The following is a 72,089-nucleotide window of genomic DNA, read 5'->3' on the forward strand; positions in this document are numbered from 1 at the left end:
TACAAGAGCTTCATGACCAGTGGAAGTGTTTTAAAACAATAGTTACATGTAATCAGCTGTTCTAAAGTGCACATCATGCTGATGCCACTTTTGCGCATGTTCCAGCTGTGCAGAAAGGGCGCCCGCAATGGTGGAAGTAATGATGCATATAGCCTAAAGCTAGAATGTTTGTTTCCTAGGACCCCTACTCAGCTTCATTGCACTAAATACCTTTGTCTGCGTCCGCAGTGAAACCTCCGAAGAAAATGCGAAAGCATGAACTTCGCAAAACGCAATTTAGATTTGCTGGTTTACCAGTGTAGCACATAAAACACAAGGATGGCACCAAGCACTTTTCGACAGACCGCCATCTTTATTACAAGCCATCAAGCACTAGGAAGTACAGCTGGCACTGCAGGCAGTTACGTCATGAACTATAGAAGGTACTTGAAGCTCACTCCCACAGCACCAGTACAAAATCATATCTTGCTTTTTCCCTCGCCTTCTGCTAACCAAAATGCTCAACCTATTAGCATTTACATAGGACGAACAAGCTAATTTCAGCCTGACGACACAAATTGACCCGCTTTGTCAAGTTGTTGGGGTTGTTATTTCATGATGTCCCACCTCCAACACTGGTACCAACAGTCCATGAATTGTTGGGGCTCCATGGGCAGTAAGGCAAAATGAGCATCTTCGCATTCATGGTCCATTACACTCACAACACAGGATGGTGGAAGCACACCTGTCCATTCAGGCAGCCAGAGACCAGCAGAAAATGGGTTGGTGAGAAATTGGTGCTCACAACGTAGTTGGAGTGACTCACATTGGTCAGCACAGGGACCAGTGGCCGAGGAGGCAATGTGGGCACACAGTCACTGAGTTCCCGTAAGTCTGCGTCAAAAGCTAATAGGCGCACCCCCCGCTTTAGTGGCGAGCACACGATTCTTCCGTCGGTGCTGAAGCACAGCTGCTCGATCCAGACCGTCCCACGATTGGGCTCCTGGGTGTAATGAAGCAGCCGTGGCTGTACGGCCTTGCACCGGACATCCTCGGACGTGCCCGGCCTGCCCAATGGCTGGAGGCCCATAAAAGGTGGTTCACCAGGACGCCGCCCCGCAGCATCCTCTACAGAACCTTCAGTCAGTACTGGTCCATGGGGAACTCCCAGCGCCAGGAAGAAAACGCGCGAATCGGAAAGCTCTGTAGGTTTCTCATGGATGAAGACCGATGGTGTCCACAGGCGCTCCAAGGGCATAGTCCAGAGGGACGCAGACGCTGGTTGCTGGCGTTGCCGCTCAGGCGGGCCCTCGATGTGCAGCTCATCGTCAAGCTCAGGGTCCGTGTCGGGCCAGACTGGTCCCTCGCACGAGCTACTGTCAGCAGCACTGTGGCTGGTACTGCTGTTGCCCTCGGTCATTGGTGGTTCTTGAATGTCATGTACACAGGTCCACTGTGCGCAACAGAAATGAAATAGGCTCTCATGAGGTTGAACATAACAAGACAGTGTAAACCTGCTCAGCTCAACAAGAGTCCCAAACTTTTTTTATGCTGAAGTACACAGGCACTGTTAGCAAAGCAGGTTGGGGACAAAACATATTTGGCAGATGTGCAGGTAAACTATGAGTAAAGCCATCAACTTATATATGGTGACAGAAAGCTTCGCATCTAACCTGTTTAACTGTACAATAGCTCCAGAAAAAGTGCATTGACAACATTTAAAGGACTACAGACACCAAGTTTTTTTCTTGCATGCCTTGTTTCAAATGACGCGATAGATGGTAAATAGATGAATCGCCTGTGATAATTACCGACCACTGGTAAATAGATATAATTAAATTTCTTGACGCTGTTTAGGTTTCATGAACCAAACTGTGGCTGTTATGTGCAGTTGATCTATAGGCCACGTGAGGCATGAAATCTGTAATACAACTGCTGATGCTTCGTTTCTTGTAATTTCAGCTCTTGAATCAGGCTGGTTTAAAAGTGCTGTAGTGAATGAAAACTACACATCAATGTGTATATTGCATCGTTTTTGTGCCTCATGTCACCTAAAGGCAAACTACACAGTCACAACCATCGTTCAGTTCATGAAACCGAAACAGCACGGAAGAAGCAATTTAATTCTAATTATTTAGCGGTCCTAGATGAATAACACGCAGTGATGCAAATGTCTAATGCATCATTTGAACGAAGAAATGCAACTAAAATTAGGTGTTCATGGTCCTTTAATGGGCCTTACTCAAATCTGGACATAACCATTTCATAGTACTCGAAAAATAGGCAGGCACAATGGTAAATGCATGCTGGCAAGAGTGAGAAACTGAAACCAGAGGTGGCCCCAGCAACAGGCAATTTCATCTCTTGTACAACAATGCGACTGGCACATGTGGTACGTGCCTGCATGCAAACAAAAAGCACAACTGCCGTGCAACTAACTGTCGTTACCATGAAAAAAATTGTTTTTGATAGGTCTCAGACAGAAATTTTTCCTGCAAAATACGGGTATAAAATGCGATATTCATGAAAATGGCGGCAATAGATTTTGCTCTCTGAAGACATTTATTTCAACGCAAATACTTGTTTTCAATATTGCAAGAAGAATCAGCAAACACACAAAAAGTTAAAAATAAAAAAAACGCATTAAAATGTAACATTTTTTGAAGAAACATATTAAAACAATCAGAGACGCTTATATAAACTACATCTCCCACCAAATGTTTTTTAAACTTTACCCAACGTTTCGAAGTCGAGTCGGCTCCTTCATCAGGGATGACTGAGGACAGTAGCTAACGTCTTTTAAATATGGAAGGGAGCGAGACCATCGCCCGAATCCTGAAAAAATCAGGTCTTCAGGTTGCGCACAAGCCCACAAACACTCTTGCGCTTTGCCTACCTGTTCATAAAGGCCGGCCGCGGAGAGAAGGAGTCCAAGGCATTGTCTACAAAATTCCATGCGCCGACTGCGACGCAAGCTACATCGGCGAAACCAAAAATTTCAAAAAGAAAAAATTCGACAACATAAAAACGACGTCCGAAAAATTCGCAAGAGAGCGCAATCCAATTGCCGAACATTCCGAGGACTCCGACCATAGAATCAACTTCGAAGAAACCCGCGTCCTCGGAACCGATACAAGTTACCACAAAAAACTCCGCCTGGAATCCTGGCATATCCAAACCACACCAAACAATATCAACCGCACAAAAGGAAACCTGCCCCAGTATATGCCCAGGGACTTCGCTCTTCAACTCAATGAAAAAACGTCTCCATTCACCACCTCCCTGCAGTGCGCCATCGCGACTAACAGCCTAAACCCCCTCCCCTACCCCGCGCCTTTCGCGTCACAGCTGTCGTACCTTTGACCTCCCTCGCCTCCATACCTAAAAGACGCTAGCTACTGCCCTCAGTCACCTCTGATGAAGGAGCCAAGTCGGCTTCGAACCGTTGGGTTAAAGTTAAAAAAATTTTGGTTGGAGATGTGCAGTTTATTATAAGCCTTATATCCCAACCAGACAAGCAAATTTGTCAAAAAGTTTAGTTTTCAATCAGAAACACACAAATTGTTTCAAACTTGTTTTAAACTAGTCACCCAAAAATTTAAATTAAAGCTCACAAACTTCCTAACCTAGAAATTTTTTCCTGACAGTGAAAAAAGGCACTTTAAGTGCCCTTATCATAAATTTTTCACTCCGAGCAAAAACTTTTCAAAGTAAAATGAAATGTATCAAACGATGGCTTGATAAATCTACTTTACGTCATTATCAGTCTGAGCTAAAAGCCTCTTTAAAAAAGCAAAAAAATGCAGAAACACACAGAGTATATCTGTCACATCGTTTGAGATGATCTACCCACATAAAAATAAAGTTATCACTGTAATATCGCATTATAGCTGATACTGTAGAAAATTGGGAAGTTGGTGTGACACTGTTTTTCAGCAGCGCAAGGAGGAAAAAAACGAGACAAGTCCACAGACACAGAGCGCCGTGTCTGTGCACTTGTCTTGTCATTTTATTTGTCCCTTGCGCTGCTGAAGAACAACTAATTATAGCAAATAGGCAAAATCATTACATTTATATATTAGCCGAAATGTGTAATTGAAATTTCGACAAAAAGTCTTGCTGGAGCAACAAAACTTAAACCAGCAAAAGAGCGGATTCTGCAAGAGACCTTTTCTGAAGCATTACTGCCGTTTTGAAGCCGCTTGCAGGATTACGGAGGCCTCAAAAAACCTAGCGGAAAACGCCAGATACGTTGGCTTCTTCGCAAAGCACCACGGCAAGCTGTGGCGACGACAGGTCAAACGCCAAATGGGTGCTTCCTTTTATTACAGCGGTATCGAATAAAATATGGGAGGCTAGAACGAAAGCTATCGCCATTTTCACCACCTCCTCTCTGCGAGCACAGAAGACGTGAGCAGAGGACGGCTGCTGGAAAGATACATCAACAGGCCATGTCACTAATTGTGGGGCACTATCTACAGGTTTGAGAGATGAAAACGGATACCGACCGCCTGGCTACCAGCTGTTCTCATCACTTTTTCGTCTGTGCCGCTGTTGGGTAGTGTGATATAAGGCGTAAACCGTGCTGCTAACGACCACTAGTAACCGATGTAATGAGGCAAAGCCTAATCCTTGCCATCCGAGCGTGCACAGCTTGGCACTCCGCAGTTGAATATATGCGCTTCATTTCAAACCGCGTTTGATATGTTAGGTAAGAAATGAATGTGCTTGTTGAAAGCATTTAATAACAGTTCAATATAGGCAATGAGTTCTTATATCTGTGATTGTTCTAACCAGGTTTTATTTATGTATTTACTTATTTACTTACTTATTTATTTATTTATACATTCATTCATTTTGAGTACACCGAGGGCCAGAGGGCATTACAGAGGGCAGTCGGGAACAATAGACAAAATAAGAAAAGAAGAACAGCAGTCACTATTATAGAAAATGTGAACAAAATTATGGCTCGCCCAAATGAATAGGTTACAGCAATGCAATGAAACACATTAACAGCTATTAGCACAAAAGTAGGAGCAAAGAATAAAAGCAGACAGGTATGGCACGCAGAAAAAAGCATGACGAGAAATTTTTCGAATAGGTAGGAAATAACTATTCCTCAAATGTACTGTGAATAAATAGACAACCGAATTTGTGAAAATCAAAAAAAGAAACAAGGTTTGTTTGAACACCCAGATTAGATGAAAAGGAATAAGCAAATGGCATAGCGCAAAAATTCGATGTACTATGTTACCATCAGGTCAATTAAAGTAGATTTAAGCAAAAAATGGTCACATATTTCGACGACCAATTGGGGAAGGTATTTTCACTGTGCCAATGTGCTAGGGATGAATGAGTTGTAAAAGGGATTTGTTTGGCATGAAAGAATACCAATTTTATGACGATGATTCATCTGAGCAGAAAGATAGCAAGGTGGCGTTTTAAATTTGCTCTTAAGGATGAGATTATCTAGGAAATCTTGTGAAATAAACAAAGGCGGAATATATTTCTACATTGAGACCGTAGTGGCAGTGATCAGCTTGATTTCATGGCAGCAGCACTAGAGTTAAGGTGACAATTCGAGGGAATGAAATGGGCCGCACGGTTCTGTATAGATTCAAGTTGGTATATTAGTTTCTCTTGATAGGGGTGCCAGATGGATGCAGCATATTCCGGTTGGGTACGAACCAAAGACTTTGGAGTAGCAGTTTTACGGAGTTAAAATAAATAATAAAGTTACGGCATATGTAGCCCACCACGCGGGTATCGCTGCCGCTTACATGATCTATATGTACTGTCCAAGACAGGTTATGAGAAATAAATACACCTAAATATTTATAAAAAGGCAGACTCAAGGCTACTATTATTAAGACGATATGAGGGTAATGTGGTGTTACGACGAGAAACACGCATGTACTTGCATTTTTTATGTTTTTTTCCATGTTCCACCCGTTAGTCGATTCAAGAGCATGATTAACATCCGATTTAAGAAGAGCTACATCAGAGTCACTATTAATTTCGCGGTATATGGAGCAGTCATCTGAAACAAGATTTATTGTTTAGCATAGGTTGTTAGGTAAGTCATTGATGTGTATAAAAAAAGCAGAGGCCCTAGAACAGAGCCTTCTGTCACTCCATATTCAGATGGGGAACTGAAGGAGGAAGCGTTATTAGCGGCAACAAATTGTGAACGATTCGTGAGAAACGAATGCAGCCACCTAAGAACGTTAGGTTCAAGGTTTAATTTACTTAGTTTAAGAAAAAAGCAGTTGATGAGAGACCTTGAAAACTCCTTTGAAAAATCGAGGAATTTCAATGCGACAACTGAACCCCTGCCAAGGAGTGAATATAAAACATGTGTGAAGGTCAAAAGCTGTGTTTCGCAAGAAAACAACCTCAATAATCATGTTGAATATAAGTAAAAAAGGCATTAGAATCAAGGAATGATGCAAGGTGAGAGTAAATAACATGCTCTATGAGTGAGATGTTTAATGTTGATCACCAGACTTATGCAAGGGAATCACCTTCCAGACCTTCTAGTTATCTGGTATGCATGCTTTTTCTAGAGATTGCTCCAATAGGTTAGAAAGGATTATTGCGCTTTACACTTTGGTTTCAGTCAACAACGTTGAACTAATATTACCAACACCACATGACGACACAAGTTCTTGTTAAGGTTTATAGAATCCATCGGTAAAAATTCAGCACTGGTATATGCAGGGGTTACAAAACACAAATTCAGGTGTCCAACGATACATGAGACAGATACTGCGACATTTACTTTCCCCAAAAACCAATTATTATTAATATTGTAAATAGCTGGAACGAATACACTGCTGAGGGCATTTGCACATTCATTTGATTGGATTAGCTCGTCACTGGAGTCTTCGAGGATAATTGATGGAGCGTCGTAATTGTTAACTATGCTCCAAAATTACCTAGGGTCGTTTAGTATAAGGGAAGGTAATGCGTCATTGAAAAATGCATCTTTAGCATCCTTGAGTGCACTTTTATATTCAAGGACCGCGGCCTGATAAGCAGTTCAACGTTCTTGGTAACTGGTTAAGTTTTTCGGAGTGGAACATGCGTTTTTTTCTTATTAGACAGCCGTTTTAACGATTTAGTGAACCATGGTGATTGTTGATTAGAGGTGATGACTAAGCGTGGAACATAATTTGCATTGAGCGCAGCAATTTCTTCTTTAAACAGGCTCCAATAAGCATTCACGCAGCGATCATGAAAGCTTAGTAAGTAATCATCTAAAAACAGACAGTTCCCGGTTAATAGAATCAAAATCAACCTTTTTTCAGCCATGATTGTGTACTGTGGTTTCTTTATTGGGGAACTGCGCAAGTCAGAAAATGAAGCAGTAGATGATCACTTAGACCCTGGCAAGTATGGTATGGGCTGTAAAAGATCAGGCGATGGGGTGAGTGCCAAATTCTGAATATTAGACGCAGTAGGTGAAATTCGAGTTGCCTGGAATACAAGCTGGGTGAAGTTAAACTTACTGCACAAATTCAAGGAGGTGTCGTATTCACTTGAAAAAGGATCACAATAAGAACTCGCATTAAACTGCTCTATGATGGGGAAATTAAAATCGGCCAGTAAAATAAAGGGACTGCTCTGATAACAGACTGCAATCAAATGGATGACATCAAGAAGTTCGTTAAAGGTGTGGGAGGTAGACGGCAGACGATAGCAAACGCCCAATATTAATTTCCTAGAGCATGTGCGAATTTCGAGCAGGACAAGTTAATGCGTTTACAAAGCGGATCGGAAAAGGCATAACGGTATCAGTAACAGCTACAAGCACGCCTCCGCCAAATCTGGACCTCTCTAAACACCGATATATGTCATAGCGCTTTTTACAGGTAAGCAGTTTACTGCTATTTATCTTCACCGATTGCCAGGTTTCAGTCAGACATAAAATGTCAGCATCGCAAACATTAACAAATCTTTGTATTAAGCTACTATGCTACGAATATTTGTGAACAAAAAACAGTGGGGTAATGACCGGAGACGTAGTTACGCTGCCCTTTGTGCAGTGCTGTTTGATGACAGATTCGGTCGGTGGCGTGGAGGCACTGTGGGCTCATTCGTAGAATCCTCAGAACGTTTTATTTATTTTTATTTTATTTGAAATACCCTCAGGACCATACGGCATTAAAGAGGGGAGTGGTTGTACAATGTAGTAAAACATAGGAATATGAGCACAATATTACAAAAGGTTGCTAGTTATAGAGTGTTAGCAAGGGCATCTTGAAATAAACGGTGATCATCGATTAGTGCCAGTGGTGCGGGAAGGTGATTCCACTCGTCGGATGTCCGGGGTAAAAAGGAATGAAGTATGCTTTCGTTCTGCAGAATGGTATTCCAACCTTGTGGGCGTGATCCATGCGTGATGACACGTACTGTGGGGGTGAAATAAGTTCTTCGCGTAGATAAGATTGGTGAAAAAGTTTGTGAAAAAGGCGAAGACGAAGTGCTCGACGACGGGACGCAAGTGATGGCAGACCGAGACTAGATTTCATGCTGGTTATGCTTGCAGTTCTGTTGTAGTTAGAGAGAATGAATCAAGCAGCTGTGTTTTGGACCATCTCAAGTGAGTGCGTTAAGTTCTGGTGATAAGGATTCCATATCGATGCAGCGTATACGAGTTAAGGTGAAACTAGTGTTTTATACAATAAAAGCTTCATAGATGATGGTGTTTTAGCAAAGCTACGACGAAGGTATCCAAGTGTTTTGTTGGCATTATTAACGACATGTGTGACATGAGCAGTCCAGTAAGGTCATTAGTTATGTGAACACCGAGGTATTTATAAGAGTGTACGGAGTGTAGAGACAAACCGTTAAGGTGATAAGAGGTCAACTTATTAGTCACTAGAGAAACACGCATGAATTTGCACTTGTTAACATTAAGGTTCATTAGCCAAGATTTACGCCAGGTTGAGATGGAGTCGAGGTCGGATTGTAGCATTAGTACGTCGCTATCGCATGTTATTTCCCTGAATATTACGCAGTCATCGGTGAATAGGTGACTGTGAGATGAAATGCAGGAGGGTAGGTCGTTAATGTGAATAAGGAAAAGAACCGGACCAAGCACAGAGCCTTGCGGAACACCGGAATGAACCACACACGGATCTGAGGTGAGGTCATTAATAGAAACAAACTGTTACGGTTTGTAAGAAAATCTTCAATCCTGGTTAGAATTTTTGGGTCCAGGTTAAGTTGCTGCAATTTGTATAGTAGTAAGTTATGACACATTTTATCAAACGCTTTCGCGAAATCTATGAACAAGCAGTCAGTTAGTGAGTTACGATCAAGGATAACATTCAACTTATTAGTAAAGGGTACAAGTTGGGTTTCGCATGAATATAATTTTCGAAATCCGTGTTGAAATCGCGGGAAGAAAGATTTCGATTCTAGAAAGTTAGCTAGGTGAGAAAACAAGATGTGTTAGAGAAGTTTACAAGGAATGCTGATGAGTTAAATTGGCCGGTAGTTTAGTGGAGAATGCTTGTTACCTGATTTGTGGAGTGGAATCACCTTCCCCACCTTCCATGCGGCGGGTAGCGAACCCTGGTCAAGTGACTGCTGAAAAAATTTTGTTAGTATGATGGAAGAATAAACACTTGTATTTTTAAGGATTTGGCATTCATTAGGTCGCAGCCTGGAGCAGCGGATATTTTTAGACAGTATATCAGGTTTGCAACACCATCAAGGTCTATAGTAACAGGATACATGAGCGCATAATCGAATGACACTGTGCTAGGAAGCGGGGGATGGGCTGTGATAAAAAAAAATTGGATGTGAAAACGTCATTTAGTCCGGAAGCTTGCAGTTCGGGGGGAATGGTAGCTCCAGAGTTGTTAACAAAAGATATGCTAATACTAACAGTAGGGTTGATGGTGCGCCAAAACTTTCGCGGATCAGTGCAACTTTCGTGGATCAGTTTGGTCGGCAACGGGAAGGCGCTTGAGATGTCATGAACGGAATAATCAAAGTGATTCTAGGTGTAGCACTTGTATTTTATGAAAAGGTTGTAGAAGTGAAGCTTGAATGTCAAAGGCTAGGTTTTGCCAAATTCGGTCAGTTTTTTCAAGCGTGACGGGTGGTGAAAAATAATCCTCAATAAACTTACTTGTTTTTCATCCCTGAGCTTGGAACTATTAAGCAGTATATTCTGCTTTTCTTTGCAAGATGAAACGTTGGCAATAACTGGTCTGCCTTTTTCTGATGCGAAACCACCGAGCCTGCATGCTCTATCGATAAAAAGTTCCGACGGAACTGACAAGCGGGATGAAAAAAAAAAACCTGAATAGTTTTTTTTCTGAGTGAGTCCAAGACTCTGACTTCGTGTAAGGTATGCTACAGAATAGAGGGTTATCGCGTCACTGCCTGTCTTCAAGCTCAGGCATCCTGGTGCTGTTCTCACGCCCACTACGATCGCCGGGGTGCCGCCAGCTCTTCATTATAGGCAGCATATGAGGTCGCTGTTGATCCGGACCTCTCATGTGAGAGAGGGACGACGAAGAGAAGGTGCCTGTCTTGCAGCCATGCGGAATCAAACGGGTCGTTGAAGTGGCAGGGCAGTCCACTGATATCACGTGTAGATGACAATAGTGGCGCGGCGCTGAAGAGAGCCCGTGCTGTAACCTGGACGAACAAGTAGAGCGGATTAGCTAGCAGGTCATGGTGCTTTTCTCACGCCCACTAGGGGCGCCGGGGTCCCGCCAGCTCTTCATATAGGCAGCGTATGAGGTCGCTATTGATCCGGACCTTTCATGTGATGGAGGGACGGCGGTGAAAAGGTGCCTGTTTTGCGGCCATGCGGAATCAAACATGTCGTTGAAGTGGCAGGGCAGCCTGCTGATATCACGGGTAGATGACGATAGCGGCGCGGCGCTGCAGAGAACTCATGCCGTAACCTGGATGAAGAAGCAGTGCGGATTTGTTAGCCGCATCCTGGTGCTTTTTTCATGCCGACAGGTTTCATGGTAGATTGTCTGAAAATGCTTTACAATTGTCTAGTTTTATAAAAAAACACTTTGGAACACGTTTCAGGCAATTTAGTACCAGTCTGGAAACATGCACAGCTTTCGTGAACGGCTTTGGGTTATTGTACAGCTTCAATCCGAGGTCGGTGCCTTCATTTATACTGAGCCCGAAGTCAATTCTTTTTGGGCAGATGGAAGTAAATCTTGCCCATATGATGGTCAGATACTACAAAAACCATAAATATTGCTCCTGTAATCAGTGTCATGCTGAAATTGGCTTCAGGAATGTACATATAGACAAGCGGAAAACGGAACCTAAGGGTAGACAGGCCCCCACGTTTCATGCCTACGCTGCAGTTTCTTCATCTGCAATATCATCGTCTGAGTCAGTGCTGCTTGATGCATCAAAAACATCTGCTGCAGATGCAGCATAATTGCGTAAAGCGAGATTTTCCCGAGAATGTAACGTCCCTACGGCTGACACCTTCCAGCGATGAACTACGCTGGAACTTCAACTACAACGGCATTTCAAAAATTGCCGCCCTGAAGGAAAAATACAGACTACGCAATAAACAAAAGTAGAACATCTAAACTACCCACTGGATAGCCGAGAAAGTCCTCGGCGGACACGGCAGTACTGAAATTTTACTTCGAATACCGATATCACCAGATATTGATGCATACTGACGTGGTAACGAATATGTTAAGGTTGCTATTGTTTTCCTCGCCCAATAGCCATCGCAACATAATTTTTCTGCTTAAAAAGATGGACTGAAAACAGTTCAAACAATAATTATATTAAATGTGCATTAAAATTAATCGCAATGCGTTCAACAACAGCTGATATTTGTACACCCGTGTGTAACTGCGTGGTGAAGACACACCACCACGAAATTTTCACCGCAGAATGTCATCTGAGTTTTATGCAGGTATGTGTGCCACTTTGAGGTATTCCGCATTTATGTCGTTATATTATGCCTGATCCAATGAATGTAGGGCAATATCTCTTCACTCACATCATTTTAATACGACATATTTTTACCCGTTCTTTTTTCAGTAACTGCACATGAGCCCTACAGCCAATCATTGAATTACGAATTTTAGGGCTGTTTTTTTAGACAACTATGATAAGTCAACTAGGAGGACATGTGCACATTGCCTGCTGACTCCAAACAAGTGATTTCCAAGTTTAAGGAACACAATGTGCCTAACTGCATGTCACACAAAGGCTAAAATAGTATCTGCACACAAAAACTAGATCAGTTATGCTCTCTACTTTATTTCTTATTCTATTGCCATGTCCACAGCACTTCCTCTCTTTACACAGTCCAATTGCAAGACAGACTAATCTGCAGCTTTGCCCTCTTTATGGCCAGCGTACCCATTGTACAAATATATAAATACCTGATAATGCACATGAATCAGGAGCAGACTATCTGAAAATAAAAAAAAATTGCTGAACAACTGACTTTTGTTTCTCACCGCCTGCTTAAAGTCACTGATATTTGTTTTATTGGTGGAAATGGCATTTCAGAGCAAATGGCACAAGGCGAACCTGACTTAAGTACTAGTTAGCCCATGGGTATAATAAATGTTTAATTAAACTGCAACAAAAAGGCAAAGGTGCTGGTTCTCAATTCTGCGCAGAAAAAAAAGAGGTCCCAGGGCTGCACAAGAGTTCACAGATTGGAGTAAAAGAAAGTATTTCAATTCAGCACTGCTGGAGAGCTAATTACTGTGTTTAGAAACTAAAACGCTCTACAGCACTGGATCAACTCTTGTGAGTTTACTAAAAAAAGACGGCTTTAGAAGTAAGTTCAAGTGAATTATTTCTCCATTATTAAGAATAAACAGCACTCTGGCTTTGATTTTGTTGGTGGAACAAGTGCCAAGAGAGAGAGAGAGGGTTTATTGACGGGAAAGGCGGAGCGGTTGGTTGGAAAAATGAATATCTGGCCTGCTACTCAGCACCGGGAAAGGGTAAAAGGAGAGAAAAGAGGGCCAAGATGGGGCATCATGATGATGGTAGGAGGCCGATGAACAAAGACAAAAAGACACGGCACACTTTCTAACATGACAAACATGAATGAAGGCCCGTATTTTCAAAGTAATTGTCTTGGTGCACCCAAATGGCATTTTTTTACGTGTGCACATAAGTGGCAAGGAATTTTGCCAAGGCAAGCATGTGTTACTAATGCTTTCTGGATCTTGCAAAATTATGGCCGAACTCAATAAGGCAGGTATGTGACAATAAGTACACTTTTCTATAAGACATCAAAAGCAACTTCACTGAATCATGTAGAATAACATACCTGCAAGGACTGTTTTCCCTCCTTATACTATAGAAACAAGTTATGCGTCCTACGTTATTACCCTTCTGTAAAGCGATGAAACTTTAGAACGTCTGCTGTCCGAAGAGTACATTACTTTTTAACATACTCCCCATCAGTAATGATGTATATGCACCAGGCGGGCACTATTTGCATGCCGTTGCAATAAAAAAAACTGGAACAGCTGCTCATTACACCAATGGGGCATTCCTCTGGTGATCGCTTGGTCCCATGCAAAACATGCAGCCTTCAAATATTCCTTCATCTTACAAAACAGCTTAAATTATGATGGAATGAGGCATGGATTATAATGTCGGTGAGACAAAACAGCCTCGTACACAACACATAACATATTTCCAAGTAACATGCAGGGACTAATGCCCAGATAATGAAAATTAATTGCTACTGTTGAGAACTGCGTCAAGAACTGATGTGCTCTTCGAAAAGGTTCATTCCAAACTTTAATTTGCATTCAACACCCTTCACAATTATCATTTCATAAAAATTTAAGCGGCTAAGAAGTGACCGAAGCGTGGCATGAGGCTATGGTGGAAATTAATCTTACCTATAGTTTAAGAATCGAGCACTAATATCAAAGAAACAAGGTTTTATGACTTAAATACGGCATTGAAAATCGCATAAAGCAAACTGAAGTGCCATCTTACGGTTAAAGCTTTCCATTATCGGTGTATTTCACCACGTGACCACTTTTCGGTAAAATACTACCTAGGAATGCATGAGGACTTTTTTTGTGTTTAAGCGGTGTTGTTTATATTTCATTTTATTTTACACCACCTCCAGTGCACCCTTCAAGAAAAAAACCACAATCTAATCGCATGGCCAATGACGTGCTTTGAACTTTTTATGATAGATGGTGCCAGGGTGTTTTGAATTTTAGTTTAACTGGTAACTACAGTCTAGTAAAACTCCGTTAAATAGCCACTTAGGATGCGAAAACTCCAATAGAGTCTAGACTAGAGTAAAACTGTTTAATATTTTTTTGCGCCTGGGACAATATTAGGTTACAGTTCATCATCTTTTGCTACCGTGCAATTACTGTCGCGCTCATTGATCGTGGTTTCCAGCATGGGCAAACACACTGAACGAAAGATTGTCGGTAAAAATCATATAATGCTCCTATGCAGAAAGGATACAGTACACCTTGGGTACCTTGTGTTTTTTGCAGTGAAAAAAAAACTGTGAACTTCATTTGAGTTGCTGGTTCCTTTTACTGCCAAGAAGGTATAAATTACTGAAAATGTTTCATGCAACCGGGAAATACTGTTCAGAAATTTGTGCACAATGCTGAAAAATTGGAATACAAGGGCAGCAGCGTGGACGGCTAACAATGCATTCAGAAGGTGTATGCAACCATGTCTGCACATTCTCATATATTTTGAAAAGCAGCGTGTCAAATCACGCTTGTATTTCGCACAAAATCTGCCGACTAGTTTAGGCATAGGAGAGTAGGAGGGGTATCGTTTGCAACCGACATATCTACTGCAACATTGCTCAACAATCCATGAATAATTTCTTTTTTCTCATGCTCGAAAGCTCATTAATGCTCCTGTTACAAGAGCAATCTAAATGCCCATTGAGTGAATGACCATCAAAATTTTTGAGGGCCATCCAGATGCATCGATGCCACATGGAAAATTTCAATGACCGCTAAGTGAGTAGTGAACATGCGATGCAACAGATGGCGCTAGGTGTACCAACATTTAAAAAATCGAAGCTTGAAGTCAAACAAGCCGAATTCTAGGGTAAGTGGTATTTACATTAATACTTTTTCAAGAAAAAGCTATTTAAATATTTCACAGTTCCTCTCAATCTGTAGACTGCGATGGCGGAGCGACGATGGGCTGCGATGCGCGCTTCGTGTCAAAAGCATTCAAGTTTCGCCGGTGAAGCTGCCGCAGATCAGCAGTCATTTTTGTCGTGTTCATAGCTACTGTCGTTGCAGCATTTGCGGGGCACCTCTTGGTCTTTCCTGTCAAAAAATGCTCTTACAGGCGAAAAAAGAGAAAAGAAGCGGAACACCGCTACGCCGCGCAAGATCAGCGTCGGTTTGTTTACATCTGACCGCTGGCTGTTCTGTGGAGCTGTCGTTTGGCAAAAAAATAAACATTAGTTTCTGAACTGGCTAATGTATTCTAACATTCTGCAATTAAATCAAGAAGATATTTTTAATAATTCTTGAGATTCCTTTGGCTATTCGCGAACCTTCATTGAGTCGATGTGTATCGACTCAATTGAAACCGCCGTGCGGCACTGGCCGATGCCCATTGCAAAAATAAAACTTCTAACCTTATCTGTCACCTTAAATCATGCCCATGGGAATGACATTGTTGGAATAAAATATAATCAGTTGAGAAAAAATAAAGTTTTCTTCTAAAGAGCTCAATTTCTGACCTCTGAAAGTATCTGCGGAAGACATGGTTGCTTCCGTTTCTTATTTAAAAATTTAGTGAATGTGCAAGTCCAATTACTTCTGGAATGTTCTAACAACTACAGCAACTAGAAAAAATATGAAATTGGTCATGAAGAAAGAAAAGGAAAACTGCCTCACTCTCAATAGAAAACTCAACCATGTCTGGGGGCGCCTTAAGAGATAGCTTCGGATTAATTTTGACTGCCTGAGTTTCCTTAGTATGCACAGGCATTATACATAGCACATAGACGTAACCTAGAGTTCAAAAGTGATATTTAATGTGTGTACAGCAATCTTCCTGCACACTAACAAAGAATACAGGCCACAAGAAAGTGAAGTTCTAGCCCTTTTTAATGTTGGAAAATAGAGAGAACTCGTATAAAATTTTGGCTGCTGGCTATAATTTTATGCAGCAATTGTAGACTGTCAAGAAAACTTGCATACAAACAATCATAGGTCTGTCTGTTGTCTGGCTTTACACTAAGAAACGTTTGCAAGCAAAAGTGTCTGTTTCCCCTAATGCCAAGTCAGTGCAGCAGCACCTTATAGCACAAACTTTCAGCTTGTCAACCAGTCAAGCTCTAGAATCACTCTGAGACCATTCCAGCTTAGGCACACCAGCCAACCTCTCTGGTCACCGCCTTGAAAGGGTGCACGCTTTATGCCATGTTTAAGCTCACACGTGAATTTCAGTTCACACTGTCGTGAAAGGTTCCATTCTTCGAACGAAACGCGTCACTTACAAAATAAAGTTCACATCAAATAATTTTTCCACATCAGTTTCCTTGCATTGTTTACAATTGGCCTTTAATGATAGAACGCGGCACCAATATCCTGCGGCCTTCACTTATCGCCAGCCGCTTTCTGCTGCAGCGCGCGGCAGCACCCATGGGCACATTCCAAAACAGAAATGTATTAGTCACTGGACTACTCATCCACACCTGCGCCATCGTCCTCACTAGTGCTGCCTTTATGATCGCTGCTGCGGTCCCACACCTCGTCGTTCTAATATCGTCGTGAAGCCAAATCCCACACTTCGCTGACAGCCGCATCACGACATCGCGTGGAACAGGTGAAAATTTTGCCTCGCTGCAGCTACCACTCTAGTATCACCCATTGCAAACATCGAACTTGCGGCCCGGCGCGCAGTTGTTCGTTTCTTTGGCGTAAAGAATGACCGCCATCTTGAATGTAGCCGTGAACGAACGCTGGTCACTTACCGGACCCGTAGCACAAATAACGAAGGCCTACATTAAACACTTGTGAAACGCGGCTGGCAGTAGTCTAATGCGTCAGAGCTACAGAGAAACCGCGTGAGCAGCTTCGGCTCTTTCGTCGGCTACGGGCACTCCCCGGTGCCGCTGTGGTTCTTAGTGTGGGTGCCACGGCGATTGGAACAGCAGCCCTTCCATCAACTATCGACGCTCCCTTGAGCGCCGAGTGCGCGGTTGAAAGTAAACAAAAAACTTAGATGACACCTATTAAGAGTAGAAAGCGAATGCGTTATCGGGCCGCCACTACTTATCAGCAGACACAATCTGCTGCCTCGTTTGGGGAGCGGGCTGGTGCTGTTTTGCTGCTTATCGACAACGTGGGGTGGGGATGCCAGTTCTGCCCATTGACATAACCACTGCTAAAGGCCAGCACCAAGAGAGATGCGACAGAGCCGTGCAGCAAATATCCAACCACGCTGTATGTAGCATGCGTGATAGCTTATTCGTCTCGCCTTTATTTATGGTGCTATGCTTTGGTTTCGATTCTAAGTCAACCCCCCCCCCACTTCAGATTTTGAAATTGTGGAAAATAGGTCGACTTACAGTTGTGTAAATACGGTAAGCTACTTGCAGAGGCCATGCATGCTGCAAATTGAAGAGTACTGCCCTGCACGCCTACAACAGTGGCTTAGTGGGTGTGCTGTTCGGCTGCTGAGTGCAAGAATGTGGGATTGAATCCTGGTGGCAGTGGCAGCATCTCTATGCAAGTGAAATGCAGAAGGTACCTTGCCCTGTAGTTTGCAATTTTAGAGCATGTCAAAGAACTCCAGGTGTGCAAAATTCATCTTGAACTCCCAAGTACGGCACCTTTCATAACCCACGTGGTACTTTGGGACGTTAAACACCACATACCACATGCTACTTATCTTGTCCTGCACAAAGATCTTCCTGTTAGCTAGAATCTAGCTGCAAATACAGCAACTGCAAATACAGCCACGTTTTCATGACACTTTGCACCTAAAGTAAACTGGCTGCAAATGGAGGCAGACCTTTTTCTCTTGCAAGTCTCCACAACCAACATATCGTTACCGAAATGCACCCACCTCTGAGTTTTCGTTCTTGCTTCTGTTACGAGACAGTACACACCAGCCGTGTGGATGCACCTCAAGGGATGAGATGGTCTCCTCATCATTATCATTCGGGAAGTAACAGATGAGCTCAACCCTGTTGCGGCGTGAAGTGAAGTTATGTGCACGGCAGTCCCCTATGTGGTACGCTGCTTTCTCAGAGGCCCGCCAACGGTACAACTTTGTTAACTGCACATCAAAAGAAAATGAATAGGACCACGATAAACGATGTGCCATGAAACAGTCACATTAAGCACTCAAGTGCAGCTTCGCAACAATGTTACTGCTCTCAACAATTACTCAAGGTTTGCTATAATTGGGAGACTATGTAAAACTAGCATTCAACCAAATCAACCTGCCAGCAAAATGAAAACTTTCAATTAGAACCAACACACTACGATTCCTTCTTCGGGCAATTTTTTTCCCATCTGTAGAAATAAGATAAACCTAAATAAATATACAGGCCATATAAGATAGAGCCATGATATAGTAAACCGCCAAGAAGTGAGGTTATGATTTAAGTTAAGAAATAACACGGTCCTGATGAAATTCCCACAGACATGCATGTATGTTCCCCAGTACAGTTAAGATGGATGTAGTGAAGAAACAATTGTACTTTATTAGAACGTTCTTCTGGGCTAGTTGGTTCATTTTCAAGGAAGGCTAGAAATTGAGCAAAAGGACGAGGGCAGGAAGTACAAAATTATAACACCACTGAACCTATAGTTTCGCAATTGTTTTCTTTACCTCTTGTCTGTACCCATCCTTTTCCATAATTTCTAACCTTTCTCGAAAATAAATATAGCTTAGAAAAAATATATAATTCACTACACTCAGATTACAAGGCACATCGATCCTAGTCAACCTATAGAAAACCATCCATGATACAGCCACATTGTGAAAGCTGTTTTTCATCTAACTAATGCCTTTGTACTGTTAAAAATCAGATTTTTCACTATAGTTTCCATGTGGAAGCAGAGGCGCCAATTTCATGACATGTTAGATTTGGTTGAAAAGTCCAAATAGGAGCGCAGAAGCCTTCTTTTGAAGGAAAAATATTTTTTCCTCGAAATGTCGAGTTTCAAAGTGTCAGAAAATGCCTTAATCTGGGCATCTTTAGAAGAAAATTGTTGAGGAACCGTTCCTTGCCGCAAAAGTCGGCAGAGGCACTTAAGGCTGCTTACGTGTGAGAAGGTAAAAGCCCAGTCACTCACGTCGTGAACACAGTCGCCGTGCGTTGCGGCGTGATGGGCAGAGGGTATCGCATTGCCACGTAGGCGGCAACGCTCTACCTCTACATGGCTGTTCGAAGTAGCTGCTGCAGCACTGCTGTACACGTTCTACTCTACGCACTGCGGCGTGATGTAACCTACACACAGCTTACAATACTACCTGTACGTGGCTCGATGTAGCCATTTCCGCGACACAATGCTAACTTCATGAGCGCAGTCACCGCCCTACCAGGGCTTGTGCCCCCTTCGTCACCAGATGCTACATCAGAACGCATTCGGTTGAGCATACCGCCTGCATAAGGAAGCCATCTTTTACGGGTACCATCGATTGCTATGACACACACACACAGAGACATGTTTTCGCTCAATGGCGCAAGTAAGGCTTTCGCCTTAAAATCTTGTCTCCACACCTATACATATATTGGGATGCCCTGTCCTGCGCCGAAAGATAAACCGCCGATGATGCGATTTAAAAAAAACATTCAAGAATTTTGCATTTTTGCAATAAAGGTGGAGTCTAAATTTTGGGACACAAATTTTTTGCGGTGTTTTTCTAAACTTTGTAACAGCATTGTTTGTTTTAAATATAAAAATTGCCCTCGCATTGTAGTTTAAATTAAAGTATTTACACGATTGTAAGTGGACGCCCACATATCGCATGTCAGAAAAAAAAAGCTTGGAGGTCGTTTAACTTTGGTGTTTAACAGTAGAGCGCGACTACCTCATACGGCCACCGCCGCTTATTGTCAGCTGTTATCAGCTGCCAAATGTGGAGCCGCCCCTGAGCGCGTTACAAAATAGAAAATGTATTAGTCACTGTATTACTCATCTACACATGGGTCATCGTCCTCACTAGCGCTGCCGTTGTGATCGCTGCTGCACTCCCACAGCACGTGGTTCTGTCATCGTCGTGCAGCGAAATCCCGCATGTATCAAACAGCTGCACTACGATATCACGTGGAACAGCTGAAAATTTTGCCTCCCTGCGGCTGCAACACCCGTTGCGAACGTCGAAATTGAGCCCCGGCGCTCAGTTCGTTTCTTCGTCATAAAGAATGGCAGCCATCTGGAAAGTAGCTGTGAACAAGCGCCGGATCCTTACCGGACTCTGAGCACAAATGAAGACTGGCGAAGCACTACATTAAAAACTTGTACAACGCGGCCGGCTGTCAAATGCTTCAGAGCCAAAGAGAAACTATGTATGAGCGGCGTCAGCGCTTCCATCAGCTACTGAAAACACCGGCACCGCAGCCGTTCCAAGTGGCGGTGCCGCCGCAATTGGAACAGTGGCCCTACCATCAACAATTGACACTCCCTTGTGCGCCCAGTGCACAGTTGAGAGAAAAAAACTGTAGGACACTTAAGCTTCTTCCTTAGGAGTAAAAAGCGATTGTGTTATCAGTCCTCCCCCTCAAGCATATCATCAGCCGCAATCTGCAGCCACATGTGGGGATGTGAGGTGAAGGAGGTGCCAGTTTACTGCTTATAAGCAGCCACCATCATCTGCAGAGTGTGGGAAATAGTGCCTTTTCCGCACATTGGCATAGCAGCTGTTCAAGGCCAGCAGCAAGAGAGATGCGACGGAGCCGCGCAGCAAAAATGCAACCCCGCTGTAACATTGCCGATATCTCGTTTGGCTGTCCTTTATTTATGGTGCCAAGCTTTGGTTTCGATTCGAAGTCACCCCCCATTTCAGATTTTCAAATTTAAAAAAATATGTTGACTCAGTCGTGTAGATATGTTAAGTGCAAATATCAAAATATCTGTTGGCCACATTGAGGACTAAACAACGGCACGTGCACAATGGTGAGCAGCAAACAAGAATAGCAAAATGGGCTACTCATCTGCCCTACCTACATGATTTTAAGTTGAACTATTTTTAAAATTTGAAATCCGAAGTGGGGGTCGACTTAAAATCGAAACCAAAGCATCGCATCATAAATAAAGGCGAGACAAACGAGATATCAGGCATGCTAAATACAGCGTGGTTGCATTTTTGCTGCGCGGCTCCGTCGCATCGCTCTCGGTGCTGGCCTTGAGCAGCTGCAATGTCAACGGGCAGAACTGGCATCCCCACACAGCGCGAGGCGGCCGATGGTGCCTGTCAATAAGCAGAAAACCGGCACCAGCCCACTCCCCACACATTAGCCCCGTGCACCTGGAGCATATCTTTGCCCCCTGGAGGGACGCGGCTTCAGGTGTGCGTGGGAGAAGAGCTTTTTTAGTGTTTTTGAGAGACGCGAGTTGGGTGGATATTATTTGATGTGTGTGAGTGTGCTTGATATCACCATTCACCCTTTTTTTCTATTCTGCTTTTTTCACTAGCCTCTTCTCTAATCTTCTCTTCTTTCACCTCTTCTGTAGAAGCATGCCAGGCCGAAAACCGGGCAGACCTCTCCTGTTCCATTAAGGTCCCTCCTCCTCCCCACACGTGGCCGCAGATTGCATCTGCTTATAAGCTGCGGCGGCCCGATAGCGCATTCGCGTTCTACTCTTATTAGGTGTCGCACAACTTTTTTTTCAATTTCAAGCGCGCACTCTGCGCTCAACGAAGCGTCAATATTTGATAGAAGGGCCGCTGCTCCAATTGCGTCTTCACTCCCCCCCCACCCCCACCCAACCCCCCACCTCCGCAAACCGCAGCCAGGGAGTGTCCGTAGCCAACGGAGAAGCCGACGCCATTCACGTGGTTTCTCTTTGGCTCTGGCGCATTCGACTACTGCCAGCCGCGTTTCACAAATTTTTGATGTAGAGCTTAGTCATTCGTCATTTGTGCTCTGGGTCGGGTAAGTGGCCAGCGCTCGTTCACGGCTACATTCAAGATGGCGGTCATTCTTTACGCTGAAGAAACGAAAAACTGCGCGCCGGGCCGCAAGTTAGATGTTTGCAATAGTGATACTAGTGTGGCAGCTGCAGCGAGGCAAAATTTTCAGCTGTCCAACGGGATGTTGTGGTGTGGCTTTTTGCGAAGTGCGGTATTTCACTGCAGAACGATGTTAGAACTACCAGCGGTGGAACCGCTGCAGCGATCAGGACGGCAGCGCTAGTGAGGACGTCGGTTCCAGTGTGAACTAGACCAGTGGCTAATAATAATAATAGTAATTGGATTTTGGGGTAAAGAACTGGCGCAGTATCTGTCTCATATATCGTTGGACACCTGAACCGCGTCGTAGGGGAGGGTATAATGGAGGGAGTGAAAGAACAAAGGAAGAAAGAGGTGCCCGTAGTAGAGGGTTCGGAAATAATTTCGACCACCTGGGGATCTTTAACGTGCACTGACATCGCACAGCACACGGGCGCCTTAGCGTTTTGCCTTCATAAAAACGCAGCCGCCACGATCGGGTTCAAACCAAGCAACTCCGGATCAGTAGCCGAGGGCACTAACCACAGAACCACCGCGGCGGGTACAGTGACTAATATATTTTCGTTTTGGATTGTGTCCTCGGGTGCTCCCTCGCGATACAGCATATAGCGGCCGGTGATAAGTCGAGGCCGCAGGATAGTACTATCGCATTGTATTATTTTTCAAGCTTTTTTCTGAAATGAAATGGGGGGAGGGGGGGTCGACATACACTCGAGTCAACATACAATCGCGCAAATGGCGTAATTAGTTTCACAAATAAAAAAATTGAAAAGAACTTTTGCTGTTTCCGAGAAATCATTTCTAAACGGATTCACATCGATGTGGTGCACAATCTGCTACAGTCAGGTAAAACACAGCTTCTAATCCTGGCCTCACTCATTGCATTAGTAGCTGTCATTAGCGTTGAACATTTTGTGAAAAGAGAGCCCAATAAAGCGGTTTCACCATTTCAATAAATCTTAACGAATACGTTAGGGTGGAATGCTTGCGGTCTACTGGGCACCTCATGTAATCCACTATAGTTTTGACCAAAACGCAGGATTTAAAAAGGCAGTCCATACCTGTTAGATAAACAATAATTTATGATTTACATTAAGCTTCATAAAAGAATCCGTCTGACCACATGAATCAACTTCCAAAGCCGTGATGCATAGTGAACACAATGGTTAATAAATAATTTGTATTTATTTAAATGGAACGCACAAAATAGAGGGAAAAATGCCTGTACGGTAATGTGATTTTTCTTTACTTGAATATATATTCCGACAGATGTAATGCAGCGTTCCACCAGACATTGTTTAATTTGATGACCAGAATAGGTTTGAAAATAAAGGAACATTTAAATTCCATATGCTTAGGAGAGTCACTCTTCTTACTGCAGAAATGATTAGATATCCCAGCCTGCTAAAGCAGCACCTGCCTTTCCAAACTCATGTGGAAGACGATGCCTTCGAATACCAGTATACTAGTAGGCATCGTCTGCTCACCAAATGCCATCAAAAGACTTGCACTCGGCCACAGCAGACGCCGCCCTGTGTTGCCTGCAGGGTAGGTGCCCTGTCTCCAGACGAATGTAAATCATTTTTAAAAATAGTTTCGTACCATCAACAAAAACTACTTTTTCAAGTTTATGTTATGTGAAAAAATTAAATCGTTTGACCTATTAGTTTTTTGTTTGGTCAAAACCGTTGCCCACATGATATTTCTTGACCTTCAACATGGCTATTTTCGCAAAAATAGAGATCCCTGCAATAAAAAAGAACAATGCAAGGGCAGTTCTCAACTCTAATGCAAACAAAACTATTGAAAATGTCTTGGAAAACACTACACAAAAAGTAATTTGACAAACCTAAGACTCAAAATTTATATTAAAAAATGCGAAAACAATAAATTGCTTCTCCTGTTCAGCGCATTTATTTTGAACCAAAATGGCGACAAGCACAGTATACCTTTTGGGCCATGACCGGGCATCTCAATGACTGTCTACATGCCTAGACAAACTTTTGCAGCAAGGAACAGTTCCTGAACAATGTTTGTCGAAAATTGCCAAGATTAAGGCAATTTCTGGCACTTTGAAACATATTATTTAGAGAAAATATTTTTTCTTCCTCAAAAGAAGGCCTCTAAAATTCTAATTGGACATGTTTTACCTAATATGAAAATTATCAGTCAAATCTAAGATCTGAAGAAATTGGTGAGCATCATTTTGCGTGGAATGACCCATTAGCGAGAGCCCACCTGCCAGCGACTCTGCTGTCATCAATTTTAGCGAGGTACAGGAGCTGGAGGTGATTTGTGAAAACTTGAGTACCTATGCAGTTTTGAAGAATTAGTAGAATGTGGTGACCAGGTCGCGATGGTTAGGCATGCTCAGGGATATTAAAGTATTAAAGGATATCTTGGCTCCAAAAAGCACTGGTTCTGAAGGACCAAATAAACGCTTACAAAATGACTAAAGTCCCAAAAAAGCAGAGCCTGCCTCGGCTCTCAATTTCATTACATTCACACATAGTACATGACTAACAGGGAAGGTGAATACCACTTGAGTGGGTGGCTTGTTGTAACCAAAACAAAACATACACAATTCAAAATAATTCCATGAACACGAAGGCAAAATAAGCTGCCAACTGATATGGTGAGTTTACTGATATAGTGAAATTTGCTTGCAGTGCTCGCAACTTCTCGAATACACTGAGGTTCTACTACATTTCAGTAAACGAAACAATGCCCCTGCCAACCCCTTTGGAAATGTGGCCTGCCCAGAAAATACCTGAACAATAACCAACATACCCCCTTCCCAATAGACACAGCACCAATACCTTGAAAGAAAGCAGCTGAAATACAATTGCACTTATAATATTATAGCAATCATGCCGCCACTGGCGCAACCGAAACTGAGATGAGGTGAAAATTCAGGTTTCATGCAATACAGATGTCCGAAGTGATGTACAATTGATTATCCATCACTCCTCACTGTTCTTCCTCCCCCCCCCCCCCAGACACAATACATCGCGACTCCGCCAGCTACCAAACCGGTCTGATTGGACATGTTTTCTTTAGTTGGGGTCCTTATTTGTTCAATCTTTCTCTTCCTTTTTCCTACCCTTTCGTTTCTTCTACTGCTTTGGTGCACTTGTCTCCTGTACCTGGCTCAGGCTGAGCATGACTCCTCTGGCCATCTACCCCCAAGCATTCTGCTTGCATGGAGCAAGAATAAACATGCACTGCACAAAGTGGAAGCAATAAATTGTTATTGTTCTGCAGTAAAAACGAGTCTAGGTGCTTTGTGAGCAGAAAGTGCACTCCCAACCTTTTATGTCAACGTATTCATTGACAAAAAGTTTGGGCACCTCAACAAAATTTGTTACATTATTAAACGTGTTTGTGGAAGAAAAAATCTTCCCATGCAAAGAAATAAGAGGTAACTATTTTGCTGTGTTGTATATCAGCTAAGCTAATCTAAAATTTCAAACTTGGTTGAGCTTCTTCAGGAAAAGATTCAAAACAATCGAAAATATGAGCTGGTTTCTTTCAGGAGTAGCAAAAAGCACCAAATCATAGCCTCATATTCAGTGCCAGCACAGCAGAGTTCACTCAAGAGCACATACCTTAATTACACGTAGATCATGTGCCAGTGCATGCAAGTCCAGGTCATGAATTACGACCATGTAACCTCCGTTAGTGCAGATCACCATTTTCTGGTTGTCTGGAGATAGTCGCATCCTCATCAGTTCCTTTGTGCAGAAGATTCTTTGGAACTCAGCCCCACTCTCTGAAAATCTGAACAATTAAAACCATTATAAAATATATCAGTGTGGGCAGACAAAAATGAAGAATAGTGTTGCCCAGAATGTCAAGACAGCTAGAACGAGCCAGGCATTAAATTTTGGTAAGACCGATAAATGGATAGAGTTGTCCTCAGTGTCTCTTTAAGGAAGCAGGGTAAGACGTATGCTTCTTGTGTATCTTGTGGCATATTTTAGACTTGTTTCATCAGAAACTCTGTTTTTTAGCCTATTCTCTACTACCTTTTGATTTAATTGAATTAGAGCTATTGTTCTGTAAGATATATTTTTCTCTGAATTTTTCGCAAAGCATAAGTTTTTTTCTAAAACTGTCAGAGAAAAAGATACACCACGTAGATGCTTTAGTTCAGTAGGTTTGCTCACTGTATGTAGATAAAGCGGGAAAAAAGTTAAACCTGCTATCTTTTCTCATTGTTCTAGGAATGATACAAATGTTGCCAAAAATAATATGCTGAGATATTCAAGGTCGAAAACAAAAACATATTTACTTCAATTTTTTTGGGGGTGAAACAATGTGCACTCGATCTCTATACAAACATTTTGGGAGCACTTTGCCAATCTTAAGTGCGGCAAAGCGAAAGCCTTTGGCCTTGCAGGCTGCGATTCTAGCTTCGCAGGTTCCCATACCAGTTGCACTCCCAAAGGCACCTTGGCACACTTTCGATCTAGACGACGTTGTTGGCGCCATGGCCATCTTCTTCTCTTCTTCTCTCTTCTCTGGTGGTGGTGCATGATACTAGCCCAAATCATCCCTTGGCTGCTCTAATGTCTTCTATACAGCAGCCAGCACAGAGATGGTTTCTCAGAAAGTGTCTCCATATGCAATATCAAAATTCCAACAAGCCGCTTAACCATTTAGCCTCCGATTGGGGTACGCACCAAAGAATGCCTTCCTTGGAATGCACATTTTGGAATCCACATATTATTTCAACGGATTTGGTTGATTTCTGTTTTCGTTTCACCATGATTGGCTATATTTAATAAACTATTCAATCTACAGTCATCAAGCTTTGCGTGGGTGTTAAATTTTGTCGCTTCTATCTGATGCTACCATTTGATTTCTGCTATCTTGATCAGCAGCCGCGTAATTCATGGAAGACAGCGTTACACCAGACGCGCGAGTGTGAGCCACTAAAGGCTTTCGCCTTAATAGCTACTTGCTATCTACACAGTGCCATTGGCAACCTTACTCTTCTTTGCTAGTCAGCTTGCATCTCTTACCTCGTCTGTGATCTGACAGCTCTCCGAGTGAAGCACTTTAGATAACGGTCCCCTACATTTGAATCATTGCTAAAGCAATGAGAAAAGATTGCAGGCTTAACTTTTTTCCAGCTTTATCTATATAAAGATAGATGCAAACCTACTGAAATAAAACGGTTCGCATCTACGCGGTGCATATTTTCCTAGGACAATCTCGGGTGTGCCGTGACCCTCTCCCGTCGTAATATAAACGTCCGCGCTATATCGACGCATTTGGTTGTTTTCATTGTTTCTTTCGCTATACATGGCTTTAATTATTTACCAATAAATCTACTGTCATCGAACTTGGCGTGGGGGTTACATTTTGTGCCCTCTATCTGATTCTACAGTTCGATTTATGCTATCCTGAGTAGTTGCCGCGTTATACGTGGAAGACAGCGTTACACCGGACGAGCGAGTATCATCCATGAAAGGTTCTCGCCTTAATAGCTACTGGCCGTGTACCCTGTACCATTGGCAATCTTATGCATCTTAGCTAATAGCTTGCTTCTCTAGCCTTGTTTGTTGTCTGTTTGGCAGCTCTATGAGTGAAGCACTTTTCATAAAAGTCCCTCTCACAGAACCATGTCACAACGTAACACCCTAGCAATATTTTAAATGTCTTGTGATGTCACCTCGAATATCACGGAATGTTAACTACAGCCGCACTGCATCACCGAATCTGAGCACAGCATTTAGAAAGGAAATTCTAAGATCTGCATTCCAAGGAAAGCATTCTGTGGCGCTCCCCCCACCCTAGGCTAAATGGTTAAGCGGCTTGTTGGAATTTTCAGTTTGCATAAGGAGACACTTTCTTAGAAGCCCTCTCTGTGTTGGCTGCTGCAAAACGAACATTATGGTGTCAAGGGTTGATTCGGGCTAGAATCATGCAAAAAAGCTTGTCCCTCATTTGGCTCTGGTATGCACACTCAGAGTCATTGTCTTTCAAACAGAACATATGACAGGTGTCGCTACTGATAGCATGTGCAAATACATGGTCGAAAACAACCTAACTAAAATCAAAGGTAAAGTTTCGAACTAACCATACAGTAGTGAATAAACGGGGCGTCTCGCATGAGGTTACAAAAGAGGGGAGAAAAACTTTCCAGAGTTCAATGAAACGAACAATGCACCTTTAGTGCTTTACCAGACACCTATTAAAGATACAGCGGGGCTTAGAAAAATTCCCACTTTTTCACAATTTTTTATCTCCAGAATTGTGAGCAAGTGCATGCTCCGAGGAAATCGGCCTTGCCTGCTCATCACTTGGCTTCAATGCACCAGCTGTTCTGGCTCTACTAAAGGACAGACAAACATGTCATAGTGACTAATTATTGTTGGTAAGCCGAAAGTTGATTTTTTTGTAGCCTACCCTGTGTCCTTAAAATGCCATACATGCAATAGCCACTCTTGAAGTACCAATTTACACGGTCAGTCACATAGTGTCAGTCTCAAAGCTCGCCTTTGTGGCGGTTACCCAAGTAATGATATCTATCTTAATCGACACATAAATGAAACCACTAGACTATTTCCTCACAGATACCTCAACTTAGCCCGGTGCCTACCAAGTATAACCACAGTCATCCTAAGACGCTCTAGTAAAAAGAAGACTACTGTACCGTTATAAAAGCTGTCTGTCTAAAAAAACTGCAATCTTGGCCTTCTTTCCATAACTACTGGTAGTATCTATGCTGTTTTTCACACAAAAGTTCTAAATAAAAAATCCACAACCGCACCTGCACGAGACAATAAGAAAGCTTAACCTTAGGCTGGCCTTAACTTACATGAATATATATAATCACAATGAAGTTTCAATGTAAATTGCAAGCAGAGAGCATAACAAACTCACTTATTGATGTCCCAAGTATGTATGCTTCCATCTAATCCAGAGGTTACTAGTAACCCCTCTGCCGATGCATATTCAATGTCTGTGACCGAGTCGGAGTGGCCAACGAGAGAACGTTGCTTCTGCTTCAAGTTTCGCACATCCCACAATGCCACTGTCTTGTCATCCGAGCATGTGGCAAATGTCCTGGAGTCAATAAACCTGAGAAATTTTTCACTTTGAGATATTCGCCTCTCGACTACATTTGAAACTCGCAAAAGGAAAGTCACACAGGCAGCACTTTTTAATATTGCTAAAAGGCAACATACATGCCACTGACAGGAACACCACCTATTGCAAAAGCATGCTCGCCAAAACACCTGTGAGTACAGGCAGTGTGAGGCAGTATGGCGAGGCATTGATCGCAGGTAGGAGAGACCATAGTGATCAGTTTCAATCTAAAGCAAACGATCAACATAGCTGTCTCGATGTGTCGCATGCAGAACACTACTCTTGCAGCAGTCGGTACTTGCACAACTATGCCGGCAATCGCCTATCTAGTCTATCAAATTATATCATCTTTGATTGCCTTCTGTTGTCAAAGTTATTTTTTCAGCCACACATAGCAGCTCAGTCATTATCGCTACCAGCACCTCTTTAAAATACATATTGCTCTAAGGTACTGGCTTATTTCTCGGATTAAGTATGCATATATGACGAGTTAGGCAAATTTCAAGAATTTTTAGGTTTTTAATATGCTCAGGCATAGAGAACTTGCGGACTACTATATCGGAAAGCGGCATTATTGCCTCTGCAAGTAGCGCAAGACAAGGATGACGGCATGTTCTCTCAGATCTTCAAAGGCAGTTTACCAATATCCCTCGAGAGAAAAGTAAAGAGCCGCTGTATCTTGTCGGTACTCACCTAATGGGCAGAAATGTGGAGGCTAAAGAAAAGGGTGCAACTTAAGTTATGAGTGCAATGAGCTAAGGAAAGAAAAATGACAGGTGTAACGTTAAGAGACTGGAAGAGGGCAGAGTGGGTCAGGAATCAAATACAAGTTAATTGCATGCTAGACAAAATCAAGAGGAAGAAATGGGTTTGGGAACAGAATCTAATGCGAAGGCAAAATAAAAGATGGTCCTTAAGAGTAAGACTGGATTCCAAGAGAAGAGAAGCGTAGCAGGAGGCGGAAGAAAGGTAGGTGGGCGGATGACATTAAGAAGTTTGTGGTGATATGGTTGCCGCAGCTGGCACAGGATGGGGTTTATTGGTGAGATATGAGAGACGCCTTTTCCCTGCTGCCAGTTTAGTCAGGCTTCTGCTGATGCCACTGCTGCTGATGGTGATGAATAGTATATGAGATAAAAACAAGCCCAACTTTCCGTTATCTTAAGCATTACGGCTGCATGGCATGGTAAAGGCTCTATACTAATCAAAAAGATCAAATGAAATGAGCCCTATAAAGGTCACCTAATAAAACCGTTTTATCTTGAGAATTTGATCCTCATGAGATTGCTTCGTTTGGTTTCGTTTATGGGAGTTTAACCTCCCGAAGCGACTCAGACTATGGGAGACGCCATAGTGAAAGGATCCGGAAACCTCGACCACCTGGGGTTTAAAAACGTGCACTGACATCGCACAGTATTGGGGCCCCTAGATTTTTGCTTCCATCGAAATTCGACTGCCGCGGCCACCTTGGGATTGTGTCATAACTGGAATCAAGTGTGTACATACGTTGCATCGATGCCAAAGTGACTGCTCTGTTTTAGATCCGAAGGGCGGCGAAAGCCTGAGCGTTTTTCTAATCAGTTTATCGCCACCTACTTCTGCTTGCACAGTTGAAGCTATGCTACAGACACGGCCATAGCACCCATGACATCGCATGCGACCCATATGTGTGCAATTTATCAGAATATAAACATTTTTCGGGTCATTTCAGTTATTTATTAAGCCCACGTCTCAAGAAAACTTGCAAACTACTATTTCGGAGTGCCGCATTATTGTTGCACGGAGCAGTGAAGATGCTTTACTGCGTAGACGCAAAATGAAATTGCTATTATAAACATCCGCCGAGCGAATAAAAACTTAACATACTGAAAATTTCATTCCAGTGAGATTATGTTATATAACTGGGTTCAAATGTATAATTGACACCAGGCACATAGCCAGAAATATTTTCCCGGTAAGGGCCCGAGGCAGTTGCCCAGGGGGGGGGTGGGGGGGGGGTCAGGGCCGATGTCTAACAAGAACACTGCTGGGGGGTTCCTCAGACCCCGCGTCCCTGAGTGGCACATACCTGGCATAGTTGACACAGTCACTGTGTGCATGCCCGACTTCGCTAATGAGCTTGTGGTTGAGCGGGTCAAATATTAGGATGCTTCTGCCTTTCGTAGCTGCAACCAATATTGAACTGAAAACAGAAACAAAGCACTGTGACAAATGCGGAACTTTCGGTGCCCAGCCAGTACAGAGGCTCATACTGCATAAAAATGCACAAAAGGAAACATACAAACAGGTATTCTAGCAACGTTCAGGTGAGCAGCGACAAAACAGATATAATAAGAAGGCATGTGCAAAAACCTAATGCACAAGGTCAAGTAAATTGGGTGAGATGCCACAAGGACATTTTTTTCCTTTTAATGTGGCACGCTTCGTTAAACTTGTCAACACAGTAGGACTCGACGAGAGGTTTTTAGTGGTCACCTAGTTGACTAGCAAAACTAAGAGGGCCCATACAGAAAAGCAGGAGGATGGCACTACTAAAGCAATAATACGTCAATTAAGGCAAATAGTGAAGTATATTTTTTTATCCAAATTTTGTGTAAATGCAGGCAATATTGCAGTTCAGGTAAAATCACAAACTACATGTTCAGGCTTCAAAAGTTCAGACACCTTAACCAAGCAGAGAGGTTTAGAGAACCGGCTGTAAACCCAACAGAGTTACCATACGGGTTCTCTTTTTCAGACTGCTTGAATATTCTGAAATATTTCCCCGCACTCGTCTACATCTCTAAAATCAGTATATGAATGTGTGTACGCAACAGTCATACATCTGCATTCTTAGCTTCATTTTAGAGCCTGAAAAGCAACAAACCCATGAGAGAAAAAAAAGAGAAGAAATGCCTGACACAACAACACTAAGATGGGCCTAAACTAATAAAAATCAATGAACAGTGCTGAAAAAACACAGAAAAGGTAATTTAAAATCAAACTTCATTTAAAAAAGAAAACGTGGCACAGTAAACCACTAGTGAAATGAAAAACCTACGGCCGATTGACACACAAGACGTTGACTGTTGCCAGAAAAAATGAAAACCAAGCCACGGGTATAATATAAAAAAATGGTACCATACGGTGCTACAAACCTTTAAAGAAAACAAAAAGAATGATTACGTTGTCAAAATAATAAATCAAACAGAAACCATGTGAAAAAATAGGGCTGGAGAAGGAAGGCAAGGAGTAAACGAAGGACAAGGAGCCAAAGAAAACAAAATGAGATTGCTGTGCATAAACACAAGCAAAACTGGGTGCAGAAAGCAAGCAAGTAGGAAGAAAAACGCAAAAAAAGAAACGAAAGCAATACTAACTGAAAGAGATAGCCAGTGAGCAGAAAGGCAAGGAATAACGAAAGGACTAGGGGGAAAGAAATTAAAATCAGAATACTTTGCATAAAGACAAAAACTGAGTGTAGAAAGCAAAGAAAATAGGAAGAAAGACAAAAAAATGAAACGAAAGCAAGAATAGCTGAATGAAATAGGCAGTGAGCAGAAACGCAAGGAGTAAACGAAGGACAAGGGGACAAAGAAAACAAAGGAGATTACTCTGCATAAAGACAAGCACAACTGAGTGCAGAAAACAAGCGAAGTAGGAAGACTCAAAAAAAGAAACGAAAGCAATACTGGCTGAAAGATATAGGCAGTGAGCAGGAAGGCAAGGAATAACGAAAGGACAAGGGGGCAAAGAAAAATAATATCAGATTACTTTGCATAAAGAGAAAAACTGAGTGCAGAAACAAAGGAAGTAGAAAGACGAAAAAAAGAATCGAAAGGAAGAACAACTGAAAGATAGTAGGCAGGGAGCAAGAAGGCAAGAATTAAATGAAGGACAAAGGAGCAAACAAAACAAAATGAGATGTCTGTGCATGAAGACAAACAAAACTGGGTGCTGAAAGCAAAAGAAGTAGGAACAAAGACGAAAAATGAAACCAAAGCAAGCATAGCTGAAAGAGATAGGCAGTGAACAAAAAGGCAAGGAGTAAACGATGTACAAGAGAGAAAAGAAAACAAAATGAGATTACTCTGCATAAAGACAAAGGAAACTGGGTGCAGAATGCAAAGGAAGTATGAAGAAAGACGAAAAAAAGAAATGAAAGCAAGAATAACTGAAGGAGATAGGCAGTGAGCAGGAAGGCAAGGAGTAAAGGAAGGACAATAGAGAAAAGAAAACAAAATTAGATTACTCTGCATAAAGAGAAACAAAACTTGGAGCAGAAAGCAAAAGAAGTGGGAAGAAAGACGAAGAAAAGAAGCGAAAGCAAGAATAGCTGACATAAATAGGGAGTGAGCAGAAACTCAAGGAGTAAACGAAGGGCAAGGGGCCAAAGAAAACAAAAGGAGAATACTCTGCATATAGACAAGAACAACTGAGTGCAGAAAACAAGCGAAGTAGGAAGAAAGACGCAAAAAAAGAAACGAAAGCAATACTAGCTGAAAGATATAGACCGTGAGCAGGAAGGCAAGGAATAACGAAAGGACAAGGGGACGAAAAAATTAATATCAGATTACTTTGCGTAAAGACAAAAAATTGAGTGCAAAAAGCAAAGGAAGTAGGAAGAAAGACGAAAAAAAGAAACGAAAGCAAGAATAGCTGAAACAAATAGGCAGTGAGCAGAAATACAAGGAGTAAACGAAGGACAACGGGGCAAAGAAAACAAAACGGCATTACTTTGCATAAAGACAAACAAATTTGAGTGCAGCAAGCAAAGGAAGTAGGAAGAAAGACGAAAAAAACAAACGAAAAATAAATAAGCTGAAAGATACAGAGTGAGCAGGAAGGCAAGGAATAACGAAAGGAAAAGGGGGCAAAGTAATTAAAATTAAAAAGTAATTAAAAAGTAATTAAAAGAGATAGGCAGTGAGCAGAAAGGCAAGGAGTAAACGATAGACAAGAGAGAAAAGAAAACAAAATGAGAATGCTTTGCATAAAGACAAACAATACTGTGTGCAGAAAGCAAAGGAAGTAGGGAGAAAGACGAAGAAAGAAACTAAAGCAAGAATAGCTGAAAGAAATAGGCAGTGAAGGAAAATGGGGCGAAGAAAACAGAATGATATTACTCTGCTTAAAGACAATCAAAACTGTGTGCAGCAAGCAAAGGAAGTAGGAAAAAAGACGAGGAAAAGAAATGATAGCGAAAATAGCTGAAAGAGATAGTCAGTGAGCAGGAAGGCAAAGAGTAAACTAAGTACAAGGAGCAAAGAAAACAAAATAAATTACTCTGCATAAAGACAAACAAAACTGAATGCACAAAGCCAAGGAAATAGGAAGAAAAACGAAAAAAAAAGAAACGAAAGCAAGAATAGCTCAAAAGAAATAGACAGTGGGCAAACAGGCAAGAAGTAAACGAAGGAAAAGGGGGCAAAGAAAACAAAATGAGATGACTGCATGAAGACAAACAAAACTTGGTGCTGAAAGCAAAAGAAGTAGGAACAAGGACGAAAAAAGAAACGAAAGCAAGCATAGCTGAAAGAGATAGGCAGTGAGCAGAAAAGGCAAGGCGTAAACGAAGGACAAGTGGGCAAAGAAAACAAAATGAGATTATTCTGCATAAAGGCAAACAAATCTGGGTGCAGCAAGCAAAAAAAAAATAGAAAGAAAGACGAAAAAAGAAAGATAGAATCGCTGAAAGAGATAGACAGTGAGCAGGAAGGCAAGGAGAAAAGGAAGGACAAGGGGGCAAAGAACACAAAATGCCATCACTCTGCATAAGGAGAAACGATACTGGGTGCAGAAAGCAAAAGAGGTAGGAAGAAAGACGAAAAAAAAGAAACGAAAGCAAGAATAGCTGTAAGGGATAGGCAGTGAGCACGAAGACAAGAAGTAAACGAAGGACACGGGGGCAAAGAAAACAAAATGAGATTACTCTGAATAAAGACAAACAAAACTGGGTGAAGAAAGCAAAGAAAATAGGAAGAAATACTAAAAATGAAACGAAAGCAAACATAGCTGAAAGAAATAGGCCGTGAACAGAAACGCAAAGAGTAAATGAAGGGCAATTGGGCGAAGAAAACCAAATCAGATTACTCTGCTTAAAGACAAACAAAACTGAGTGCAGCAAGCAAGGAAAGTAGGAAAAAAGACGAGGAAAACAAATGAAAGCAATAATAGCAGAAAGAGATAGGCAGTGAGCAGTAAGGCAAAGAGTAAACGAAATACAAGGACCAAAGAAAACAAAATTAGATTACTCTGCATAAAGACAAACAAAACTGAGTGCACAAAGCCAAGGAAATAGGAAGAAAAACGAAAAAAAGAACCGAAAGCAAGAGTAGCTCAAAAGAAATAGGCAGTGGGCAAACAGGCAAGAAGTAAACGAAGGAAAAGGGGGCAAAGAAAACAAAATGAAATGACTGTGCATGAAGACAAACAAAACAGGGTGCTGAAAGCAAAAGAAGTAGGAACAAGGACGAAAAAAGAAACGAAAGCAAGCATAGCTGAAAGAGATAGGCAGGAAAGGCAAGGAGCAAACGAAGGACAAGGGGGAAAGAAAACAAAATGAGATTACTCTGTATAAAGACAAACAAATCTGTGTGCAGAAAGCAAAGAAAGCAGGAAGAAAGACGAAAAAGAGAAACGAAAGCTAGAATCGCTGAAAGAGATAGGCAGGGAGCAGGAAGGCTAGGAGAAAAGGAAGGACAAGGGGGCAAAGAACACAAAATGGCATTACTCTGCGTAAGGAGAAACGATACTGGGTGCAGAAAGCAAAGGAGGTAGGAAGAAAGACGAAAAAAGAAACGAAAGCAAGAATAGCTGAAAGGGATAGGCAGTGAACACAAAGACAAGTAAACGAAGGACACGGGGGCAAAGAAAACAAAATGAGATTACTCTGAATAAAGACAAACAAAACTGGGTGCAGAAAGCAAAGATAGGAAGAAAGACTAAAAATGAAACGAAAGCAAAAATAGCTGAAAGAAATAGGCCGTGAGCAGAAACGCACAGAGTAAATGAAGGACAAGGGGGCGATGAAAACAAGATGAGATTACTGTGTATAAAGAAAAACAAAACTGAGTGCAGAAATCCAAGGAAATAGGCAGAAAGACGAAAAAAGAAACGAAAGCAAGAATAGCTGAAAGAAATAGGCAGTGGGAAAAAAGGCAAGGAATAAACGAAGGACAATCGGGAAAAAAACACAAACTAAAGTTACTCTGCATAAATACAAAAACTGGGTGCAGGAAGCAAAGGAAGAGGGAAGAAAGTTGAAAAACTGAAACAAAAGCAAGAATAACATCAAAGAGAAGCATTGAGCAGGAAGGCAAAGGGTAACGAAGGACAAGGGGGAAAGAAAACAAAATGAGATTACTCTACATAAAGACAAAAAAAAAACTGGGTGCTGAAAGCAAGAGAGGTAGGAAGAAAGACGAAAAATAGAAACGAAATCAGGTATAGCTATAAGAGATCGGCAGCGAGCAGGAAGGCAAGGAGTAAACGAAGAACAAGGAGCAAATTAAATGAAACGAAACTACTCAGCACAAAGACAAACAAAAAGTGAGTGCAGAAAGCAGAGGAAGTATGAAGAAAGACGAAAAAGCAACGAAAGCAAGAATAGCTGAATGCGATAGGCAGTCAGCAGGAAGGCAAGGAGTAAACGAAGGACAAAGAAGAAAAGAAAACAAAATGAGATTACTCTGCATAATAATAAACAAAACTGGCTGTTAGAGCAACGGAAATAGGAAGAAAAACGTAAAAAGCAACAAAGGCAAGAATAGCTGAAAGAGATAAGCAGTGAGCAGGAAGGTAAGGAATAAACGAAGGGCAAGCGGCAAAGAAAACGAAATGAGATTACTCTGCATAAAAACAAATAAAACTGCATGAATAAATACAAAAGGAAGTAGGAAGATAGTCGAAAAAAAGAACCCAAAGCAAGAATAGCTGAAAGAGATAGACAGTGAGCAGAAATGCAAGGAGTAAGCGATGAACAGGGGGCAAAGAAAACAAAACGCGATTACTCTGCATAAATACATACAAAACTGGTTCCTGAAAGTAAAGGAAGTAGGAAGGAAGACGGAAAAAAAACGAAAGCTATAATAGCTGAAAGAGATAGGCAGATAGCAGGAATGTAAGGACTAAACGAAGGACAAGTTTCAAAGAAAACAAAATGCGATTTCTCTGCATAAAGAAAGCAAAACTGCGGGCAGAAAACAAAGGAAGTAGGAGGAAAGACGAAAAAACAAAACGAAAGCAAGAATAGCTGAAAGAGATAGCCAGTGAGCAGGAAGGCAAGAAGTAAACGAAGCACAAGGGGGCAAAGAACGCAAAATGAGATTCCTCTGCACAAAGACAAACAAAACAGGGTGCTGAAAGAAAAGGAAGTCGGAAGAAAGACGAAAAAAAATGAAAGCAAGTATAGCTGCAAGAGATATGTATTGACACATTCGGCAACATAGAAAAACGGCTTTAGCGCCCTCGCACGTTGGTTCGTGGGCATTGCAGCGTAATAGCAATAGCCTTACAAAGTTGTGAATTAAAAAAATATCAAGATAGAGAGTGCAGAAAAGAAACCAAATCCTCTATGCCATCCCGATGTATGACAGTACGATGACAGATGGGCAGTGAACCACTCACAACTGCTCTAAATGGCTTAATAAGGATGCATGGCTGTGAATGAGGAGTTGCAAAGCATTGACCAGAATTCATGGACAGGGTGCGACAGATTTGGCTAGCAGTTATGGAAGAGTGACCAAGATAATCAGAAAGAAAATCACTAACACATCCACAAGAACACATACTGTGAAGTCAGAGCACAAATCAGTGAAAAAAGGCTAACAACCGCGGCCTGTTTTGAAATAAGCAATGAATTTTGGAGAAGGGAAGGATGATCGTCCCTACTCTCGCTTCCAAATTTTGTTCCTCTCCCTGTCCTTTCTATCAGGTTAGCCGCAGATCAGGTGCTTCAGGTTTCAATGGCAGATGCCGCCGCTAGCGACGCCTTTTCCTTCCTTTGTTATTTTAATAATAAAGACCACTAATAATAATGATGATGTAATATGTGTGACGTGTGGAATCTAGCAGTACAGCTCTGTGGCACTGGTGATTGTTTTGTGATTTATGGGGTTTAACATCCCAAAGCGACTCATGCTGTGATCACGGCCGTGTTGAAGGGCTCCGGAAATTTCGCCCACCTGAGGATTTTAGCCTTGAGACATTATCATATACAGTGACATATGACCATGCAGCAAACAGTGGAAGCATCAGTTAAAAGCAAAAGGATTAAAATGAAAAACTGCTAAGCAAGTTAGTGGATTTACTGATCAAAATAAAGAGCAAATCAGCAAGCAGAAAGATACAAACAAAATTAGCACTGGTCAGTGACAGGTCAAATAACCTTCGCGGTTGAAAATTGTTTCTTTGAGTGGTTTATGTCTAGTTTTTTCAGGGCTAGGTGGCGTACAATGGTAAGGATTGAACACACATTCTGGTACTTCGGCCTGATCTATCAAAATATGCAGAAAAACAGTAAAATGTCAATGGAACGATCACAGTTGATATATATTTTAGGATGATATGAGCTGGTAAAATTCAATGGACGGATCAAATCGCTGTATAATGCGTAGGATCTCGCGTGCCCCGTACAACCTCCCAAACCCCTGCGGATGATACGAACGTGCGAGCCGCAACCGCGCCGTCAAGCACTAAGCGCCACCCACACATCGCCAACGCGCGATCACCTGTCGCACGGTACACACCGCGAGCAGTGTGCAAGGGCACACGGCGGTGACTAAATCTTGTCAGCTATAAACAACCCTGCGTGCTCGCACCTCTCATGCTTTTGTATAAGGATTTTTATCATTTTGAATTAAACAAATTTCGGACAATACGAAGATTTTTTGTGACCTCGTGAGATCAGCATCCCTCATAATCTACTACTGCAAGGAACATTGGCAAATTTTCCGCATTGATGAGAGGATGGAAGTCATTACAATCAAATTGAAAAAGGTACAAACATTGTCATATATGCCAATACACCAACGCCCAGTCATGATGGGGTCTAAATGTTCTATGGGGGTGCTGATTACACAATGTGCTGCAACAAATTTTCACCAGCGTGATGTGAAGTGCTCGCTTCTGCTCCATACCTTCTACGCATTGCTTCCATTTGGCTGCTCACGTTGACAGATTTTTGCATTTCCGCCACTTCACTTCCACTTTGGCCACTCGCACTGCAGAGTCCTGTTATCTTGCTCTTCGATCCCGCTGCCACTGTCGCCTTAGCTGCCGCAATTTGACGCACTGAGCACGCCAGCCTCTATCAACAACTGTGCTTGTCAAGTGCCCGGGAGCATTAATTACAAACGGGTCGTATTTTGTTTTATGGCACATAGGCAGCTAAGGCCATCATGCGGCAAGCTCAAGGTATGGAACAAGTTTCCTGTAGAATGTTTACAAATGTGAAATTGAAATATTATCAATGATGTAGATGGCCTAAAAGATTGTACTGTCTAGTAATAACCGAGGAGAAGAAATTTGAAAATGTCTAATTTCAAAAGCCTTAAAAAAGATCAGGTAGCCTCAGCAGCTATCCTTGCCTGAGAAAAGATCCTGAGGCTCCCAACCAATCAATTAAGGACCTTAGCTTCTTTACAAGAATGAGAAATTGGCTTAGAGGTATCATGAAATAAAGCGAGCTAGTGGTTCACAAATTACAGTTTTTAAAATATGCCTGCTTCTTAATAAAAGCTAAAAATGGAAGGTATGTTAACAATGGGATTATCATCCAAGAGCAGTGCTGGGTGAAATGGAATGCATTCTTTATAAAACTGAGTAAATTACCTTTTCGCAGTTTTTCCAGTTTCACGCAAGATAATAAAATGTAGCTAACCGTGAGTTCATCTCGGCGTTCTAGGAAAAGAGGCTTGTCTTGTTTTGTTATAAAGAAGTTTTGCCTAAGGTGCGTGTGGCCTATTCGGAGACGGCATAAGATCACTTCCTAGATACGTTCCTGGTGCACACATGAATTAATTTCATCAAAAATTGGTTTTGCCAAATTAGTCTATTAATTTCTTCACTGTTCCAAGCCGACTGCCATTTTTACATTAGTTTACTTTTTACTAATTTCGTGCAATCATTAAACGGTATATTTCCAGTTCATTTTCTTGTCACGAGCATTAGCATCACACAAATCTGCTCTATCATTGCCTTTTATTCCTACATGACTAGAGGCCCAGCGCAGTGATGTGGCAGTTGCTATGTTGTGTGTGATGTAACCAAACAGTGGGGTGCTTGCAGTATTAGAATGGAGAGCTGTAAGTGCACCTAAGAAGTTTTAGTAAATAAAAGCATTTTGTGGTGGTTCTCTCTTAGTATTTTTTCTATGGCCGCACAAACTACGTAGCACTCAGCGGTGAAAATAGAGGAACACTGTGGTAGTCGTACAATTTCCTCCGAATTCCCTCGCACCAGTGCGCTTACTAAGTATAAAATCCTGTAAAACTACTGTATTTTTCTTCAAAAGCAAGAAATTCTTGTATTATATGTTGCTGTGGAGATGAGAGTAAGGTCACAGATTGCAGAAAAATTGTACCATGAAGGCAGTGGACCTCGACTTCGAGGTTTTGGCGCATCGCTTCAAAACGCAGGGGGACTGACCTAATAGCTAGCGGTTTGTTCTTAGATTTTTGGATGGGCAAGTTGTGACTATGGGGTAACATAAGTGTTTGGGCATCGAACAGATTTTTAATGTGTATGAGCATGTGAGCATAGTGCTTCTGTCTGTAAGTGACGGTTCGTTGGTTTCAACATAAAGTTTGTTTATAAGTGACGTCCTGTAACCACCAGTTGAGAGACGTAAACAAATAATGCACTGGGTCGAGTCGTTTCAAGTACGATGGCCTTGCTGAGCGGTGTACTATACTACCATTCTAAGCAGGATTGGAAAACAAAGCAGTAAATTTTTAGGAGGCTTGCCCTGTCAGAACCCCAGGGTTTATGCGAAAGAACATTGCGTATGTTTAGTGATCGGGAAGTTTTCTTTTTTAACTCATTAGTATGAAGCCGGAGAGTGAGTTTTTTGTGAAATGTTATACCTAAAAATTTGTGTTCATTTTACAGGCAACTCGGTTCCGTGCAGATATAGGCCGGATCAGCCTGTAATCCTCTTTAAGTGAGCAAATAATGGCTACTGTTTTCTGCGCAGAAAACCGGAAGCCATTTCTGCCTGCCGAATAGGACAGTTTGTTTGTTTATTGTGAATTTTGCTTGTCTTTCGCATCTCGATAAGTTAGAAGGTGTGCAAGCTATGTGGAGGCCGACTACATAAAGTGAATACATAACAGACCTCAGTATTACTTTGCTAACAGAATTGATTTTTACCATAAAGAGAGTCGTGCTAAAAATACACCCTTGAAGTACTCCATTTTCGTCAATAAAATTACTTGAAAGAGTTGAGTCTAGGCGATATTGAATGAATCGTTAGACAAAGAAGTCATTAATGGAATTCAGCATTCTGCCACGGATGCCGAGCTCAGTTAATTGCTGAAGAATCCCGAGCCTCCCGGTTGTATCATATGCTTTTCTAAATAAAAAAAGACGGCAAGAGAGTGTGTTTTTTTGTGGATAACAGCTTCTCTGACAGTATTTTCTAGACAGACTAGGTGATCTCTTAAGGAGCATTCCTTTTAAAACACATATATGTATATAAAGAAGTTCGCAGGATTGAAGGAGAAAAGTTGTTCAGGACACTTGCAAAGGATCTGGCGAGGCAACTCGCAACGGCTATGGGTCTTTGATTGCAAGGAGAGGTTGGGAGTTTATTAGGGTTAAGGAATGGTACAATAATAACTTTTTATAGGCTTCTGGTATTTTCCTTGATATCGAAAGTATGTTTAAGAATCTTAAAAGTGCTTCTACGGCAGGCTCAGGAAGATGGACAAGCATTTCATACTATTTCATAGTGTAATTAAGTTGATTAAGAGTGATTAAGAGTGAATAAGTTGTTGTATTGTTCTTTTCTACCCCCAATTATTGGTGGTCTTTGTTTTTCGGTTATATTTTTGTGTTTTATGAATGACTGCGCATATTGCGATGAAATAGAAACTGCAGAGAAATGTTCACCCAATATGTCTGCCTACTCGCTTATGCTTTTTTCTCTGCCAATTGATGTCAGCGGAGGAATTGTGAACAATGATAAGTTGCCGTTTAATTTTGGAACATAGTCTCACGTTTTTAAGTGTGATTTCACTGTTTATAGATGAAACATAACTCTGCCGTGAAGCTTTCTCGGCAATGAGATGGACATACCGAGCTTTAGCTCTTGCCTTTTTAAAATTTACGAGATTTTCATGTGTCGGATTGTTGAGAAATTTACCTCGAGCTTTATTTTGTTGTTTTTTTATTTCCTATTACTCTATTGTCCACCACCTTTTGTGATTTGGTCGCACTACTCCAGAACACTGCGGAATAGCTAATTCTGCAGCAGTTACGATACAAATGGTGAACTTTTCATTTATTTGAACGATGCTCAGGCACTCTAATTCAATATTTTGTAAAGAGGCTCTTGCTCTACGAAGTTCCTAGTCTGCTAGATGCAGCTTCCAGCGTCGCGGTTTTGTGGGAATCATTTCCGGTGGAGATGTTAAACTGATTAGTACAGGGAAGTGATAACTACCATATCGGTTGCCAATGAAATCATATATAAAATCGTTAAAAACAGAAGGCGAAGTAAATGACAAATTTAAACAGGTCATTTTCCTAGAGGTAGAGAAGCAGTATGTGGCCTTTTTTTATTTAACAGACATACAGTATTTGTGAGGATAAAACCTTCGTTTATTTGGCTCTTTGGGCCACAGCGCTCGCTTCCGCCAAAAAGGAGTGAGTGGTTCTGGAAGGTCATCAATGAGTTCATGCAGATCATGGACTGTTAATGTAAAATGTGAACGAATATATACAAAGCAGATAGTAATTGTTTTATAGCTGACGATGCTGACCGGAACGGCTTCAAGTTTTGATTTGATGTTGATTTCTCGAGTAGGGACGCTGCTTTGAATGACAATCGTGAAACCTCCCAAAAGCTATTTGTCTGCTCGCGATCGCGTCTAAAAATTTTATTATGTTTCAGGATAATCATATGTTGTGGACCAAGAATGTTTTCTTGCAGACATAAAGCTATGAGCAACTCTGACCTTAATATAGATGTTATCTCACTGTAATTCCTCAACAGTCCTCTAGAGTTCCACTGAGCTAAAGAGCCATGTTTATTTTTTGGGCTAAGAACGCTCTTTTTTTCGTTCAAGAGGGCTGTTACGCCGCTGCGAAGCAGGCGGACTGGAAGTTTTATCCATCGCCTTGCGAGAGGTGCTCGAGGACCGCGTTGCCGCGGCTGTGAAAGATTCAGGCCTCCCCTGAAAGGGGTAAGTCCTGCGGAATGCCGACCCATGGACTGAAACTGCCTGCTTCGGCAATGGCAAGGCAGCTTTCGCTGACCCTGTTTGGGGCATGGAAGGCCATGCCATAGGCTCGGTGGAAGTGGCCTCGGCAGGTGCCGGAGTGCTGTGTGGAGCGACGCCCTTGCGCACCACATCTGCGAAATTAGGCTTTGCTGTGAAAGAGAATGTGTTGGTAAGTGCGAAACGCTTCCTCGCTTCTTTGAATGAAGTGTTCTCTTTGGTCTTTATGGTTATTGCCTCTTTTTCTTGTATTCAGGACGGACACGCCCTAGAGTACGCAGCGTGGTCTCCTTCGCAGTTTGCACAGCGTAGTTCTGTATCACAATCTTCAGAATGATGGTCCTTGGAAGCACATTTCACACAATTCAAGCATCTGTGTGGGTTCGGAATGTAGTGACCGACATTTACCTTAAGGTACCTGACTTCGATGGTTTCGCGTAATGTGTGTGTGCTGAATGTGAGAACCAGGTGTTTAGTGTCTATTTCTTTGTTTTGCTTACGGATTTTAATTAGTTACATATCTGTGACCATTTGGTCACTGAGACCTTCAAGCATTTCATTTTCGGTCATATGTATGAAATAGTATTCCGAGATGACACCACGGACAGTGTTGAGGGATCTGTGTGCTGTTATGGAGACTGGGATGTCTCCAAAATATAGAATGTCTGAGGTTTTGGAGTTTTGGATATGGTCACAGATTTATAATAATAATTCGCCACTGGACATTTTTGATACCTTATCTCCGGGTGCCAAGGCATGTGTTAGGCTCTTTGGTACCAGAAAAGAGGATGGGATTCTTGCCTGCTTTCTTTCTACTGCACTATGTATGACATCAATCTTTGGGAAGGTTTCTTTCTTTATGGAGAAAAAGGCTGTTGCTTCGATCCGCCATCTTCTAAGAGAGCGTTTGGGTTTGGAATGAAGGGGAGCCGTAAAAAAATTTAGATTTTTGGTCATGGTGCCAGCCACCCACCACGGAGTACAACAGCAGGACGCGAAAGGAACTTGCAAGCAATTCCTGACCACGCCAACCTGCACCGCAACTATAACCACTTATGACGCAACTCAGAGTAGTTGGTCACACAAGGTTAACCCTCGTCGCCATCAAAAAGGAACAACGAAGAAGTGAGTAGGAGATAGGAGAGTTGTATAAATGGAGATAGGAAAGTGAAAGCCGGAGGGGAGGATAGGAAAAGGCCACACACGGCTAGGCGCGGGCACTCGGCTCCGTGGTGAAGCACTGTTCACCATCACCCCCTTGAAGGGATGTCCCTGCGGATGCTCGGGAACCCGTGGCGTCGCCACTTACCAATGTCTGCAAGCTGCTGACGCGCCCCAGCGGGGCCCATCACAAACACAAGCTCGAACACAACTGTGTGCAGCGCGAGACACGAGGCGCTGAGCTGGTGTACAACGTTTATGGTGTTATCCAATAAACCAATCCGATTTGCTGTAACTTCTGCGCCTTCTCCTCACACTCCTCCAGCAAAACGGCAGCATGTGTGCTTGTTCAGTTCTGCCCCGCTAGAACTGCTGGAATGGCGGCCTCGCACAGAGGCTTCACCATCGAGTCTTTGGCTGTCACATTCCTCGCATTAAAGAGTAAAAACACAGAATGCGGATCTATACTGTAAGGTGGCTTCAATGCAAAAGGAGGGAAGCATCAAGCAGTAAGAAGAACCCATATTAGAAAACTAAGGCACAGCCTCCAGGAATAACAGTAGCGGATTACCGGCAAAATTTACAGAAAAATAATGTATGAATAAAGAACACCTTCGTGTGCAAAACGTGGACTGCATATTGTGCGCGAACTGTGCCACTGCATACCAAGATACCAAGGGAAACGTGAAATATAATGACAGGAGAATCAATAAGTATACGATTTACCTAGATTTGAAAAAAATAAGCACTTAGGCAGCAAAAAGGTAAAAAAACTGACAGCAGAAAGAAAAACAATGTTGCAGTTCAGGCTCTCCAATTTAAGCAAGGAAAATGAGAACAATGTCGAGGCAGCGATTGATTTGACCTAAATTGCCATGTATCGTAAAGTATGCAGTTGAAGGAGAAAGTATTACAGCTAGGCGGGACACTGGTAAGCTCGCCCGAAAAAGCTAAGAACCTGATAAAGACCACACCACACAGGCAGAACCAAAGAAGAGGTAGAACTAGCAGTTCGTTTTGAGCTTTTAGCTCAAGGTTTGGAATTGATTCACAAGAAACACAGACAGAAACACACAGACTAACATTGGCCACAGCATATAAAAAATATAATAATAACTAATATATATTTCAAATACAGAGATAATTACATAGGTGATGACCAAAATATAATAATTTGATGTGAAAATGCAATTGGTGATGTTTTATTATTGTAAAGCGACATCAGCCGCCTGCTAAACAATGATGCAAGTTGTTTTACAATTATGATCTTCGTGCTAGCAGTGAAAGTGCTACATTACAAAGACCCGTAAATAAGTCCATGTACAAGGAAATCTGAGTTGACAAGCCATCAAAGTAAGAAAAGGCTACGGGCCGAGAACCTTGTGTCATGTCAGAAAACAAAGGTCAGAGATAGGAACACTTAATAATACCTAATATAGTTACTTGTTCAATTTTCGTTTATTTATTAATAACGTAGAGTCGCTACAAAAATGACTATGTGTACAGACGACTGACTTAGTTGAGTGAATAATAAAGCCAGTTTGTGTAAAGACTGTTGACTTAATTAACTGATTAGTATAATCAATAATGAATGAATTAAATAAATATTGAGGTCGAAGTGCAACACTGGTTATACTCAATAACAATTCCAAATGCTCATAGTCAGCTGTCAGCTTCGACAGTACAGTCGTGCCGAGTGCAATGCACGAATGGCAGAAACATCCCCGACCAACAGAACCCATATGTTAACTGGAGAAACAAGCAGCAACAGCTATGGCGACAGTTTGAACAAGTGCACGGCTGCTGCTCTTCATGTAAATTTCAAGATACTGGCTGGAAACACACCTGCGCCGCCAAAACTTTACAAGCGAACAACAAAAGCTTGAAATGACACTAAGGGTAGCATAGCAAGCAATAGAAAAAGAAATTATAAGTGTTATTTCTCTCTCTAAGGCAGGAAAACAGCTGAGGGGACCAGAAGACGCGAGTTAACCACTTTTAGCTGAAACTATGAGGAGGCAGAGGACTTGGGCCAGACATGTAATCCACAAAAGAGATAACTGCTTGAAGATCTCTTAGAGTGGCAGAAAAAATATGAAGACAACAGAAATGCAGTGGACAGCACTGGGTCAAATATAAAGTGGTGCGGTTAGTTTCCTAGAACAAAATAGCCAATACCAGCACAGAACACTTGTAGTTAATGTCTAATATAATTACTTGTTCAATTTTCGTTTATTTAACAATAAGGTAGAGCCGCTACAAAAATGAGTATGTGTACAGACAGAGGTTTTGTCCCAAAATGGAATTTATATGGCTGATCACAACTAGCACTGAAGAAGAGACACTTCTAGAGCACATGGATTAGCATGAAGATGAGAGTTTGATTGAAAGCAAAAGTGCGAATAAAACATTTGTTTCCAGTATGTGCCCATCAACAGACTTTCTTAAACTACTTCCACAACAACTACAAAGTCACTCCGAAATACTTTGAGGAGTTCACCAGACTGTGGTGACGTTGTATGTGTGCGCATGGTCACAAATCAAAACAAACAGTAACTTGAATACGACACTCGGGCATGAAAAATATTTGTCTCCTGGCAATGCTGCAGCACCTGGTAAACAAAAGCTGCCGCAACATTAACTATACATCGACAAACAGTGAACAGTGTTCAGAATAGTAATGCCCTCAGAGCTGATAACTGTCGAAAACTGAATGTTGCTTTCTTATGCAGCCTAACAGGCATAGTAGCAATAAAAAGATAGGTACCAAAGAAATCATAACATGGAGCAACATACAGTGGCACAAAAAAGACAGATGGTGGCTGTGTAATTATCTTTCATGTGCTGTCTGATGTCACACTTCCCACATTGATCAGCAGGGCGTTTGTGGGTGCAAAGATGGCTCACTATCAAACACCGAAGAGACCACTGACTCCTTTAAAGGTGCACTCAAGAGGAATCTGAATTCGTCATTTTAACTCGGGAACTCAATCTACACGTTCCTAGCATTCATAGAAACTTCAAATTACGGTCCTGTGCGGCTGATTTCCCTCATTTAAATCGGATCAGCCGTCCCAGCTCCCGCCTTTTTTTAATGTCAACGCTGAAGATAAGACGAGCCAACCAACGCTTGGAGTGCCTTTCAGTCAGTCTTGTAGCAGCTTGCCGTTCTGCCATCGACGGAGCAATACATAAATCAGAGTCCACGCGTATTTTTATTTACGTTGGCCAAATTTCCGGCTATTCTGTCAGCGAGGGAATTATTTTTTTCACAGAAACATAAAAAAAAAATAAAAGTGAAAGCGAAGCCGCCATGATATCGGCTTAAAAGCACTGCACGCATTCGTTGAGTCCTCCTACCTTCAGCGTTGAGTTCAAAAAAGGCGGGAGCCGTTACGTTTAATGAGATTTATTCTTCAGAAATCGGCTGTACAGAGCAATACTTGGAATTTTCTAAGAAAGCTCGGGACATGTAGACCAAGTTCCCGCAGTAAATATACGAGTTCAGATTCCTCTTTAGATCACCTTTAAGAGCATCGATGGTAAGTTTCGACAACTTCCGTACTTTTCAATTAAGAAACATCTAAACCTTTTCTTCTGCAATAATTTTCATCTTTTGTAAAACTGCGCGAACAGCATCGGACAAGAACAAGAAGGACACGGGACGAGCGCGGTCCCGTGTTCTCTTGCTTCTTGTCTGACATGGTTCGCACTGTTTTACAAAAGATGAATCTGTACCAACTTGCCCAACTGAACGTTCTACAACAATTTTCCGCTGTGTCCACCATATGTGGTGGACGCAAGTGGGTGTACGTTATCTTGGTGCAGGCTTGTAATTGGTGGCCTCCACTGTCATATAATTTCACGATGTAATTGAACACTAACACCATTAATGCCACAAAGCATCTCTAATATGTCCCATGTTATAATGCTATATACTAAGCCACCAAAAATATATTCATTACCGACACCAGTGGTGAAGCTTATCAGACTTCTTAGTTCAAAATTTGGACAGGATCTTCCTACAAAATTTTTAGGTCAGCAAGAATAATTGTGGTAGCTCAATAACTGGTTAGGCTTGCTTACAAAATGAATAATGAAGAGCTGGGGGGCACCACCAAGAACGGTGAAAAACTTTCTGGTGCCACCATTTGCAAATCTCGAAAACATGCAACGCGATAAGAGTAGATTTTAAACAATGGTTTCAAAAATGTAATAATTAAACAGCTCTAATCATTACAGGTGTCTACTAGCACACAAACACAGGCAGCCTCTTCAAGCTATGTTTGCAGAAGCTGCAAGTATAAAAAAAGAAAAAGTTACATACCCATCACGGGCGAAAGACAAGTTGAAAATGCCTCCATGATTACAACGGTAGAAATCAGGTTTCTGTGATGGCAGAAACGCTCGGTACAGCTCCTGGAACATGTGATCATTGGCACCAATATATGAGTGTAGTCCTAAACGCTGATGATCCACTTTCCTGCCCCAAAAGTCCAGTCTTTTTGGTGCCATACTTGATCAGTTTTTCTTCCTCTGGAAAAGGACATGAGCACATATTAGAAGTGAGCCATCTATTGGCAACACTAATAAAAAGTACAACCATCTTTTGATACTCTGCCTGGGATACAAAGGCGTTTGCAAAAATTATGCATTTCATCTGCTTCCCTGCAAAACATTTTTATACTCTTTCTTGGCACCTGCTCATAACACTACATCAGCAGTGTAATAGCTACAATAAAAAATTGTGTTTAGCTCAGCTAATCCACGATGCACAAGGCTAAAGGTGTCGGCGTTTACTGTGTTCATTGGCGTTGGCGTTGACCACGTTCTAGACGGCGATGGCTTTGAGAAAAGGAAGGGCGCATAACTAGCTCCTTCGATCTGCGTACGCCTCATTCGTACTTTGATACATGTGGCGGTTATTGAGACAGAGATTGTGGCCTGAATGCATTAGCGCTCATTGCGTTGTGACTGACTTGCGGCACCGCAGCAATAGCTAGGCCGCATAGATCATTTGGTGATCAATCTCTCGCGACCAACCAATAACTGCATGCCACCTCCCAGGGTGGCAGGGAGGGTGCCCTGCTTATCCAGTGTGCCGAACGCAATCAAAGCAGGCTTTTGCAGTTGGACGCTAACGCAGCGTACATGAAAGCGAGATTGAGATCTCCACTGAAGAATGGAGTTAGCGCGCCTTTATTTTCGTGAAAATGAATAGCCTTTGCAAAGTTGTCGATGCCAATGACCTCTATGCAAGCCGACAGCCCACTTGTTTTGTTTGGTTTCTGAGGAAAGCAAATGGCACCGTAACAGTCTCAGATTTCTCGGTGGACACCCGAACCGCGTCTTAAACGAAAGGATAAAGGGGCGAGAAAAAGAGGAAAGAGAGAACTCGAGAAAAAGAAGAAAGATAAAACTGAAAATTGAAAGTTCCATTTTGATGAAAGGCGCGGCGCTGCGCAGCGGCGGGATACCTGTCGCTCTGTGCTACTAGTGGCGCATGCGCAGTAGTGACTAGAGAGCGAGATAGAGAAAAAATTTGGAGGACGCTCAAGCTTCGTCTTTAGGAGTGAGACGCGACAGCATGTTGCACCGTTGCCCGTTCGGCGCTACGCGTGGTCCCTTGAAGAATTTAAGGAAATGACGCCTGTGTCACATATCTCGGTGGACACCCGAACCAGGCCGTAAGGGAATTGGGATACAGGCAAACTTAATTCACTGGAGATAAATGTAACAAAACAAAAGCCGTGCTTTTTTCCACAAGGCAGTCTCCGGTGCCTATCGCCCTCAAATATTAATCTAATTTTTGACCATGTTCCTACTGAAGTTCTTAAAAAAATAAAACACTTGATGTTCATTTCAACAAAAATATGTACTGGGATAGGCACACAAATCAAATAAATTCACGCCTGTCAAACATAGTAGGTATTTTAGCAAAACTCCATTTCTTCTTACCGCCGAAAATTAAGCTACATATCTATAACTCACTATTATTGTCTCAACTAAACTATTAATTCGTTGTATAGTGTACAACTACACAAACAAATTTAAATTGAATATATGCGCTACAAAAAAGGGTATTCGCCATATAGCCGGAACAGAGTACTGCACTCATACTGCGCCGCTTTTTCAGAATATTAAAGTAATGTCAGTACACTATTTCTACTCCTATTTCTTAACAGTTCGCTACAAACAGCACATAACTACCTCTGAGAGTACAATGCTTTCGACCACCAATCTAACAGCACTTACACGAACATATCCTTCGCGTTCTGCTCATAACTGGGCGGTACCTTTCGTAAGAACGACATTTGGCCAGCAAAGGCCTGCACATACACTGCCCATTCTGTTAAACTATTTTCGCCAACATAAAGTTGATATTGAAAATGTAAATAAAAGAAAACACATTCATTCTTTCTCTCGCAAATGTAATTTTTCTGCTTTTCGTTAGGTGTGTTTCTCCGGTGTCTTTCGGATTTTTTTCGGGTTTATTGATTTGTACGATTGCTATTATTCCCTGATCATCTGTGTCATTCATATTGTGCCTTTACCTTTTACAACAAAAAACTGAAGTATGCGCAGTAATAGCTAAGTGCACCAAATTTGCACCAAAGTGCATCAAGTGTTAATACTGACACCTTGCTGTTTTGTCATGTAATATGGCCCGAGCGCCGACAAGTTAATTAACGTCCACGTTTTGTCTCGGGTCCCTCATTTCTTACTGAAATGAAAATAACCAAACTTCAAAATGAAATGAAAATTGCTTTTAAGGAAAGGAAATGACGCCCTTCTCACAACTGTGACTAGGGAACGAGAGAGAGAGAAAATTTGAAGGACGCTTAAGCTTCGTCTTTAATACCCCTGTCACACAGGCACTTGTAAGGCCTTAGAAATTAAGGTCCTTTGCCCCAAAGGCGCATGACGCGCATCTACTCGGCAAAGCGTCGTGACCTTTGCGATAAAGGTCCGTAGCAATAAAGACGGCCGTCAGCGGCCTTAAAGTTGCTTAAAGGAGCAACCCAGACGGCAGCGCCAGCTAGAGAGCTAAAAAAAATAAAAAATTGACGCATTTTTTAGTTTTGAAACCGTAAAAATATCTAATTTATCTTATTTAATGGTTAATTTTGCGTTACAGTGCACTTAACCGTAGAGGAGGCTATGACTAAACACATCCACACTGCTAAGAAAGGATTTGAACGCTTTTCAGCAGCCGCATCGACACACACGTGCTTGCGCACCTCGCTTTGCTGTTTTTTCTTCATTTGCTCTTTGTTGTGTGCGTGTTTTCAGTTTGCTTGTGTGCACAAAGACACAAGCAACAAAGCACGCTTCTCAAACACGACGAGGAGCCGAACGGAAAAGTGCGCGTACCGTGGTCGGACCGAGAACGATGAAAAAAAAGAAAAGAAACTTTGTTTAAAAATATCCGTTTCTCACCGTCAGAACGCTCGCTTATTACGTGATAGCTACTTTTTCCAGCATAAACGAAAGCACTCTTAGCTGAAGTGCTACCGTCTGCTTTAATTTCATAATGTTACTAGCGCCGCTTCACACACAGCGGTGACTTTTGGCATTCACGGAGGCCGCGTTCTAGCTCCTTTGGATTTGCCGTGTAGCAGCGTCGCTGCTCCTTTTCGGTTTTCCTCCTTTAGTGCAATAAGACAACTTTACGGCAAAGGCCGAGAAGAAGTCCCGTGTGACAGGGGTATAAGAGTGAGACGCGACAGCGTTTTGCAGCGTAGCCAAGGGGTCCACGGAATGCCATCGCCCGTTCAGCGCGACGCGCTGCCCATTGGACATTTTAAGGAAAGGACGCCTGTCCCACATATATCGGTTGACACCCGAACCGGGCCGTAAGGGAAGGAAAATGAAATGAAAATTGGTTTTAAAGAAAGGAAATGGCGCCAGTATATCAGTTCTCGATTGACAACCGTACCGCGCCGTAAGGGAAGGAAAATCCTTTCCCTGTCTACCGAGATGTTACATATACTGCGCCATTTTTCGCTCACGGTCAACGCCACTGACGCCGACGACACCTGGTTTTCTGCGACACTGGGTCCGTAACGCTGTGGTGTTAATATCCGCGGCGAGGCACGCAATATGACGTCATGTGCCTCCTCGGAGCATCGCCACGGCGAAAACGCAAGTTCGCGGCCAGTAAAGCTTTCGCTGTAAAGGCCAACTAATTTTTCTCATCAGATCATCAGAGAAGTATTAACACTTTCCAATGTCTCATACGTAAACCGTGCCGTGATACACTGATGCAAGTCTGACAGGAGGTAAACAAATAGAACTGCTGTTCCTCTTGAGGCAATCTGACGAATTGCAAACACGCTGCCGCGTTTATACAAGACACATCCACAAGAAAACAGCCAGAAGAAAAACCCTCCACACAAGTGACGCCAAGTTACACGTCCTTACGCACAGGTTGCTGCACAACGTTGACAAACAGTTGCAAAACAGCTGTAGCCACTGTAAGAAAATACTGATCGCGAGACCCATTCGCGATAAATTTGTTAAAAGCGGGCTTGAACACAAATCTCGGCTCTAGAATTAATATTCAAATTTCCATACTGAGGAATCGAATCTATCCTCCGTATCTCTCTGCAAACTGATGGAACGTGATTAAGCATTACAGAAATGACTACAACGACCAAAACGTGAACAAACCGCAAAAAGACGACGCTCGGATACTGTCGCAGTTGTATAAGATACAGACGCAGACTGAATATCAGCGCTGCAGAAGCCAAGCGGCGCCAGCTTTCCTGACAAGGCACTCGCTGCAAGAACAATCGTCAAACCACCTAGAACGCCAGCGCTGGAAAGGCGCCGAACGGAGCGAAAGCAGCGGATATAACATTAGAATCCCACCACAGCTCAGGTATACACAACGCGCCTTTGACAGCCATCAGGAACGCAAACGGCGCACAGATTATGCCTACCAACAGAGTGGGAACAGCTCCAGTTACCGATGAGCAAAATAAAACAAGTAACAAGCGCATAAAAATATATTTTATTCCATCTCCAAAGAGTCTCTAAATGCTTTTTCTCACGATAGAGACCCATCGCTATCTCTATAGTTGCTGACGTAGAACTGTGGAACCATATCAGTGAATAGTATACTGACATCACGGCACAGTAACGTGACGTACTACGAACGGCGACGCGCGGCATCCGCGAGGCGCTGCGTCGGCGACTCAGAGGTTGGTGTGCTGACCAGCCATATGCCGTTTCTGACGCACCAGCCGGAACCTTATATCGGCGGCCGAGCGAAACCTTCCTGTCGATGAGACGATGACTATAGTTGTTCTCGTTTGCACCTTCTTCGTCATACGAATAAGCGAAACGAGCGACTACATTTCTTATGTTTACCCTCCGACTCACCAGCGGTAGGAATAGGCCTAGCAAGTCCGCCGGGTCCATCTGTGCGATATCGGCGATTGTGGAGAGCGAGTTCACAAGTTTTAGCGAATACAAATGATCATCGAGCGTAGTTTTGACCACAGTGACCTGAAATGAAGGATTGCTTATATCCTAGGACGCAAATACAGCAAGCGGGAAGCGCCGTTTCTAGGCCGTCTGACACAGACTGTCCGTCAATGCTGCAGACGCCCGTTGCGGCAGCTCCAGTCGTCGGTGTCGCTTGAGGGCAGCAGATTAAGCCATTTTATTTATATCAAATGGGTGTCGAACACATATATTTAGATAAAACAATTCAAATTGAAGTACTGGATGCAACGCAAAAAGCACAAAAGCAGTTACAAGTGAAAAACGTCGAACCTATACCCGGTGTCTGGCTATGATGCGTTCGATACCCAGGCTGGCGCTCGCATTCTACGGCGATTCTTCCAATGTTATCGCTCTGCGCAAACAAGTAAACGCACAACCGGCGCAAAAGAGATGACATCGTTTAACCTAAACAAACCGCAGCTTGCTAATTCATGCCGAACTAACGCGCAATTGCTGCCTGTATACAGATACAGATATGTAAAGAAAAGTAGCGGCGAGATGCAGTAGTCAACATACACACCTTCCTGGGGGAGTTACGTACCCGTGCGGTAAATGCTGACTCCAGTACAATTGTCTGGAAGAATTCATTTAGCGAATACATGGAATACATGGTAAACAAGCAGCAGATATCGCAATCAGCAGCCACGGGAGCCTGTGGATTCCCGCAGCACGGCTGCGTGGTCGGAGCAAAGTGAGGACAAAGGCGGGTATTGGTCGCTACAAAGAGTGAGGAATCGTGCCGCTGTAATGTGACCAGGGTCAGCTACAGGCCACCTGCATGCACAGACGTCTTTCGAGCATCGGCGTCGGCGTGGCAAGGCGACATACAAGCCAGGAACCGCATTGACATACGCGGTATGCCGATTGAGATCGGCCGAAGCGAGCCGCTTGTTTCCAGGACTCGGTGTCGTACCTCGCTCGTTTGGCTTTTCTCAGCATACCGCAGTACCTACCAAGTTTTTCGGCACCTGGAGCGGTATTACGGATCGCTTTTAATCGAAACTGTCTCAAAAAGTGTCTCATTTGCCCCTCTCCTATTGGTCGGCCGTGAGCGGCGGCCATTTTACATTTTTGCGTCACTTACTGACGTAATAAATGGCCCAGAAGTGTTGACGTTGGCCACCTAAATACGTAAGCAGATTTAGACGCTTTTTGAGACTAGAAAATGTAGTCTCAAAGCGTTTGAGACACAAAATGGCGGCTGCTTACGTCGTCGTGCACGCGGGTGACAGCGCGAGCAACGGTGTCGGAGGGTGCATGAAGACAACTTTGACGCGCGGGACAAGTTATTTCGACGCTTCGACTTAAGAAGGAGCGTTAACACGTTTTGGCGGGCTAGTTGGTTAGGCATCTCGAATAAACAGCGCGAACAAAGATGAGCACAAAAGACAAGAAAGCGAACGACACGACGACAAGGAGGCTGCGCATTGGCTGTGCGACGAACTCGCCGTTGAACTGGGAGGTGCGCGGGTGACTGCGCCGTCAGTGGAACGGCAGGTGCTATGCGCGCTGCGCTTCTTCACCTCCGGTGGGTTTCAAGGCGCCGTTGGAAATGAAGAAAACGTCGGCGCAGCTCAACCGACTGTGAACAAGTCATGCGGCGGGTAGCGGCGACCAATGTCAACATTCGATCGCAGAAGGGGTGTGTTCGCTTTCCGAGGAAACATGAGGACAAGGCTGTGGAGGAGGGTTTCCTTTGCCTAAACTTTCGCCGCGGCAGCATCTCCGGCGTCCTCGTTTGTGTCGATTGGGCACTCGTCACGATCAAGGATTCTGGGGGCAGTGCTGCGAACGAGCCGCAAGCGGTTGTACGCTGCGAACGTGATAGTGAGTATACCTCGGCCGTGTTTTTGACCGAATGAGTTCGGCTACAAGTGCGGGCCTCGGCAGAGAGAGTGAATACGGGCTGTGCGTGTTTTTTCTCAGATCTGTGGCGCGAACATGTGCATCCTGGCCGTGGACTGGCGCTGACCCGGATCATTCCGCGACGCGTTTGTCTGGCGATTCCAAGGCGGAGGAAGGCCTGCTAGATGACGGTGATTTTTTTTCTGGGTAAGCAGTAAAAGAGTCGTGTCACCCGTCGGGCGAACTCAGTCACATATATTGAGCTCAAGCACTATGCATTTGCCCGGATCTGCTAAAGCTACAAGAATCAGTCTGGCTAGTTATCCCAATGCAGACATGTTACAGTATGATAGTGTATTTCCACCCTTTTGTTAATTATAATTGCCGCAGAAACACAGGACACATGTTACATTGTTGAAATACTTAGCATTTCCAGCCGAAGAAATTAAGGCAAGATGTACCTGACAGCGCTTGTGTTGTGTAGGTAGTCATAGCGCATCATTTATATCAATATGGTGGTAAAAGACTGACCCTACAGCCGTGCTCACTTATGCATCTCAATCCTGCATGTTTGTATGCTCTTGAATGTCATATTCAGCAAAACCTGGATGTGGGCTACTTGACATCAGTCTTCTAATGTATAGCAGAGCGTCCCGCAAGGCTGTTCAGATCACTGAAAAAGGACATGCTCAGCTGCGTCATTTTTTTTATGCAGGAGACTATGTCTGCTTTCTCCATGGCTGCTTGCACCAGCTGCGTGGCATCACAGGCCCGACTCAGCAGTTGCGGTGGAAAATCTAGCGTCCAGAGACGACTCACAATGCTGGCGTGGAGAGTCGAATCAGGCACTGTCCATGTTGCCACTGTCATTGCCTCATGTCAGTGCACAACACACATCTGCAAGTGTGTGAGCAACTGTGTGATGTGGTTGTGCCCTTGGCCAAGCTATGTGCGGCCAGAAGCCTGCAGTGACAAACAAGTGCCCCACCAGCTGCCACTTATTTTTCAGTGTGTTTTCCAGTATGCCTCCCAGTTCCTCAGCAGCGTGTTGCACAGTCTCTTCCTGTAGGCGGAAAAGGTGTTGAAGCAGCTTGCCCTATGTGTGAAAAGCATCACTTTGAACTCTCTTTTGTCAATGCCAAGCACACCTGCCCCTTCTCTGCTATCTCCTTCCAGCTTGATGGAGTGCTTGTGGTCATTACCTTTGCGACGAACATGCATGAACCAAAAGTGTAGTACTGAAATAAGGCACAAAATATTTGTGATGATTGTTGCAATCAAAAAGCAACACCAAAGCTGATTTTTAGTGCATTATACATTAATTAAGCGCTTTTTATTTTTTTAGGCAAAGCATTTGACACGAGTGTTTCAATTGCAAAAAAGGCGCTGTGCATAAAAGCATGTACAATTACCATATGGCATTCTCGACTGTATTTAAGAAAAACATTTCGAAAATTGAGTTCCAAGTGCCTGTTTTGTTTCATACAGAGGCTATCTGTACAATAAATACTGCATGTTACAGTGTATATATAGCATTTTCAGGACTAGGATATATTTGGCACATATAAGTTGTGTAAATACCAAAGCTAAGCTTTCTGCTTAATGGTATGTGGCTAGGGGTCTAACTCTGCGCTAAAAGCTGTACAACAATGCATAATAAATATTGAAAGGTGCAAGGCTACAATGACTGCTGAACGTCTAGAACATCTTCACTGATAGACAAAGAAGTGTAAACACCACAGACACATCATCAAGGAGATGGTGTGCGACTAGAGGTTAGTTTACAATCACAAATCATACAACACCGTTACAGGAAATGCTCTACAGCTCTATGAATATACAGGCAGCTAGATTAAGGAAAATTTTGAGCAGTCAGTTATTGCACCATAACAGACACCTAGCTTAGTTTGCGTAACACAAGGCTACGAATTAATGTCCATGATGACACGAGACGGTGACAATGGCGAATGGCCGGACAAGCTCCTTATGCTATTGCATATTGTGTGTGACAAGTGCAACTGCTTTCAAGCTACATTTTCTCTGGGCATCTAATATCCTAGTCATTTTTAACTGGTTGTTTCCTTTCTAACTGGAGCAGCCTTTATACAGGGTGCCTCAGATAAGATGGACCATAATTTTAAAAAAAAGATAACCTAGTGGTCTTTCGACCTTAAAGGAAGGGCAGGTTAGAAGCTATGCAAAGTATTGAAAGACCTTCAAACATTGCCCTCACCAAACCCAGCTATACCAACATCACTCCGCCTGCTGAGCAAAATACAGTAACAAATTACACATCACTGCCCTGTCCTACCTACCTCACTGCCCTAGATCATATGCAATTCAAGCGCTGTGTACCAGCGAACATGAACAAACTTGCTCAACTACTCTGCCCAGTTGCAAATAGCCTCTACACAAGGCATACAAGAACCCACTTCTTTCCTGGTTGGCTCTGGATTTACTACAAGATCAGAAAATAACGTTAATGGAACAAGCTCGTTCTCTCCTCGGTGACAATAGGAGAGTTATCAAATGAAATGCTTCCTTTCTCTGAAAACAAACTAAGTGGACAATCAACATAACAGTTTCTGCATCTTGCACAGGAAAAAAAGAAACTGCCGCAACAACTGAATATGAACCGAACGGAGCTACAAACTACCAACGCAAAATCTAGTGCTTAGCCCGATGTGGGCGGCATCACTTGGTTACGAGGCAGAAGAGCGATTTCTGCCACAGAGGCAGGCCGTGTCGGCTCCCATTGCCCCCCCCCCCCCGAGTTTGCAAGCTATTATTATTATTTCAAGCTTTCAGCAGCTGCACCTGTCTACTCCCGTCTTTCGGCAGTTGCTTCTATGTGATGATTCATGGTTTTCTGGCATTTTTTAAAGAAATTAAACAGAACCACACGTCACTCGGTCATCGATAGGCGCCGACCGAGAACACAGACTGAAGTTCTGGTCGTCAATTTTCGAGCCCAGCGCTGCTTTTAAGTTGATGCCGGCAGGCCCTTAGCATTCACTGCCTTCAGATTTTCTGCGCACTGAAGACATCCGCAAAGTACCTTGATTTTATACGACACGCAAACAAACAGCAACTAGCCATAGAATCAGATGTTTTCTTGCAGGTTGCCATGTTCACGCGATACCACTGCCAGAGCGCCCTCACGGCGGAAGAAGTTACCCTACAGCAAATTTATTTGAAAAAAAATGAGAACGCTTCTAACTTTATTTCGTGTCATTACCTTTACAACACAGTTCATTACAAAAATAAAGCATTACTTGTTTTCTTCATTGCGTTTCTGTTTTGTTTTAGACTAACATGTTAATGCTTTACCGCTGACAGCACACCTTCGCGGCAACAAAAGTGACTGAACAGCAAATTTAATTGCAAAAATGAAAACACTGCTTGTTTAGCTTAGTGTTGTTGAGTTCGAAATAAAAATTCCTAGCAAAAATAAGGCATTACTCGTTTTATTCACTGCGTCTTTACAGCAAAAACAGCAAAATATTTGTCTATGGTTCCCTGTCGCGCGAATAAATGGTTCTGGGACGGAGCCCTGCTACCAACCACCGCAACCTTGTTCCTCATTGGCCGATTCCGCGGTCGGCATCTCGCGCTGTCGTCATTTTGACGTCACGATCTCAAAATTGAGACAGTTTTTGAGAGCGATCCGTAATACCGGCCCTGATTTCGGAAGGCGCTGCTATGCACAACATGTGTACGAGAGCAGACGGCGAGCCATCCGTGCGTCACTACTTTTGGGGGCCAGGTGAGGAGGGTTGCTGCTCTTCATGCTGCTCTTCCATGATAGTGACGTCGTAGCACACCACGGCGCTCAGAACCCGAAACCAAATTTGCACAGTATAAAGAATGCAATAAGAACTCATTTACCGCACATATATGAATTACGCAGCGTGTATCACGAGTCCTGGGACAAGCAACGTTTGAAATAAAGCAAAGCCCACCAAAAAATTTGGTGTCTCCATCCCTTTAAGGGTAAATTCTGGAGCAAGCGCGTTCGCAGCATTGATGTCTTGAGTGGTGGCGGTGATAATATTCTGGTCCCAGATGGGCCAGATACTAAGCGTGTCCGCAGATGATGCATTTACACACGCTGAGAGTAAAGCACGAAGCTCACCGATCTGCAGGAGCGTCTACGGGGAGATCGTCACTCTGGGCTTGACGATGATCGTGAAATCTTCTTTGCGAAGTCAAGGCATAGCGGTGGGCCGCCATTTCTTCGATAACACTGTTTGAGAGAGTTGAGGGTTGGAGCTTGCAGCATTCGGATGCACAGGTACAGCGGCACTCACGGAGACTCCGTTGACTGCTGAGGTGTTCAGGCGTTGCTGGAGTTTACGAAGTGCCACCGACGAGAAAATACCTTCGTCTACATATCTCCTGCGTCGGAGCTGAAGTTTGAGGCGGAGACAAGGCGCCTGCGCGACTTCTGTTCATGCCATCGTGTCGGGATCGTACCCTCAGCGAGCGGAGGCCGCCATGGCGTCCGCGATGAACGCTTGAGATTAGCTATTTGGCTTTAGGCCTAGCTGGAACTCCCGCATTGTGAAGACATAAATGGGCCTAAAAGGCCCAATAATTGGCTCACCTGGTCGAGGGCGGTATCTTCGGGTGCCTAGAGATGTTATCCGTATAGCAGAGGCAAAATTTCCGCGGTCGTATTGATCGTTTTGGTAATCCGGAGAAACATTGCCGGAGCCCAAATAAGGCGCATCCGCTCGCAACGCGTGGCGGCCGCGTTCCTCCGAACCGCGCCGTAAGGAAAGAAAAATGAAAATTGGCTTTAAGCAAAGAAAAACTGGTTTTGGGGGAAAGGAAATAGAGCAGTATCTACCTCACATCTCGGCAGACACCTGAATCGAACCGTAAAGGAAAGAAAAAAGGAGGGACTGAGAGAAGAAAGGAAAAAAGGGGCGCCGTTTTGGAGGTCTCCACAATAATTATGACCACGTGGGGATTTTTAACGTGCACTGACACCGCACAGCACACGAGTGCCTTTTGAAGCGAAAAGCTTCACTACGCCAGTTTTCTAGCCGTCAGCGCGGCCGCAAGTTTCACCTTGAATGCAGCTAGAAGAGAGCTTGGCCGCAAATTTCACCTTGAATGTAGGTAGAGGTGAGAACTGACGTCCATCTCGCACATCTTGGTGGACACCTGAACCGCACCCGTAAGGGAAGGAAAATGAAATGAAAATTGGTTTAAAGGAAAGGACATTATGTCTGTCTCACTTCTCACGGTGGAGAACAGAATTTCGCCCTTAAGGTAAAGAAAAATAAACTTGCTTTTGAGGAAAGGAAATGAGGCCTGTCTCACAGGTGGTCGAATTTATTCTGAAGGGCCTGCGGCGCCTCTTTTAAATCGGAAGCTTTACTGGCCGCGAACTTGGGAGTTAACCGTTGTCGCACTCCGAGGAGGCACATGATGTCACAGCAAGCGCCTCGCCGCGAACATTTTCCTCTCTCTCTCTCTCTCGCTCCCTAGTCACAACTGCGCATGTGCCAGTAATAGCACCGAGCCACATGTATTCCGCCGCTGCGCAGCGCCGCGCCGTTTCTCAAAATATTAATAGTTTTTTTATGCAACTTTCAATTTCAAGCTTTTTCATTCTTCTTTCCTTCCATCTTTTTCTCTTTCTTTTACTACGCGGTTCTAGTGTCCACCGATATATGTGAGACGGTTACTGTACTTTGCGAAAGCCTCTTGATATTGATAGTAGCGACACTCCCGTCCACTCCCGCGTTCCCTTCCTCGATTATCCTCGCCTGCTGTTTGTGCGCGCTGCGCAAGGCACGCTTCGCAGGCCATCGCGCGCTCGCCTGCCCGATGTGTTCGCTGGCACACATGAGCGCGCCGGAGTTTGCGCTTCTTTTCACGCTCTAATATTTAACACAAACGCATAGACTGCTGCGACATGCGTCTTAGCCACGAACCATATTTATCACTTTCCGGTTCGAGCAGGAAAAGACCCTAACGTGAGCGACATGAGCAATCAAACCGCACTCCTGGCTCCTCAATATGGCAGTTTTTATTTGCCTGAGATTTTTATTCAATATTTTTAGCTCACTGGCGCTCCGCTACATGTAGAATGGACCTAGCTCTACATTTTTGCAGAAATACTGTTTATGACGTTGTTAGTTTGCAATCGAACGATGTAAAGATTCGGTAATTCAGGTAGCGAAGTCCTTTGACAAGTGAGCGAGTGGCTGCAAAAATGCCGGGAAATTTTCTTTAATGCGCGTTAGGAAGTTTTAGCAGGTGTCAGACCGAAAATTTTAAGCTTGGCTCGTCGGAGTGATGCACACTCCGCGGCTTTACTGCCTTCATTACAAATTTTACGGGTGCTTGAAACAACACTTTATTTCATAGTTGTTTGTTAACTTCATTAACTACTGCAGAAGCAAGCCTGGCCAATGGTTTGGCTTAAAATTTTGAGGTGATTGCTGGTGCCAACAGATTTTATTAAGTGGCGGATAGATATGGTATTCTGTTGATGACTCATATATGCTAATCCCTCGAATGCATTAAAGGAATGCTTCAGATGCCCGTGTAGTAGTAGTCTTTAGTGTTTAATTCAAAAATAATAAAAAGGAAAGTAAAAGACTTTTGCTAACCCCGGCATCTGCCATTACTTCGGTGGCGGCAGTTGAGCTTGGGAAGCGGATATAAAGGATAGCAGGCAGTTGAAGAAGTGAAATGAAATAGGTGAGGGGACAGTAAGAAAGGATAGGGGGAGTGATGATATATATACTATTTACATAAGATGACAGTAGTGAATAAATATTCAGCACTGTAAAGCGCGGTCAGAAATGAAGAATTCATTCCAAAAAATTCAAAAGAACCCATTTGACTGAAGTCTGTCTGGTTGGGAAATTCAATTTAGTAGAAGGATGACTGACGCCAACCATGTTACGTTTACAAAAACACGACGTTCCAGGACCGGCTCGGTCTCTTCTTCGGAACGGCGTTCGGAGGCCAGGCGAGCGGACGCGCTCCACATGCGCTCCGCAAACGTTGTTCTTTACGACCGCATTTACTTATCCCAGCTGTCTGAAACTAGTGTCATCATCCTCCGCTTCTCGTCCAGAACCTGCCGATACCAACCTTTCTCGATTTGGACCACCATATTAAGAGGCAAGTCCATATCTTTTCATCACACCACTGCGCTGAGGCTAAGCCTCGCGTCGCAGCAGCCGCCGACACCGAACGCCGCTAGAGAGGCAGCTCGGACCACCGGCGCGTTGGCGCCTCGACGGCGGCCTGGACCCCATTGTAGTAGAGGGAGAAGACATATCACCCTCGGAACTTACCTCTACTAACGGCTGGCAATCAGCCCACGGCAAGCGAAGCTCTAATCGCAAATCCCCTCCCACCGTTACTCCGAATCTTCCTCAAGCTCCGGCAGGGCGCCGGCACCGGCTGCCCCAACTGTCTTCCCTACGCCACTCCAAGCTACGCCACTCCACGACCCGCAAGCCCCAGGCCCCGCAGCTCACATCGAAGTCCTTTCCGGTGCTGCAGCCTGCCGCACCAAAACAGCCGTCCACCCCTCACAAGCCCAAGGCCCGGTCCCTTTCCTGTACTGGAACCAGGCCACAACCACCTCCAGTCCTAGCGAGTCAACCTGCCCAGGCCCCCGGCCGCTGCACCAAAGAGGTGAGCTGGGCAGGCGTAGTTTCCCAGGGCTCCGCCAACCCTCTCTATGAAGAGGTGCTGCGTGTCGACGCACAGCTCGCCTCCTCCATACCACCAACGACCACCTGCAGGCACAGCAGCATGCCCACCAGCAAGCCCAAACCCCTACCCCGGCACCAGCGGTCCCGGCTTCTCCTACCCCCACTCTTCCACCGCCATCTTTCTCTACTCGCGAACAGCCGGCCAAGAAGCGGGACGCAACACCCACTACCTCCATGACCACACCAACCCCGACCGAGGGAACGCCAGCCTTGCCTCCTAATTTCGATCAACTCATAGAGGCGAGAATTCAGGCCGCGGTGCAGACGGCCATCCAGGCCTTCACAAATCAATTCGCTAACCTCACTACCGGTCTAGACGAATTTTCTCGCCAGATTGACGAGTGATTTAAGGAGCAAGAGTCTTGCCACGCGACAGCCTGTGCTGCCGTGCGGCCTAAAAAGAGAGCCCGGCTTCACACCGTCTCCAACTCCTACATTTCAAACGAAAGCTTCAGTGATGGCGAGACCCCGCACTAGCCCAACCATCTGGCAGTGAACTGTCGAGGCCTTGGTTACAAGCGGGGGCTGCTTCACCAGTTCCCTGCTAGGCCAGATGGCCCCGACACGCTCGCGCTGCAAAAGCCCTCCAATCCCCTCACCCTACCCAGCTACGTGCCCATCGTCCCCTTTTCTCCTACACCCCCTCGGGTTGCATTTCGTGTACGCCGCGCGCTCACTACAATCTTCCACCCCTTAAACGTCCCCGAAATAGGTCATCTCCTCATAGAACTCGTGCCACAGTCCACTCGGCATACTACTCTCTTCATCCTCAACGTATACAGCCACCCGAAGTGCCTGCGGCACGACTTCGACCGTCTATTCACGCTTTTTAAGCGAGCCGCACACAAATGCCCCCTTCTGATTGTAGGGGACTTCAACGCCCCGCACACGGCCTGGGGCTACACAGCCGACACCCCCAAGGGGCGAAGGGTATGTATGGCTCGCAGCTCAGCAGTCCGGCTTGTCTCTCTTCACAGACCCCACCACCCCTACTCGCACCCAGAACAGCGTCTGCGCAGACACTACTCCTGACTTCACCTTCACGCACCGCCTCCCTCACGCTGCGTGGTGTAACACACAGGAGAATTTCGGTAGTGATCACTTCATTATCGAGATTCTCCTACAAGCAGGCCCAACACGTGGACCCTCTCGTGATGCTACCATCACGAAGTGGGACTCGTTCCGCACCTCCCGAGCAGTCCGCACTCTACACACCATCTCATGCATAGCCACTTGGTGCGACCAACTCCAGCGTGACGTCCGCGCCGTGAGTCGCCAACTCCCAGATGACTGCCCTGCAGACGCGATGGCTTCTCATCTCCGGCACCTATGGGACGTGAAGGCGGGTCTCGAACGGAGGTGGCGGCGTCAGCGCTGGAATAGAACACTCAGACGCCGACTGGCCCGGCTCAACAAAGAGATTGAGACGCATGATGCAACTCTGTCTCGCCAAAATTGAGAATCTCTCTGTAACAAGCTGGACAGCAACATGAGCCTGCCCCAGACCTTGAACCTATTCCGCTATCTCATTGATTCGACTCAGTCCAATACACACAAGAAACACAACCTCATAAAGCTCATACACACATTCGAGGCCTCTCCGCAGGAACTTCTCGAGGAGCTTCGTGATCTCTACTTGCCGGCATATCCCTCTGCAGACCACCCTGACTACACAGGCTCCTCAACGACCTTCTCGACCAACCGATCACCGAGGCGAAAGTGAGGGCCGAACTTCAGCGCCTCAACGCGTCCTCAGTTCCTGGCCCCGACGAATTGCGCAACAAGGCACTCCGCAACCTCGATTCCCTCTCCGCTAAAGCCCTAACCGACTACTTCAACGAATACTGGCTGCGCAGCGCCATCTCACCTCAGTCGAAAGACGCTAAAGTAGTCTTTTTTCCCAAATCCAACAAACCACATCTCCCAGCTAACCTCCGTCCAATCTCTCTTACGTCGTGTGTGGGCAAGCTCATGGAGCGCGTTCTCCAGACCCGGCTCAGCGGGTATTTGGAGAACAACAACCTTAAGCTTTCGTGCATGTTTGGTTTCCGGCCGGGGTTGTCCACTCAGGACGTCTTTCTACAGCTCAAGCACGACATCCTTGACTCCCCCGCGGGCGACACCAAGGCTATCCTCGGCGTCGACCTAACAAAAGCTTTCGATAACGTTACCGACGTAGCAATCCTAGAGGGCCTCCACGCCCTAGGCGTAGGCCCGCGGATGTCCAATTACGTCCACAATTTCCTGTCCGAACGAACAGCCGCACTCACCATGGGTGACCACCAGCAGTCCGGTGTCTTACTGGGAGCACGGGGAACCCCTCAGGGTGCTTTAAAGTCTCCTGTTCACTTTAATATAGCCCTTCTCCATCTCCCCCAGCAACTCACCCAAATACCCGACATATATTTCAGCCTCTATGCTGACGACATCACTATCTGGGCTAATCGAGGCAGTGATGCTGACATGGGACAAAACCTACAGTCGGCCCTCAACATCATCGACTCATACGCTCGCGCGCGCGGCCTAGCCTGCTCCCCTTTTAAATCAGAACTCTTCTACCGCCCCAGGCCGCACGACCCCGCCAACATTCCCATCTCACTCACTCTAGGAAACCACATCATTCCCCTGATCTCCAAGATGCGGATCCTGGGCCTCGTCCTTTACTCCCACGGCGCGCATGGCAACGCCATCCAAACTCTCCAGACCCAAGCCCAGCAAGCCACCCGTCACATTTGGTGCGTGGCGAACCGGCGCGCTGGTCTGCGAGAGCGGAACACTCTCCGCTTCACTCAAACTTACATCACGAGCCGCACGGCGTACTCATTTTCCTATCTCCTCCTAAAGCAGAAGGAGCGTGACCGCATCAAAGCGCTCGTCAGGAGCTGCACGATGGTTGCAGTCGGCCTACCCCCCAGCATCTCTACTACCCGGCTCCTCAACCTCTGTACCCACAACACGTTTGAGGAGCTGGCAGGAGCCACCCTAACAGCACAGCTGACTCGCCTGTCGAGTACCGCGGCAGACCGCACTCTACTCTCTCAGCTAGGCATCACCCCGATCACCCATCCTACCGAGGGGGTTCCCCTACCTCCAGACCTACGCTCCCATGTCATCATCCGTCCAATCCCTAAGAACATGCACCCAGAACACGACGGAGAACGCAAGACAGCCCGCGCCGAAGCCCTGCACAAGCTCTAAGGCAACAGTCCCGAGGTAGCCTACGTGGACGCGGCAGTGCACTCGTCGGGCTCCCGCATGGTTCTCGCCGTCGCTAATTCTCAGGCCCAACTAATTGCATCAGGATCCGTCACCACTGACGCATCGGAAATTGCAGAGGAAGCGGCCATTGCACTCGCTCTTGCCTTCACCTGTGCCACCAAAATTATCTCCGACTCAAAATCTGCACTACCCAATTTGGCCAAAGGCCTGATATCTCGCACCGCGGCTCGGCTTCTACGCTTCTGGCACCCCACCCACCCCGTAACCCTTATCTGGACCCCCGCACACGCAGGCCTCCCGGATAACGAGGGGGTCCACTCCCTCGCCCGAGGTCTCACTTTTCGGGCCGGAGTTGGAGCTCCTCCGACATCCCGGGAGCGTCTACTTACGATCAAAGATATTCTTGCCCACTACAGAGATACCCGGGAAGTTTCCGCACCGCCGGCTCCCTCCCTAACCTTTATCCAGGCCTCCCACCGGCGCCGACTTCAGACCCGAACTGCTCCCTACCCTATTCTCCTTCATGCCCGCCACCCCGATCAATTCCTTTCTTCTTGCAAGCTCTGCGGGAAACCGGGAGACTTCTTTCATGTCCTCCTCACATGTCCTGCCTTCTCACACCCTCCATCCCCCACCACGGCGGAGTCGTACTGGGAGACTCTCCTGGCCAGCTCCGCTGCTGCTCACCAGCGCCGGATAATTACCGACGCCCTGAAGCTGACCGCCCTCCAAGGCTGTCCCTTGCCCTGTAAGAGAAGCCCCTTAAGGGTTGCGTCGTGCCATGTTAGGGGGTTTGCCCCCCTCGGTATGTGGCAATAAATGTTTCCACCACCACTACCGGTCACTTCTTCATGGTGTGAATACGGGCGAGGCGCAGCTTGGCATTTTAAGCCCTCGTTTTGAAGAATTCCGGGTCAGTGGCCGCAAACCGTGGATGTAAGAAGAGGGAAGTGTCCCCAGGGAGCGATTCCGTGGCTAAGTGAGTCTCATGCAAACGATTTGTACTCTTATAAAATACGGAGCTAAAGAATCTGAAGTTATTTTGAAACCAGCATTCAATGTAGTTATTATAACAATTACGCCTGCGACAATTGAAAGATCGCTCTAAAAAGCACCTTTTCTGCGACTCGCTCCTCAGGTTGCATCATATCTCAGGATAGCGGTAGAGTTTCGCGCAATCGCTACAGTGGATCGTGCGCCCTATTCCCTCCATAGATTCACACCCCTTATGATCCCTCAGACAAACGTTATTATAACGCCGCTAAAGCTACCACGCTAGAGCTCTGGGACACAAGGGAAGACTGCCGTACACGTTACGAAAACCAACATGTTTTCTATTCTGCACACGGTCGGCAGCCCGCGTATTTACTAGAAAAAAAATGAACGTCGATGACTCAAACGTTTTTCACGGAAATCCACACTGAGATTCTGAAATTAAAGTGACTATAATAGGAGTCATCCTAACGCCAACAGACGCGATTGCAACACACAGAGCAATGCCATCAAATAGAAAGACGAGCATGTGAAACGACGCACAATGAGCAGCGAATGAAGCAATATTATCAGCTTCCTGATTATCTCGCAAAAGGATTTAAGTATGCTCATTAGGTTAGGTACCACGAAACGCACAAGACTTCGCCGAGGACGGTGTGCTTTGACGGAACAGAGTCCTTAAGGGCGTTGTTGTGGGCCTCCTTTGTTATTCGGCTGATGTCATTTTTTCCTCGAGCAATCGCGAACAGCACAATGGCATTTTCACTCCGCCTTGTGCACTGAAATGTACCGCAATCGGACATAACGCGGCATTAAAAGTAGAGTTAGAATTGCTAGCGCGTAAGTCAACGAAGCTGGACCCGCAGCAAAAGCAGATGGCCTGCACATGGCGCCGACGGCAGAAGAAAACACAAGAAAACCATTCTTTCCCGCGCGTTGCCTGGGTAAGGGACCGTAGGGCCAACCATCGTTCAGAAAAGCGCTGAGCAGAGAGTCGGGCGAGGAGGATGTACGAGAGTTCGCGGCGTGGCGGAAAAGCTCACAGAAATGCGCTACTTTCAATATCAAGGGTTGTTATGCTTCGCGCGCTCGCCGCGCCATCTAGCATGACGTCACAACGTGTGGCTCGCCGCCGCCGCTGTTTGGTATGACGTCACACCGCGTGCCTCGCGGTTGCGGTCGCCTCCACTCGCTTCGCCAGCGGCGTCGCATGCCTGGTAACATGTCAGAGGATTGAAAAAGAGAGCTAGCGTCTGACGCAACCACAGCTGTGTCGTTTTTAACCACTAAACCCTTTTGGATGAGCTGCGCTCGTCCTTGCCAAGCCGTCCCCAAACCGTTCTGGACGACTGTAGCTCGTCCTCGCTGAATCGGTTCTTCCTTTCAGCGTTTCGGACGAGCTGCGCTCGTGTGTGGCTTAGATGGAATTTTGCTCTTCAGATGGCCGCACTTACCTCTTAATTTCGTTTTCTTCTTCCGCAGAAACACTTTTTTCGTATTGAAAATTTCGTTTTAAAAATGGCAACCGGCGGAGCCGACACGTGTATTGCAGGTCCGTCTTCTCGGAAAAGACGCCTTTCACTGTCGTCATCTTCTTCAGATGGTGCTCATTCATGCACCGAAATCTACATTGTTTCAGGGAGCGAGGACGACAGTTATGGCATTGTGCTGAGCAGTTCTGCCGATGAAGAAGAGGACCGCTCAGAAGGGAACTTTTGCCATATACCTGGGGTGAAGAAGAAGAAGAAGAAGAGGGAACATAGCGAGCGCGCGACAGTGGATGAAGATCGACGTCAAATACATCCATCCGTACGCAATCCCTTCGGTTTCCTTTTCTGGCAGTTCCTGGTAAGATGTTCACTATAAGCTCGCCTGATGATTTGCTTGATTATATTCAGCGTTTCCTCAATGATGAGCTCACTTCAATGGTAGTAGAAGAAACTAACCGCAATGCTCGTGAGTAGGTGAATAGCTGCCATCCGTGCCAGCTCTCCCGTGTCAAAAAATGGGTGCCAGTGATGGAGGAAGAGATGTGGGTGTGATGTGGTGAGCCAAGGGCCTGAAAATTAGGAAGAAAACACGGTTTTGGTGCAAGAGCTGCGAAACCGTTATGGGTGATTCCTTGTTTTGAAATTTACCACACCATCCCAAAGCTTCCTCGGTGAAGCAATCAACTTTTGGTCACCACAATTCAGTGAAGGAGTTATGAAATTGTTGGCTGTGGTCATTCTTTAATTTTTATCGCTCATTGCCAGCAGGAATTCGGTTTTCTGTGTAGTGAAAAATAATAAACTTGAAATGCTAATTTGCCTTCATGTTTGCTCAAATATTTTTAAAATCAAATCCATGCTTTTGATTGCAATAATAATCGAAATCAGGAATAAAAAATAAGAAGTTCTGTTACTAAATTCGTTAATATGACAAAACGGTGAAGGTGTTAATGCGACAACAGCATAGCTAGACAACCAGACTAAACTGAACTTCCAATCAATGTTAACCAAGGCTAACCATGCCATGCCTTAGCTTTCGCTACGTATACCTGGCATAGCCCAGCTAAGCCACTGCCAATTTTCTCCCTTTCACCTTTTACTCCATCCTTTATCACTTCCTTTAAGGCGCGGTTCAGATCTCCGTCGAGATGTGAGACAGATACTGTGCCATTTCCTTTCCCCCCAAAACCAATTATCATTTACTGCCTTGTGTGCGCGTTTAAAGTGGTGGGGACACCAGATCTCCATTCTGCCTGCAATGCTTTATTTTCTCTGCCCCAGCTTAGCCGCTTTAGTATCGATGGCAGATGCCGGGGCTAGCAAATATCTTTTCATCCCTTTTAATATTTATTGTAATAAAAACCACTTTCTACCGCTACTATATTAAGCTTTGCCACGCCAACGCCGATACTCGGCGGGCGTCTGTGTCGGTGGCCCGTAGCTCACCCTGGTCACATTAGAGCGACACGATGCCTCACTTTTCCTACTGGCCAATATCCGTCTCTGTCTTCAGTTCTCGCCGCCCGCGCACCCGCGCTGCGAGACTGCTCAGGATCCCGTGGCTGCTGATTATGATATCTGCTGCTGGTTTAGTAAACAGTCCATGTATTCGCTATATGAATGCTTCGAGATAATTGTACAGGGTTCGGAATTGACCGCACTGGTCCATAACTCTTCCAGGAAAGCGTACATGACGACGACCTCTTCACGGCGCTACTTTTGTTTACATATCTGGATCTGTATAGAGGCACCAATTGCTCGTTAGTTCGGCATGAATAGCAAGCTGCGTTCGACTTAGGTTAAGCAAGTTCATCTCTTTTGCACCCGTGGCGGGTTTACTTGTTTGCGCAGTGCGATAACGTTGCAAGAATCGCCGAAGAATGCAAGCGCCAGCCTGGGGAATGCTTCATAGCCAGGTTGTTGACAACACATAGGACTGGCGTTTCTGACTCGTTGTAACTGCTAACTGCTTTTTCCTATCCATCCAGAACTCGAATTTAAATTGGTTTGTCTAAATATATGTATGACGCCCAATTGATATATATAAAATGGCCTAATTTGCTGCACTCAAGCGACGCCTACGACTATACCTGCCGCCGCGGGCGTCTGCAGCATTCACCGACAGACGGGCTCACACCGCCTAGCACCGACGCATCCCGCTTGATGTATTTGCGTCCTAAGATGTAAGCGATCCTGGAATTCAGGTCACTTTTGTCAAAACTACGCTCGATGATTACATGTATCCACCTAAAACTTGTGAACTCGCTCTACACTATCGCCGACTTTGCACATACGAACGCGGCGGACTCACAAGCTCTATTCGTATTGCAGGTGAGCCGAAGAGTAACATTCGAAATGTAGGCGCTCGTTTCGTTTATTCATATTACGGAGAAGGTGCAAAGAAGAGATTCATCGTC

General features: G+C 44.2%; 1 protein-coding gene across 1 annotated transcript; it reads right to left on the reverse strand.

The window, feature by feature from the left end:
* Window positions 1–657: 657 nt before the first annotated feature.
* LOC144106469 (DDB1- and CUL4-associated factor 10-like) lies at window positions 658–49,388 on the reverse strand. The gene is made up of 7 exons (XM_077639286.1): window positions 49,189–49,388; window positions 31,346–31,459; window positions 29,071–29,268; window positions 25,785–25,956; window positions 18,058–18,270; window positions 1,337–1,432; window positions 658–1,288 (listed from the first exon to the last, which is right to left on the reverse strand). Exons 1-7 carry the CDS (start codon window positions 49,374–49,376, stop codon window positions 698–700), a joined length of 1,572 nt encoding a protein of 523 aa, XP_077495412.1. The 5' UTR covers window positions 49,377–49,388; the 3' UTR covers window positions 658–697.
* Between the last annotated feature and the right edge of the window lie 22,701 nt (window positions 49,389–72,089).

This window comes from Amblyomma americanum, chromosome 10 (genome assembly GCF_052857255.1).
Source record: "Amblyomma americanum isolate KBUSLIRL-KWMA chromosome 10, ASM5285725v1, whole genome shotgun sequence".
Classification (NCBI taxonomy): domain Eukaryota; kingdom Metazoa; phylum Arthropoda; class Arachnida; order Ixodida; family Ixodidae; genus Amblyomma; species Amblyomma americanum.

Excerpts from the sequence above, each read along its gene's own strand:
- LOC144106469 (XM_077639286.1), bottom strand. The coding sequence starts at position 49,376 with ATGGCACCAAAAAGACTGGACTTTTGGGGCAGGAAAGTGGATCATCAG. Across the intron at positions 29,269-31,345 it reads GACTGTGTCAACTATGCCAG|GTTTATTGACTCCAGGACAT; the intron begins GTATGTGCCACT and ends AAAATTTCTCAG. Across the intron at positions 18,271-25,784 it reads ATGATCTACGTGTAATTAAG|TTAACAAAGTTGTACCGTTG; the intron begins GTATGTGCTCTT and ends TTTGATGTGCAG.